Here is a 72,089-nt window from a genome sequence, read left to right as displayed (position 1 = left end):
CTATCATCACAACCCTTTCAATATTTACACGTTTATAAGTAATTTATACACGTACATGGATCCGATACAAAAGGAGATATCAGTCTTCACACTGACGGCTCTACACCTTTTATTGATATGCCAAGTTTTACGATCTTTGTCTCCTGTGGGAGGCCATAAAACTAATGACAGCACTTGGCTGTCAGGTGAGGTGCAGCATGCAGTCCATTGGGGCCCCCCTTGACGACCACACGCTGTCTTCATCGATTCTGAGAATATCAATTAGTCAAATTGTTTGCAGTGAGCTCAAAAATAAACAAAATGTTAAAGAATTCCCTCTTGGTGTTGATTTCATTATTTTGACTTGATTAGCTATTGGTAAAATCGTTCAACTACATTGAATGAATATTCAAACATAGAGTCTTAAAATCCTGACAAATGGAAAGAAAATCTTGAAGATTCCTAGTTTGATTTCTAAACTTTTGATAGCTCCAACAGAAAGGAGATAAGGAAATGAAATATCAGCGATGAAGTGAGCAATTTCTCTCAAGAGGATCCTGGCTTTAAAATACACCAATTTTCCTGTCAGTTCTCGCGGTATTCAATGGATGAAACCCTCCAAATACAGCCCAGAAGATACAAGGTCAGTGCTCTATGCTACTAACATTTTCATCTTTCTCTAACTCAAATAATCTTTAAGGAATATTTTGCGGCATCGAAAACCTTATCGTGATTTCAAAAATGTCTTGGTTGCCTGAACCCTGGACACCTTTCCGTTGATTTATTGGTTACATTGGCCTTATCTTTGAACTGTAATCTTATCAGCTAGTACTTGAAACATAATTGGTTAAAACGACTGAACTGGCAAACGCTCATAGGAATGGATGATGGATAGTGGTTTGTCCTCATCATAGGCTGGATCGTAACACCCAGGGAAAATAACACATTAATTACAAACATCGTTTTAAAACATTTCATAGTTTTTTATAATACAGGCTCTGACAAAAATGAAGTGAATGGATATTCTACGATAAATCACAATTCTGTAGAATTGACGATATTAGAATGTGAAAATGTTTCATAAATATGACTAGTATACTTTTTCTTTAATCGATTACGCAAGATACTAACATTCTATTCAGACATTGTCAAGAAAGGAGAAAAAGTAACTATTTTTTAATTCTATCCTATCAATATATAATCTACAATAGTGGTTGAAATGATAAACATGATTAAAATAAAATAAGAACGTTTTGAAATATTTTGAAATCACGAGAAACAAAAATAATAGAAATAACATGTTAATTTACAAACAATCTGATAAAGGCATTATTCTGTTTGTATTGTATTTATATAGTCGCAAAATAAATTAGATTCTGTATAGTTTACCTTTTTAATTATGTGAGTGTATTTTTATACAGATACCATCATACGTATTTGATTTCGTATATAAGGCGTTGGAATCATGCTGTTAAGACACGCGACACTTATTTACAGAAATACCAATAAATCTTGATCGAATTATACAAAAAACGATCCTATTAACACCCATTATCGTTAGGCTCTACACCTGTTCGATGGGCATGCTTTCCGAGAACAATTGCCAAAACATTCAGAACACGTTTACGACGGACGCGATTGATGTTAGCCATATTGAGACAAGTCCATCAAGACTGATTCTAATAATACAGTTCCGATAAGGTGATTATCATATCACCTTTAGCATTGTAAAAAGGTAAGTAGTTCAACAATAGACTGTTAAAGTCAACAAAAACGGAAAATCTTTGATCAACATTCGTCAGCTAACAATAAGGATTCCGCCCCCGGACTCCCGATAGAATCTTATCGGGATATCAAGGTACATGGAGTGAGGTCTTTGTTTTGCTAACACTTCCTCGATGGGCTTTCGTATTCCTCTCGTGTTCAATAGCGCTCTAATTCACTCGTCCCTAATCAACCTGTTTTTCTACTTAAGTATTAATTCAGTTATGTTTGTTCTGGGGGGATAGTGATGAGGAAATATAGATGTATTATGATTTATAAGAAATATAATAAATATATTGTTATTACACGTATCTCCAATAGGTCTAATCGACATATACAATAGTTAACCCTTTTGTTTTTTTGTTTTTAGTGGAAAGGGGTCTATTTTCCGCTATTTTCGAGTATGGAATTTTATCGTTAAAAGCAATTATCTTGAAAATATAACTTAGAGAAAAATAATATGACTTCCGTGAAAAAAAAAATGTTTTCTTTTTTTATTTCAGCTATTGGTAAAACACAAAAATTTGAACCATCGAAAAACTAAATATATATTTATATACAACTGAAGAAAGAATTTTTGGTAACATTTGTAAACGTATCTCGTTTTTAGAATGAGTCAAATGGTTCAGATAACATCACGCTTACCAAATCATAAAAGTCTGTTTTGAGCAACGTTTTCTGCTTAAAAATCATTACTTTGATAGGAATGGAATGATATGCAGAAAATACCTACTAAGGTAGTCGTGTGTCTATCATACCGTCTGAGGATTTCTCTTTTCAAAATCGATATAAAATCTACTATACTCCTGTTGTTTATATTCCAATGATATACTGTTGTGAAGTAGTTATATACCTCATGCAAGTGTCGTTTATGTGCATGTTTCAATAGGTATGCTTCTATATCCGTAAGAAAAACAAGAATGAATTAACCTGTGTCATTAAAATGGTGAAATTTTATTTTATTTAATCAAACTGGGTCCTCTAATTAATCTATGGAACCTAGGAGCCGTTGTTTCTAAATAACAGTAACTGAACGCCACGAAATGAAATAAAAATTACTTTCTGACAGTGTGTATTTGTACAACCACAAGTAGCTAGAGATGACTGACATTTTGGCACGAATCCATTTCACTGAATCAGTTTAAAAATGTCGATGTATTCCGTAAAACGGTAACGAACTATGATATTTGGGAGCTGGATGCGTTTAAGTAAGATTATTTATTCGTGCATAAGATAAAAAAATCATGTATTTGTTTTCTGCTATAAGTGAACATGTAAAACATCATCATCAAGCTTGATTTTCTTTTTAAGTCAAATTCAGTCTTAGGTGTATCAAATACAAAGTCATGTATGTATTTTTAAGACGAAAACGGCAGTCTTTTATTTTCATACCATCTTACAACGAACTTTGTTTAGCAGAAGCTGTTGATTAAAACCATCTGATATACTAGTAAGTGTATAATTACGGCATTGCTTTCATTTTCTCGTATGTATCGTTTCCACGCATTTTAATCATTGACGTGTTCATTTTTCAAGGCTTTCTACGAAACATTTTTCTAAAACGTGTTGGTGTAATAGTTGATACAGTGGTCATTTTACGGAGTTATCGCATGTTTAGTTCTGTTTTCATCACAAGGATGTCAACACTTATGTGTGATTTAAATGTCTTACACAAACTACAATGATAGAAATAATATCAGTAATATCAAAATATCTCCCTTCCTTAAAATAATCAGAACTATGAAAGATATTTCAGAATTCACAAAGCGTTTTTTTAAGCAGACAAAAATAAACTTGTACCAAGACTGCATGAATTATTGAAATAATGTTTTATCAGTGTTGAAATTTCATATCGTGCCCTAAAAGCAATTGTGATACTTTCAATTGATATTGGACTAAAATTATTACATTTTCATTTTGAAAATACCTGTGTATTACAACATTTGTTGTTAATTATACTCTTTTTTATTGTAATTATATATTCACAATAAACAATAGTATTATAAAGATATCGGTATGATGATATGGTAGTACGTGTCTGCTTTAGATACACATTAGGCTATCATAAAAATGTATAGACAATGTTATTGGTTTTGATATATCATATATGATATATCTATCCGAAGTCATCCTATTAACACACATTATCGGTAGATTTTACACCTGTACAATGGGCCAGCCTCCGCAAAACAATTGACGAAGCACACGAAACACGTTTACGACGGGAACGATTGATGTCTCTTTAGCGCTAATACTGGATCGTGTAGACAGATTTTAACAATATTAGTTTAGATAAGGTGATTATCTTGCTGCCTCTCCTCAGAAAAACTGGTAAATAAAATAACAAAAGGCTGTAAAGGTCAACAAAATCGGGCAAAATCTCAACAACAATGGTCAAGGAACAATTACAAAACGCCCGCAAGGTTAAGATATTACCTTATCGCAAAATAACCGTACAAGATGTTACGGCATTGTTTGGACATCGTGTGCCCCGTGGCCATATCTGGTCACCTTCGTTTATCACGTCCAGCTTCAAAGGTTACTGGTAAAGATTTGACTAGAAGCGTGCAAGTTTAAAATGAAACCAGAATGTCCAGTATGAAATAGAAATTTGATAGTTAACGGCGTTGAAAAATTATGTTGATTTAAGCGGATTCGTGAGTTCAAAGAGGAAAAATGAAACTGAGATTTGTGTTCCAATGTTTAATTAATGGGATCGAGAAAATGAATTAAATGTGAAAAATAAACATAGTGATGTTTGTGATTAATTGATACGATCCAATCATTTTGAAAGAAACGTTTTTAATTCTCGCTTTGGAAACACACCAGTAGATTTATTTGGAGGTTTAAGTTAAAGTTACAATGTTGACATTGTTGATACATGCATATTGCATTCTAGGCAAAGACAATAGCACACTATTAATTTAAACCATATTACAATGAAAGATCTTAATATCTTAAGACTGGACAGATTCGGGACAGTAAATTTTTTTTAAGCAGCACAAATTGTCTTTTACACACGTAATTTTAATAAGAAAAGATATCTCGACAGAGACGAATTATACATATAATGACAAAGACAAATAATATTTTCATACACAAACAGCATTTCCCAGCATTTTAATTTTTGTTTTTCCAATCCTTTCTTTCCTCATTTTGATAGTTCATCTCTGTTGATGCATGTATATGATAATGTGCAGATGAGTATTTGCGATATTAATTGAGAATGCAGCTCTAAAGGAGAAGATATTTATATATATTGCCAAACATCTATCATCTTATATCTAAAGTTTTAAAATATGTTTTTACAATTACATGAAACTACAAGTTACCAAGAATAGCCATATCACATAAGGCGAAGACTCGTGACTCTAAGAATCTTTGAGAAAGTGTGTTTCACATCAAACGAGAACTATAAAAGTAGAAGACCTTTGTTCACGGTTCCAGCAGATCAATGGGTACAGTATTTTATTTCCAGCCAGTGTACCTATTGCCGTGCTATACACTTTCGCCCTCGTTAACCTTTGGCGGATTAAATGATGGATAGGAATGACCCTATTAGCCCCCCTTTTTTAAGAGTATTCCAAATATGGCGTACTGGATTTAACATCATTACATTGTACAATTTTAACTCCTAGTGAGATGACACGTGGTAGATTCAGTACAAACCTTTTATAAAAAGTCATTGACTTTCAGTTACTGACGTATAAAGATTTGATTTGAAATATTTGGATATATTGAGAGTACAAATATTGATAAAAAATATCAACGGAACTAAGAGAAAATGAGGTGGAAAAGCTTGTCTGAGGTTCTGTGTAAAATTGATACTGAAAGTGGTTACTAAGCTCAGACTTTGTCTATATCGCAGAGGACGCTTATCGAAAACCTCCCTTTTTTCTTTTCGTTATGAAAGTTCACTTACTCTAAATATTCTTTGTGTTTTTCACCTGTGCACGGCCACAAAAAACAATCAATGTCATATGACCATTTTGCGGTAATATATTTTAATGTAGCCGGTAAAACAACGCGGTTTTAAAAGATGTAAAGCAATATCTGTAATAATTCTGAACGTGTTATTGAAGATGAGAATACACGCAATAACGAAAAGTTACAAAGTTTTTAAGATGCATTGTTAATCTCGTACATTTAATATATAATATATAGATATTAAAATTAATATTTGCTTATTTACATTTCAATATTTATAAATGACGTATTCATTTTTCAAAAGTTAGTAATTTGGTCCATAACATATAACCTGAAGACATAATACATTTGCACGATGGCAAAAGTCTATCACATATCATTCGGATATCATTCATTTGATATGTGAATGTGACGCTGTGCGTGCGTTATTGTGTCTTTGAGGCAAAAAACTATTTAAAATATGTTGGTATGTCTATATAACTAGGAAGGATAGTACATCATGTAAGTTCGCTTTTTATACGATGTCAAATTATATAGCCTTTTTGTATAGAACGATTTAGTGTAATGGGATTCATGCTGATGAGCTACAATAAAACAGCATTGGAAGGAGAATCCATGAAAAATATACAGGGGAGTAAAAGAAATACACACAGATCCAAAGATGTAAATTACAGCACGGCCAAAGGTCAAACTGGACGGAGAACCTGTGAGTGACCCGACCCGAGCGGCGAAAGGTTGTCAGAAGTAGGGATATAATTAATGTTGGTCATTTTTCATACTTTCTCTCCTTTCAGCCAAGTATGGGTGCGCGGTATGACCAATTAGGTTTCGATTGGGCTAAATTAGATGATCTTTTTACCATCTCTCGTTATTATTAATGATTCGCTATTTTGTAAAATGTTTGCCAATTTTTCTCTGTTTGGTCCACGATCGGAGGATTTTAAAAGATTCTACATGATTTGAATAGCATAAAGGAAAAATCCTTCAAAAGACTGCAGGAAGAATTTTTTCCTAGACCTATAATTAATTGCAAGATCACAAAAATGCATTCATTTATAATTCAAATTATTTAAAGTTATTTATAGATTTGGGGATAAATCAAAGTTGTAGGAAATTTATCATGAATTCCACTGTCTGACAGTTACAGCGTCGAAGGAAAAGTGTTCATTTATCACCCATTTTGAAACTCTGTGTATTGGTTTATCTTCCCGCTTTAAGAACATTATCCATCCGAACATTTCCTTCGTATTTGGAATTTCTGAAAAAAATGTCCCGACCATTTATTTTTGATCTATTTTTTTCTTTAATTTGCTTGCAAATTTCATAATGTAGAAGTTCAATACCCCGTCAAGCACATTGGTTAAAAAAGACGATTTAAAATTATCTACAATTGAAAAGTCGAATGTGCAGATAAATTTGCACTGTTTTTATTATAACTTGTTAATTCCTAAATTGATTTTTGCATCCACCTTAGCATTTTTGAAAACAAAAATCAGTGAAAAAAGGATTACCTTAACAAAAGTGAAACTATAATATCTGGACAAAGTCCACTTTGAATTAATTAAACCGATCTGGACAAAATATGTCTGCTGTGGTATCATGTAATTTCCTCAGTGATGAATTGAATTCCATGCGATACGACACGATTAAAACATTTAGTGTCAATAACACAGTGATATATAATAAAGATTTAAATAAAACCCCACAAACAGAGTGAAAGGGACTTGAACTTACGGGTAAATCTATTCTAAGTAAAGACATTATGGTTAATAATTTAATTATAAGCTTCATTCACCTGATTACTGGAACGGCGGCGTCCTTTTACTGTGGAACACGAACGAAGACACCACTACATATGGTATTGCATTGACCAGAAACATAGCGATAATTTCTTTTTTTCATATGACAAAAACAAAAACAGCCTCAGATTGGTTTCCAGTCAATATTAGAAATGAATAGTGTCATTTTTCCATGACAAATCTGTTAATCTCTTATCTTAATTCTTAATGTGATATTTGAAACCAATACATCAATATCATTGGCTTGGGGAAGGGGGATGGCACGGTAATTCAGTAGGACTTTGCAGCTTAAGGAGAAAAGGTCAGGTGTTCTGTGCGATCCCTTCAAGGAACAACATGTGTTTCTCGGGAAGCCGGGAAAACGGAACGTCGTGTGTCGTCGTGGTAGTGTTATTGGGCAAAACATTTGATCTCATTCGCTTAGAATAGCTTGCGCGCGGGCCCCCGCAAGATGTCCATTGAAGTAGCCATCATATACTACAAGAAAACATCGCCTCAATATGACCCTGACTGTTTCCGAAATGATGAACCCAGCAAGGAAACAACCAATACATTTATGACATCATTTTATGCCGATATGTAAGCGATATACAAGTAGTTTGTTTGTTTATTAGTTGTAAACAAGAAAATTATGTAATAAAATCGTGTCTATCCAACCGAATACATTGTAGAAACAAAACATGCTACTTTTTTTTGTTTATTCCGACGTATGGAAGAGCAAGTAAGCTGTTTATGTGTCTCCAACAAACAGATTGACATCACAGCTCTTAAATCCTTATATATATATCTTATCATTTGCCATTGTGTCTGTAGCGAAGATGCAAATTAGATTGCTGAAAATGGTATACAATCACACAAACATCAGAATCAATCTGCTTCCATTTATTTTAAAGTCATCTCAACTGTGTGTTTTTCTTCGGCGAAATTTTAGAGTGTATATTGATAACATCGCTATATTACACGTCTTTATCTATACATTGGACAACATTCTCAAATTATCCTGGATTTCGACCAACAGTCTTCATAGCAAGTTGACTTGTTTATTAAGTAGGTCTCAAATAGACATGACAACTCGCGTCGTTTCTATGTACAGAACGTGTTCGTGGCTTTTACCCTCCGACCTTTGTTTACAATGATATACTCGATCATTGTTGACGCAAGTTAGACAAGGAAAACGACGATACCTACACTGGTATCAATGCAGAATAAACAAAAATAACAGTGATATGTACAAAATAAGCAGCAATGAAGAATAAGCATACTGCTGAATCCACAACAACACAAGGAAGCAAAAAAAAAAAAAAAACAAAAAACAAAAAAAATATTACAGGTATCAACTTTTATACATGACAAACCGGTAGCACGACACACGGGGCTTTCGTTTATTGAAAGTACATATAGGTCGAGTGATTAAGTTGAAAATCATAGAAACGTGAAACAATAGATTTTTCGTTTATAATCCCACGGGTAAGCAACCGTAACGAAAAAAGAAAGGATAATGAAAGACGGTAACACGTCGAAAAATGGGACCACATGAGCAGATAAAAACTCCTGAAAATGCTACAATATATGGACAAAAACGACACCCGGACAATAGGAAAGACAGCAAGTGCAGTATATAGTACTGTATTGTAAAAATGTAACCAAACAATACATGGACAGTGGACAGAGGGAAACAATAGGAAAGACAATACAGTATATAGTACTGTATTGTGAAAACGTAACCAAACAATACATGGACAGAGAGAAACATGGCAAGAGACAATATTACCAATTATAAATCCATTTAGACTGACATCACTATTTATATAGAAAACTATATACAATACATGTAAATATAACGATACATAGACAAACGAAAGTTTGATATACAACAGATAAACAATAACACATATGCAGCAATCCACCACGCATTGAGAAAACATCATGTAGACAAAGGACAACACGTGAGCCTACACCGAGACATAACGAACAACAGTATTTGGACAAAACAAAACAAGGAGGCAACAACACGCGGACAACCGTAATCTCTCTACATACAACAAAATGTAGACGGACTACAAATATGTAAGGCATGGACAGACAATGATATCACATGTAAATAGTCCGACAACAACGTGCAGACGGTCAATAACATAGACAGAAAGCAACATATGGAGAGCTAACAATATTTATGTAGACAAAAATACAATTAAAACCAAACCGGGAAGTAAACAACACCGACGGCGCACTACAATACCGCGACAGGCATCAGTAAAGATTCATAGCAACATATTGACAGACAACAACACATTGTGAAAACAATAAGCCGTAAACAACAAATAGATCGACGACATATTACAACACGATAGTTTTGACGGGCTCACAAGTTCCCAGTTACTGAAAACATAGCAGGAAGAGCAAGCGATTAACCGGGCACAACAATAGGAGGGGAAAAAAGATAAAACACATGTATCAACTTATGAACTACACAAACGCAGGAGACATATTAAGGAACAAGATCAGGTAACATCCGAACGTCAGCATAAAACCATCAGGGACAAACAATTAGGGACTCGACCATCCCCGGATAACCCACGAGCGCTCATCAATAACGCTAGGGACAAACAATAATAGGGGCAAATAGTAATCACTGGACACACAGCAGCACAGGGACAAATTATAAAACAAAGTGTGTACAAATAATTTTCCCAGGGCGGAAATCAAATCAAGACATACAAGTATTCCTTTGAGTATAATATTTTAGGAACATACAGTAATCCTAGAGCGTACAATAGCATGGGGACAAAGGATAAGATAACGGAGGGGAAAAGAGTCAATACTTCACAACAGCAGATAGGGCAAATTAATCGTGTAAATAACACAGGTATCAAAATCGTTCAAAGTCCAAAATATAGAGCAGAGGCAACAATAATGTGTTCGGGATGGGGCTTAGAACGTAGTAGAATTACCAAACCAGGAAAACAAAAGACTGCTATATATCTTAGACACAAAAGTAATGAATATTTATTGTATTAAAATACTCATATGAAATTTCAGTTATATCTTTAAAATCATTTTAACATACTATAAACACGTATAGCTATTGTTTAATCTTCAATCAATTATAACAACATCTTGGATGTTCTGTGTTGGACAATTTTCCGAAGTATTCAATTTCCATATGACTTTCGTGTCTCAGCCCTACAAATTAGACATTGTAATTGCCAACTGAGAAACTGATGAAACTAACTTCTGTTTCTGTTGATATCTAAAGCCGTTATCAAGGAAAATCGCTCATGGGTACCAATTTTTCACAAACTATCCCCTAAGGAAATTCGTAAAAACAAAAATTGATTTTGGAAACTAAAAACCTTAGCTTAGCATTGTAATCCTTGGCAATATCTTCATCGTGCAAAATTTGCATGTAAAATTTACGGTTTAAAGTCGGGCGAATCTGCTTTCTTTGTTGGTTGGTGTTATTTGTCTTTTTATTTCGACATAAGTCATTAATTTTGGTAAATTAAGGTGATCCTACGTGCCGCGTCCCTGTGACACACACTGCGAACGCAGTCGGGCCCGATCCCCCTCCGACTCGGGGCATGCGTGACAGCCTCCATTAATCTGGCTAATTCTCACCAAGCCAAACCGTGTTTTGATGCTGAGAAAAGATATTTATCAATCCAATAGAATTACTGTTTTTTTCTAAGACATAGTGCCTTATGATAAATATCTTTCCGCACGTTACGGGATCTGGCTCCACCTAAGCTCTTTCTCTCAGTACGTGTTAGACATTTCCTTGGCATATGGCCCTTTTCCTCATACTTAATACACTGAGAATTCGTATTTAGCACGTAATGTATTTTACTATAGTAAAAATGACGACAAAATACCCAACACTTTGTTAGGACTTTTTTGCTTCATCTGCTGTTTTTAACGAAATAAAAAAAAAATTAAAAAAAAAACCACAATGATGTAATTTATGAAACCCACAAAATGTGCCAAAACGTATATTCCTGTTATACGCGAGGTCTTACATGAGGTCATTTAACATCTGAGTTTGTTTTTTATAACATGGCAGTTTTGTACATGACAAATGTAAACTGCACCGAAGTTAACCCTCTCTTCTTGATGGTCTATGTAACATGTATCATATCATCCTTTAAAGTAGGGGGTAACAAATGCATACACGCCCATATGTGCACACGAAGGTCATCTAACTCACGCCTTTTCGCAAAAAGGATTGCACAACTTTATGCCAGGTAGGTCGATTTTCAAACAGAATAACCAATTAAATGTAATCTTCAATTTGACGGCTGTTTGCGTTTTTTATTCTTTTTTAAGATGAGTTTTAATAGTGTATATATCGTACTTGTACATATGTATATGATTTATATGATTTGTCAAAAGACTGGCATGAGAAGACAGCAATTCTAGATGTCATTCGGCGCATTCGTATGTATTCATTGACGGATGTATTCGGAGCATTCGTATGTGTAGTCTATTTGTACAGATGCTCCGCTCGTGTTGTATCACATTTATAAAAACAGGTCAGTCCTACAACCGTAAATAAAAATCTGGTCAAATAAATTACCACCCCAGTCTTATTAATGGTCTGTTGGTCAGTCTGCTTCTACTGGGCGTGTTGTCCACGCGTCAGATAGGTAAATGATGACCGTTCTAAACTGCACCTTTTGTGACAGCGGAAACCTGACCTTATCCGGCCGTATCTATAGCTATAAAATGGTCATTCCTTGCGGTCCGCACATAGCCGAGGAACAGCGGTATGTGTTCGCATGGTCACTCAATCGTCATAGAATTGAGATGGATTCAAAATTGAAATACATTTCATAAATTAAAACTGCATTAATGTATATGAGTTAAATAATTCTGTTGGAAAGAGGAGAGCTTATCAAGTAAAATTGACAGTAATCACATTTGAAATGTTAATTTCAAAGGTGGACAGAAGATAAAATAAGATTAAAATATCGTTATAATTGACATATACAAATTATACAAATCAGGAAAAGGTTTCGATTCTTCAATTAAAAGTAGTTAAGTAATGGTGAAATAATCAGGAAGAAACGATTCACGATTGCTGGCAATACCAGAAGGCAATTCGACATAGTCTGAAGATAGATCATCTTCATAAACTTATGACTTAATGGATTTGTGGTTATTGCCAATGAATAGCTCAGGCACCTAATTCCATGCCAAAATACGAAATTAATCTAAAATTCGCGTCGTTTACAATTAATTTTTTTCAGGCTTTCGTCAAAAAATGGTCACTTAAATGAGTATATCTATCTTTATAGAAAATCTTTGTACGAAATACACTAGTTATATTAAAACTAAAGGTAAGCCACGTTATTGGTACTCATTCCTTAATGAACAATTTCATAAGTTTGGGCGAACGTGACAGGCACGTTTAATGAAATATATTGTGAGGTTTTCATAGCCATTTGCTTTTATTACGACAATTCTACAGATTATTTTGCTATACTTAAAATGTATATCGCATAAAGATGTCACATTGCTGGGATGGACCACACAAATATTCCCTTGGGATGTTTTAGATTTATGCGCCAAAGCAATTCAAACTGATTCCTTCTTGACGGTGCTTACAGCAAACTCACACCTGTGTGATATTTATTACCTTTAAAACAAAAGACAATGTCTTACAGAATGGTTTCATGTTACGGACAATTATCAGACCAGTTTTCACATTTACAGATTATTTTCTGATTAATATTGAAACAAAATAGTATCAGTATAACTGATAAAGGCTACTTGAAAACAACTTTATTGGACACAAAACTGAAACATATGGTGCATCCTCTTACTATGGCCAATGTATACACCAAGTTTCAGTGGTTGCCGGTCCACAATTTGGAGCAAAGCACATTGTCATGAATCGATTTATATACAAATGTTCATTGTCCTAGTTCAAATGTAAAATAAGTTTCGCTCTTAACACGAATATCCAAACAAAGGGCAATAACTCTGTAATCAATGGAGTAGGACCAGAATTTTGTACATGACACATAGTTTCACTATGACTAAGGTGTACACCAAGTTTCATTATCATAATTTAAATACAAGTAATTTATGATTAAAGATCCGGACAAGAAAGGACGGACGGACAAAGTAGCAAATACAAAGTATATGTTCCCTCCAAACTTATGTTGAGCTTAAACATAACAGCTACAAACAATGAACTACTACGATTCTGATTTCGAATCGAACTAGACATTGCTATACATAGAAACACAGATCAATTGCACAATGATAGCGAAATATATTCATCATATTTTAAATACATTTTGAAAACCTACTGTGGTAATTACAGAGGAAACAACTCTTACCGTAATTCAGTGTACGCCCGTAACCGGCAATGCCATCGATTACGACCATAAGTATGCTTTAGATGTTATTGTTTTAAAGCCTACAGCATATGTAACATTCAGATATTGTTTTCGCGTACTCTTTTTTATTGTATTCAGTTTTTGTAGTCTGACATTAAGACAGATTAGGGAACTGCTCCTAAAAATAAAACGACACATTTTTGCTGAAATGAAATTATGAATTATGATCCAAGATCCCAATTACATATATTGCAGCTACCATTGTGAAAAATCTCTATCGTTTTATCCTCAGATGTCAATCCTATTCAAATGCTTTTAATTTTAATATCGATATAATTTTGTGGTTATTACTGTTTGGTGGTGAAAACATGGCTTTTTATACCAATTGCAATGTTTTTTAAATAAAAGCGAACTTTTATTACATCCAGAGGAAGTTTTTGATATATTTCTTGATTTACATGACGGAATGGTTATACAGCCTATACCACCAGCTGTTGTTACATTACTGTTATAATTATCTATACTGTCATCACTGCTTCATGAATGTTTGCTCACAATTCTGGTGAATAAACTCTCAATTTTGGGGAATAAACTCTATATAGAATTTAAGTTGTGATCTGAATGAATCAGGAAAATACCTGTAGGTTGAAGTGAAACAAAAGAGAAAACACCTATTCTATGAGGAAAGAATTTTGTCAAACCTCATAGTCTTGCTTGTATGGAAAGTTTTAAAATGTTTAGAGATACATACTCCCTGAGAAAGACATTTTGACAAACTACACAAATATCTGCTCTGATATTTACTATCTATTTCTTATAAAACCTGTTATCAATGTAATTTCCTACCTAAAGGCAGTACTTATACAATACAGGTGTCTGGAAATCTATTGAAAGGATCGTCCCTGAACAGATGTAATGATATCGTCTTTAAGAATGGTGCTTGGTTCAAACACTACACTATGGTATATGTTCATGAGAACTATAACTATATAGTGGATATACCTGGCGCCCCGTATACTACATTCCGAGTCTTCATGTCCGATTTTCTTACTGGTAAACGCAAACCGCGGTTGGGATCTGCTATTATCTAGACATTATCTGCTGCACAACACTCGTACGAACATTCTCGAGATTTTCTGTGTAATTATGATATATATGAGCACTTCTCTATACGTACCAAGTAAAATAATGTCCCTTGTATGCACAGATGTACCCAGTTCGGCATTATACAGCGTGTCCTTCCCTATAGTGACTGATCGATCAGTTTAGTGCGGTATTTCATATATTACCTTGATTGCGTCTTTCCACTGGAAAATAACATGACTCCAGTTATATAATGTATCTAACGTAACAATACGGATCGATGGTTCCGGAACCTCTGTCGCTTCTTGTGCATCGCATTTTGTCTAAATTCACGTTTTGTTGGTTGGAGATTTGGTATGTAAATAATGATGTCATATTAGTGAATATTAGTTGGTTTTATCGTCTCCGTCAAGACCCAGAGTCCTTTCGATGCGGAATACCCTTGAAGTAGCTAGTGACTACCTAACTGAACAACATACAGGAGGCTCGTCGCATGATATACAGAACAATTAAGGTAAAACACCTTGCCCAAGGACACAACCATGTCGGCACAGGCTGGTACGTTTAAGTGCGTCGTCCTCAATTTCAAGAAATTTCGTGGTTTCTGTATACACATATTAAAATTTCCGAAGACCATTGCCACGATTCTAATAAATTAAAATGTAGCACGCAGGTTAAAATTAAAGTCTGTAGCGTAGACCTGGAATTATATATGACATAGTCGTTACTTTAACTGGATATTGAGTTTCCAGATTAACAATTTTGTCGTTATTTTTACAATATATCGAAAAATGAAAACGTGGCTAAAACAGAATTAGTATTAAAATAGATAAAAAATCGAGACAAGAATATTGGGTACGAGTGTGAGTATTCGGTGTAGATCAGTGATAATCGTACTCACTTGGTAGATAGTCGGTCAATGTTCCTTGTTCGGATCACTGAACAATACGTTCATCATCATGTACGTAGAAGCTTAAATACATGTATTTTGATTTGTCACATAACCCGCCTGTTTTCCATTGAATTCGCCAATATGTTTCATGTATGACACTAGCGATACATCGGAGCGATCTTCGCTGGCTCCTAAAGTCAAGAATCGATTGTGATGTCATGAAATAGATAATGACGTCACTGTATGCCATGAATTGAAAAAAAAAATATGCAGCGGCCGTCAGTTATATTGTGGTGACCACTTAGTATTTGGCGGCGGGCATAGAAGGTAAAGAATGTGACGGCAGCCGGATAATAATTGGCCACCGACAGATAATAAGAGGCGGTTGCCACATAACATATTTTCATTGCTGACACTAACAGGCTTCCTTAATAAAGATACAACACAACGTCGTTCTTGTTAGATTTTTTCCTTCATATCTTATCCTGAAAACATGTCAAAATCTTTTTTTCATTATGTGATAAAACGTATGTTCTCATATTATAAAACTCGTGTTATTTTTTGGCTGAAAACTGGGTTGTAACGTCACCAAAGATATTTGTAAGTAGAATATCACCATTTCACATTTCATACCGACCTAGTAAAATGTGAGCAACATGAGCCTGCATTAATTATTTTCATTTCTTATAAGATTGGTGAATTCGTCACGACTTTTTTTAGCCAGGGGCTCGGTAAAATGAAATATTCCAAAACAAGTTTCATAAATCTCATAAAAAAATAGCTAGAACCTCATGTAAGGTCCTTTGTAAGAACTTATTGTGACAAGAGTTCACCGGATCAGAAGAGAGAATTAATAAAACCATCTAGACACGTCAGGGACGATCACTAAATAGGATTTGATGTGGTGATAATGTGATTTTTTGATGTAGTAAATTCTAAGTGGCAAGAATGCCGTGTAACTAGTAAGACAAATCACGGTGGGTGTATATAGCTTGATAATATCCGTAAGTTAATGCCAAATAAAACACTATATGTTTGTGGTCTTTCAGGGTCGTTAGTTGAGTATTTATAAGAAATTTCGTAATTAGTTTCATGTAATACTGGGGAAATGGGTAAATCGGAAATTACAAAATGCATGTGTGATCAAACAATTTACTTAGTGTCATCAAGCTGTGTTGTTCTTGTATACTGGCTCCTTAATCAATGATGTCTCAGTTGTCCAGTCGACAGACCAATCTGTTAAAGTAACACGGGGTCACACGGCCTTGATTACATTATAAAGAAATAGAAATGACACGACGACTGTCATCGATGAGGCTTTCTCTTCCGGAACACCTGGTCGTATTCTCTATGTACTTTTCCAAAACGTCTCTGTATAAATCTTCCTGTTGTTCATATTTATCCGTGGTTTTATTGAATTCGAGTTTGGATTATGGCTTTGTTGATATCTTGTTTTTGTTGTTGTTATACTTTGTCAAATAAGAACTAAATAACATCAATACTGATTAAGCAGACAGTGTGTCTATCATGTTGTTATATCTACAGAGCCTGCCGAAACTATGTTTCAACATTGCGCCTTGTCTCAAAATATTTGTAGATTTTAAGCAAATACGAATAAACAGCTGATGATTTGTTTTCATTTGTTAACATAGTATCTTTATTCAATGAGACAAGTTTACAAATACTCATACAATATGATTTCATTCCGAAGGGATTGTTAAACCCTTAGATTGTTTGTTTTTTAGATTCATTAAACGTGTTTGTATTACAACGTGTCAGAGATCTAGGACATCATGGTATAATTAAATCACTGCTATCAGGCCAAAATTCGAGTAGTTCAATGCTTTTGTCTGTTATTTGTTTATATCATATGTTTCGCTTAAGCTTATTGAGCAGCGCAAGGAGCATATGTATAGTGTTGCCACACTGAAATGTCATGGGCTGCATGCTAGCTGGGTCAGTTGTCCGCATTATACTGGCAACAGACTAGCTTGACCATCCCATCAATTCCTGTAAATCTGATTATCGAATTGAGAACAACAAATACCAAACTCACAGACATTAAATTAGTTGTAAAGCATTTGGAAGTAAAGAATTACAATGCATTAAAAAGGAGTGTAAAATTATGAAAGATAGATGAATCAGTGTGGGCCTTAAAGTGGTAGCGTAAAATCCCAATCACTTCCGAACATTTTATTCCTCACACAGCTGAGTATATATGTTTTGTAGTTAATATAATGAAAATGAGGAAAACAAAACAAATAATAGACCATTTGGCGTGACGTGGTGAATGAAATTGTATCAGTGAAGTTGTGTGTAGTAAGAACAAATGTGATGATTTCAATTTACTTTCAACTAAACGCCGTTCACAACTGACGTCATTTCCGGTTACTTTCATCAATTTAACATAAAACACGCTGAGCCATTTCAATGAATGCGTTTAACTGTGTATTCCCTCAACAAAAATACACAGCATTGTGACTGTGTGCCATATAAAAAGATATGAGCTCCATGGTATGGTAGAATATTATATTGGTATAAGGTCATAATTCTGATGAAGAAAAAAAATCGGATATTTTTATTTTCATGAATCGCTGCTACTTAAACTTGGATAGTTAAGTAAATTTTTTGGAATATCGATATAAACTACCAAAATATGTCGCCTAAAGGCAAAGGAGGGAGACGAATTTACTTTGTCACCGGATATGAAACATGTCCGTTCGCTACAATTTTCCCGTTTATGACGTCAGACAATGACGCATCATTCTGAGTAGGATTCCCGGGGCTAGTCAGCTGTCAACTGTTGGTGGTTATTTGGCGTTATTGTTCTATAGGGGGATATACAGGTATACGGCTTCTTTCGTGGTCGTAAACATGCACGTGCAGATGGGATATGTAAATTTCCCGCGTCCACCTCACCGTGACAGAGATCTCAACCTCAGGAGCAGCTGTCGTATGTGCTCTAATAACCAAATCGCCTCCGGCAGCGCAAGTCCGGCTCTATTCTGAAATAGAAATTTGACAACAAGTAACAGGTAGACTTGGCATTTGATATATATTATGAGCTGCTAAATGACAAAACTGACACCTTGTTTATACGTAAAACAATGATCGGTTCCATAAATTTGTTCTGGGCATCTTGAAATATGTGTCGATGGTGTGTGGTCTAGGGAATTTTCAGAGTTTTACCGCCGTTTCATGCAAATTAAAGTAAGCTACTATACGCGTGTCAGCCAAAATTAGGAAATAATCGCCAATTAGTATCTCTAGGGAGTAATTACATTTTGCAATCAGATACTCAGCTAACACGTATATCTCTGTTTGTGTACCTGAACTTATTCTGTCTTAGTGTTATACCTTTCCAGTTAAAATTCTCAAAAAATATTTAATTTGGAAAAGAATTTCTCAAGTCAAGACAGCCATTACAGCTGGTTAATGTGTTTGCCATGAAATATTTAAACCAACATAAACATACGACAGCACCGGTGACGTCACAAGTATACGCTGGCGTGAGAGAGAGAGAGCGATGACGTGAAGTTACGTCAGCTACAGAATGAAAGCACAACCATGCGATAGCAACGTTGACGGGAAAATGTCGTGAGTATAGCGATAACGAGGTTAGACGGTGATCAGCGAGAGAGCGTCGATAACGCTAGATTACGGAAAGTATGGACTGAACATTTGAATATTTTAATACAACGGCGAAAGAGAGTGCACACGGGTATACAAGAACGCCGGCAACAGAGGGATAACGCGAAATTACGATGGCAATGTAGTGATACAGTGGCATAATGGCGAGAAAGCGATAACGCGAAAGAAAACACAAGTACAACGATGAGGGGAGGAAACGAATGAAAACACAAGTACGACGATGAGGGGAGGAAACGAATGAAAACACAAGTACGACGATGAGGGGAGGAAACGAATGAAAACACAAGTACGACGATGAGGGGAGGAAACGAATGAAAACACAAGTACGACGATGAGGGGAGGAAACGAATGAAAACATCTCTCTCTCTCTCTCTCTCTCTCTCTCTCTCTCTCTCTCTCTCTCTCTCTCTCTCTCTCTCTCTCTCTCTCTCTCTCTCTCTCTCTCTCTCTCTCTCTCTCTCTCTCTCTCTCTCTCTCTCTCTCTCTCTCTCTCTCTCTCTCTCTCTCTCTCTCTCTCTCTCTCTCTCTCCCCCCCCCCTCTCTCTCTCTCTCTCTCTCTCTCTCTCTCTCTCTCTCTCTCTCTCTCTCCCCCCCCCTCTCTCTCTCTCTCTCTCTCTCTCTCTCTCTCTCTCTCTCTCTCTCTCTCTCTCTCTCTCTCTCTCTCTCTCTCTCTCTCTCTCCCTCTCTCTCTCTCTCTCGCATTCTTCAGAGTTTCTGCAAATTACTGGGATGACATTTTTGTTGAATGTTTAGTTTAAACTATAAATAGCAAATGCATTAACAAGAAACGTAATCCCGTTTCAATGCGGAAAAGTATTACATATTATAGAATAAAGCATGCCAAGTGATAAATCATGACTGACTGAGACACTGGAGGCTCTCCGACAAATGGACATGTACTCTTCAGGGAGACCGACATTGAATCTTCATATATGGTTAGCCTAACTTCAGAATTTAAAAAACAGCCTTTCCCCAAAACAGTAAATTCTTCACTATTTCGAACACTTTTACGTGCATCTCCTAAACGACAACGATTTAGGTCACAATTTATAAGTGTTTTGATTAATCTAGTAATGGTTTTGCACGCTACAGCATTGTCTGTTTTTTTAATAAATGGTGGAATCCTTGCTTCAATTTAACCTGCACACGTCATGCCTGACATGACACTGACAGGATAGTTTAGTAAGTGGGAAAAATAAGACAATTAATGAAATAATTAGGGTATTTAAACATAATTTATCTATGTCGAATAATTTGTAATAATAATTTGATGTGTGAAAGGATAATTTGAATGCAAATTAGCAATTATTAACTGATTTTAAATAAGCATCCAGCTAGAAAGGTTCTGGTTTAGTTTTTATTCTTACTAATTATGCGAAATGTGCATGAGATTGTATCCTTACACCTGTAATACAGCTGTATGAAATATCTACACAACTATATATATTAGGACTGGAGCAGAGATCAGCTAGATCTGTTCTTGAATTTAGTGGTACGTAAGTTCTGACTCATGTTTTAATCTCCGTTTCCGTTTTGTTTATTTTTTGTTTTGTTTTTTTGTTTGATTTTTTTCTTTTGTCCAATGTACTGCAATTTTGTATAGTGGAGGTAACTTGCCTCTTTTTCTTTCTCTGTCAGTGACAATTCCTTCTCCAACGCGAACCCTATCTTCAGCGTTGACAGTTTGAAGTTTATTTTTTTGTTAGAAATTCCAGATAAGAGCTTAGAAAATTATTTGTTGTTTATCATTAAACTAACCCAATAGCTACAATCGTAAGAAATTCTCATGATATATTTCAGGCGAACACAGGAGGAGAGGTTTAAATGAAAAAAAAACTCATAGATTACTTTATCAATCCCTTATACATGAACCATTTGAATCAACTACACGTTTCTTCAATTGGTGTCTCCACTCTATACATTACATAGTAGATAATCAAGGTTTGATGTATATCTTAAATATTGAGGGATTTTGTTAACAAGCTGTAACGATGTGGATCCTTTCTCTCATTATAAATGTACGTCTTTATTACCTGACTAATCATGAAATGAACAATTAAAGATAAACTACCATGTATATTATCACAAATTAAGCCAACAATACAGTCGTTAAAGTTACGTTTCAAAACCGAAATAAGATGCATTGTTGATGGGCTAGAATATATGTTTGAAGCCATGAAACTACGACATTCAACGGATATGTTTGAACTTTACACAGACTGGAAAGTTGGTAAGACAAATTCTGAAAGGAATATTTATACAATACATAGTGTTTACTGTGACTTATGGTACAGCTATGGTATTTATCATGCTTTAATGTTTCAATTTTGGTTTAAACAATCTATAGATAAATACAACTTGTTCCATGTTTTAAAAAGAAGTCATCGTGTTACGGTTTGATTCGACCCCATTGGAAGTAAATATTCACGGCTTTGTTTTTCTCTTACAAAGGTCATTATAACTAGAACTAAACATTGAATATAATTAGCGCGGCGAAATACATATACGTGTATCTGTTATGTATTGTTTGTTTGTAAGAAAACATCTTGTTTGTTTCTGATTTATCTGATATAAAGCAGTTGACAGTTGGACAATTTCTAGGTTTGTTTGAAATATGTAAAGTGACAAGGATATATGGATGGCGTTTCGGTGTAAGCATGTATCGAGGGGCTTCCACCTTTTATGCCCCGTTTCGAAAAATCAGGGGCATATTGTTTTTGTGCTGTTTGTTTCAACTTTGACCTTGCACATAACTTTTGCACAGTAGGAAGTAGGGCTTTCATATTGGTTATGTGTGATCTTTATGACAAGAACTTTACCAAACGTTTTGACCATGGAATTTTGACCGTGACCTTCGATCTTCATTAAAAAAAATTAACATTGGCCATAACTGTTGCACCATAAGAGGCAGGACTTTCATATTTGGCACGCGTGTTCCTTGTGGCAAGACCACACTGCAGACATAATTGTTTCACAAAGTATGCATGTAATTACACACGCCCTACACAGTATATTTTTAATATCTGACTTCAGAATTTTGTAGCAACCAGGGACATAGTGTTTCATAAGGGCTTGCTTTTTCATTGCCTTGTTTTCATTTTGTTCCAGTAAAACAATCGATTCTTTCCAGTAATACATATCGTATTAGATTTTTACAAGAGATAACCATCAACCTTAGCTCTCTATTTCTAGCACGATCAAATCGGGCATAGGTTTAAAAAACAAAATTGTACTTACATTTTTTTTTTTTGCAAGAAAATGTTTCTGAACACTATAAGTATATCTTTTTAAATTAACATTACTAGAATTCGAACTAGTCTATGTGTATATTTTAATTAGTTTGAATTAATTCAGTTATGGATAATGTAAATACGTCATACTTAGGTCAGTGATTTCTAATCAGCGAAATGTACACCGCAGTCATACGGCGTCACCAAACTTGTGACGGGTATAAGACACATGACGTCATATGATCATAGTGTCTCCTGAAAAACCATCAGTAACTATCATAACAGTGCCAAGAACGATAATTGTCTAACAACATACCTCCGTCAACACACCGACTATTACCTGTATATTGATATATCCGTTATATCAAAAGGTAAAGATTACTTCAGACATATCAGGTCACTAGTAGAGTAAGGATACATCAGTCATATCAGGTCACTAGTAGAGTAAGGATGCATCAGACATATCAGGTCACTAGTACAGTAAGGTTACAATAGTCATATCAGGTCACTAGTAGAGTAAGGAAACATCAGTCATATCAGGTCACTAGTACAGTAACGTTACAATAGTCATATCAGGTCACTAGTAGAGTAAGGATGCATCAGACATATCAGGTCACTAGTACAGTAAGGTTACAATAGTCATATCAGGTCACTAGTAGAGTAAGGAAACAATAGTCATATCAGGTCATATCAGGTCACTAGTAACATATATACATCAGTTATCAATAGTCATATCAGGTCACTGGTAGAGTAAGGAAACATCAGTCATATCAGGTCACTAGTAGTGTGAACATATATTACATCAGCCATACAATGTAGGCAGACAAAAAAGTCACGCATGGTTGTATATATGAATAAAAAGAATTTTAATGCTATTAAAGATTTGGTTCTGAACGGCAAACATTTCAGTCAATGTTTATTGTTGTGAACCTCTGTTACTTAGAGATAAAAAGTCATTCCAAGTCGATTGATCCCACGCAAAGAAAACAATACCTTCTATACGCACATACAATATTGCACCAGGTGGTTTGATCAATCCGAGCGATTCTGATCTCTTCGTACAAACCATTTGGAAAGTCGAATTTATGACAATACAAGAAATATGAAATCCAATTGTAAACAATAAATTGGAATTTGATTATAAGTATGGGTGTTTTGACACCTCTAACAATATTACAATAGCCCCCGGTCATCTGCTCTCGAGAGATAAGCATCTCCGAGATATTGAAGGGCACAGATAAAATACAAATCGTCACTGGCGTATTATATCCGGACACGTCGATCTGACATCAGATTACATATAATTAATGATTTATTTACACTAGTCCAATCTGACTTTAAAACTGCCGTGTGTTCTGTATGTTAGGGGTTAGAATGCGAATCCTGATGAAATCTGATATGTATTGTCTGTTAGTGAGTGTAAATAAAAACGTGAGAACTGTTTCATATCTAATGACCCCATGTTGTCCAACGAGCAGACGACATGCCACGAAATTCGATTATGTGGTTTTATTTTTGCTCCTGGTGTCAAAAGCTATCTCGGAGATCAAGTTGCCTGTTTGTTATTAGAGTTGTTTCCCTTCGTCTATGGTTTAGACAACATTCTTTCCGCCAATACAATCAAGATTGTATCATTTGATATTATACGTGTTAATGAAGCACTTTCAAAAACAGACGAAAAACAAATAAGATTTTTCAAAAATTCAATCAACAATAATGTGTTTGATTATCTTGATGTACCTGTCGTTGTATATCATGTGCCCCGAATCTCACCTGGCACAATACAAACATATCACATACATGTATGATGTTATGTTGATTCCTCCCTGACTGAGGAATGCTACACGGAAGGTGAAATCTCAGTCGACATACATTATATACTATATATTCTCCTACAAACGGTCTTCTTCAGATTACTTATTCAACACATGTCACATCGCGCGACATCATTTAGCTTCAATTTACAACACCTATGCATGCAGATTTCATTTCTATAGAATTTCCGGATGCAGTTTAAATGTTTTTTTTTTTTTTTTTTTGTAAACCGTTATTTTTATTTATTCTCTCCTTTTTCTTGGTTTGTTTTAATTGAGGGGAGAAAATCATATTTTAATAAAGTTCATCAGAAATAAACAAACAGCTTACAATTATCTACCTGTAAACAGCACAATGGACACTTCAACTTTGACCCCATTTAACCGACGATATCCAGAGGATGTGCTGTCATTCTTAGGAAGTTCGGGTTCACCTGTTCGACAAAGTGGTTCTTTCACACAAGCCTTAAGATTCATAGCTAAGTCAAACATCACTACATGGGTTGACTGCCCTATTTTGTGGTTACATGATGTTTTTATTTAAACACAATGTAGATGCACATTTTTGTAAGATGACTTTCACAAGCCATGCCATAACAAAGAACTACATGACAACGATAATGGAAAAGGGAGGCGTATTATGTGAATGATCAAATCCAAAATGGACAAGGAAGATAACGTGATTCTGCATCATCACCGAACTGAGGAATTTGATTTAACTCAATTAAAAATCAAACGATTTCTAATGATCATTTCTAAAGGCACCCATATTTGTACTGAAACTAAACATCGTAATTGGACTCCAGACCTTACAATAAGATATCGTATAGAATGCATACATATACATGTCATTTCAGGGTAGAAGATACTGGGATATCTTCACGAATCTCAACCTGTATTCTTCAGTTTGGGTGAAGGTGTAATCAATGAAACCTTGTGTTAGGCTGTGTAAAGTTAAGATGTGGCCTGAAGAAATACTTTTACTATTTCTACTTTACAGAAGTGGAAGTTTTGTGCGCTTTTCATAGTTTAAGATTTCAGATTTGAAAAGATAGATTAAGATTGAGAGTTCTAAAAGAAAACGAAGACATTTGGATTAAGATGATCGTAAACAATTTGTTCTCGTTGTATTTCCTGTGTAAAACTGTTCGTTTGATTTGCTTTCTCCTCGTTGTATTTCCTGTGTAAAACTGTTCGTTTGATTTGCTTTCTCCTCTCGTTGTATTTCCTGTGTATAACTGTTCGTTTGATTTGCTTTCTCCTCTCGTTGTATTTCCTGTGTATAACTGTTCGTTTGATTTGCTTTCTCCTCTCGTTGTATTTCCTGTGTATAACTGTTCGTTTGATTTGCTTTCTCCTCTCGTTGTATTTCCTGTGTATATCTGTTCGTTTGATTTGCTTTCTCCTCTCGTTGTATTTCCTGTGTAAAACTGTTCGTTTGATTTGCTTTCTGCTCTCGTTGTATTTCCTGTGTATATCCGTTCGTTTGATTTGCTTTCTCCTCGTTGTATTTCCTGTGTATATCTGTTCCTTTGATTTGCTTTCTCCTCGTTGTATTTCCTGTGTAAAACGTTTCGTTTGATTTGCTTTCTCCTCGTTGCTCCATAGTCTGTTCCTTCTTTATCAAGTAGTTCAGTTAGTTCCCGACTTCCGTTATATGTTTCAACACTGAACCACACCATCTCCTTGTTAGAAAGCCAGATTTAAACTATTCGGGGCTCCGACGGTGCCATATGCAGCATACTGTTTGTTTTTCGCTGCTGCATCCACTTTTCGCAAGGCTGCTGCTTCATCCTTCCACACAAATTTCAGATGTTTTAGGAGCTTGCTCACCTAGCTGGAATAACAGTCACACAATCCATCCCTTATCCCTGCATCCTTCATACTATCGCTCTTCCTTTTTGTGTCTTTCCTTTCATTGGTATTGTGAGTTCCATTATGATGAACGTTTGTCGGAGTTTCACCACCCTATGCTAGCTTGATAGATAAAAAGCCACGCGTTTAAGTGGGATAAGCCTCCTTTTCATTGAGGACCCGCATAAAAACGTCTTATGACATTTAAATGTATTTCTACATTACCAAAATGAACCGAGGTAAAGGTAGTGAAACCACATGGCATATCCATATATATATATGATTTTTTTTTAATTTCAATATTTCTCAAGATTCTTTGTTGAAGACCAAGACAATTTTCAAAACCTTGCAATATTCCTCATTAGTTGACGAATTCCAAAAAGCTCAGTACTACGAGCTACACTATATATAATTGTGGGAGAACGTGTATGTTGATATGAAGTAAGTAAAAACTCCTGTGATTTAAAGATCTAGGTGAGGGGTATTTGGAGAAAAGTATTAGGTTTCCTTCATTTCCACTTAAAGAGAATAGAACTGTCCACGTAATCACTCAGATAACATATGAATGTGAATGGCACCCATTTTGGTGGCGATCTATAACAACTGGCGGTGTTATATATTTTACAATCCGTGCCTAGTACTGGTATGATGGTATAAATTATGTCATATATGTTTAAAAAACATCTAAATATAATCGAACGGAAGACGCTTACTCTTCAGGAACACCTGGTCTTATTCTCCGTGTGCTTTTCTAATTTCAATCTTTCTTGTTGTTCACGTTTTCCTTAGTTTTAATGGATTTGAGTTGGATTATGATTGTGTTGACAAGCTTTTTTTCTAACTATCATCCATTGACCAATATGAGGATACGTTTTAAGTGACATTGATACTGTTTTACTATGCATTTGCTTTCGGATAGTATACCAAAATTATCAACGATCAACGGTCATTTGACAAAAGGATGAAATTGTCAGCCCTAAATACAATGAACACCGCTCCGCTGATTTATTTTACCTGGTAATATCATAACTCAAAATCAATGAAATTCGTTAATGTATTGTAACTGTATGCCAGACGAATGGCTTTATGCGATATCAGAATACACATGATTTCTTACCATACGAAAGTGTTTCCGAAAATCGATTGCTACACCTACAGAAAGCCATGGAATTATTTAGTGGGAGTGAACTGTTTGTGGTCCGGTCGTTTTGCCTGAGGAGAGAAACTCTGTAAATTTTATTTTGGTTTAATGTTTAAAATTGGTGTCTCATCCTAATCTAATATAGCTTGATAAACGTCCAATTACGATAAACATTGCCAATTACGATCGATCCTTGTGTTATTTTGCCACAGGACACTACAGATTTCTGTGTCCATTTTGTGTATAAACAGGTTCCCAATCGTTAGTGAGTTGCTTTCCTTTCGTAATTTGATCGATGACGTCACAGTCACTTGTGGTGCAGGAGACCTACTTCTGTATCACCCCTGTACTCGATTTATATGCATCTAATTCACACTTAATTAATGAGGACACATTACTAATATCGCATTTTTTCTCGAAGCACCAATCTGTTAATAACATAATTAAGTTCTAGTGTAAAAAGTTAAAACTAAAAGAATCTGTCATACGGATAGAAGCATGTATGTGGTCACGTGAAAACAGAAAGAGCAAGCATTCCATAAATTCTTTTTTCTGTTTATTATTCATTTTCAAAAAGTTAAAGGTAAGCATTCCTCAGTTGCTAAGCATGTACACGAAACACCACCTTAATACAATAAATCACTGTCTGTAGACTGAACTATCCTAGCACAGTAGGTCACAACGTCCATAGAAACATAAAAAAGACAGCTCCTGCGCGTCTATTTCGTGAAACTTTCAGATCAAATTCTAGTGTAGAATACTTGTTTTATAATTAGCAGATGATAGTGTCATTCTAGTACAGTATTACAATTCATCCGATCATTTATAAATATTCAAATAGATATTTCGCTGCACATTTGCTCTTTTTCTTGGGCTGGACAGTACAGAAAGGACATGATAGGTGTCTGGGTAATTGTACCGATTTATAAATATTAAAAAGGTAATGCAGACATAAATATTTTGCTGCACCTTTGCCCTTTTTCTATGACTGGACAGTACAGAAAGGACACGATAGGTGTCTGGGTAAGTGTATTGAAGAAAAAGAAAGCGAAAAAAAGCGTCATTACTATTTTTTAAATTCAGTTGCTTTAACCTATGTGATGAAATGCTAACCCTTAGACAGCATATCAAAGTTTAACGCGGAAAACGGGCATATCGAAGTTTAACGCGGAAAACGGGCATATCAAAGTTTAACGCGAGAAACGGGCATATCGAAGTTTTACGCGGAAAACGGACATATCAAAGTTTAACGCGGAAAACGGACATATCAAAGTTAAACGCGGAAAACGGGCATATCGAAGTTTAACGCGGAAAACGGGCATATCAAAGTTTAACGCGGAAAATGGACATATCGAAGTTTAACGCGGAAAACGGGCATATCGAAGTTTAAAGCGGAAAACGGGCATATCAAAGTTTCACGCGGAAAACGGGCATATCGAAGTTTAACGCGGAAAACGGGCATATCAAAGTTTAACGCGGAAAACGGACATATCGAAGTTTAACGCGGAAAACGGGCATATCGAAGTTTAAAGCGGAAAACGGGCATATCAAAGTTTAACGCGGAAAACGGGCATATCGAAGTTTAAAGCGGAAAACGGGCATAAAAGTTTCGCGGAAAACGGGCATATCGAAGTTTAACGCGGAAAACGGGCATATCAAAGTTTAACGCGGAAAACGGGCATATCGAAGTTTTATCAAAGTTTAACGCGGAAAACGGACATATCAAAGTTAAACGCGGAAAACGGGCATATCGGTTTAAAAAACGGGCATATCAAAGTTTAACGCGGAAAATGGACATATCAAAGTTTAACGCGGAAAACGGGCATATCAAAGTTAAACGCGGAAAACGGGCATATCGAAGTTTAACGCGGAAAACGGGCATATCAAAGTTTAACGCGGAAAACGGACATATTTTAACGCGGAAAACGCGGAAAACGGGAAAACATATCGAAGTTTAAAGCGGAAAACGGGCATATCAAAGTTTCACGCGGAAAACGGGCATATCGAAGTTTAACGCGGAAAACGGGCATATCAAAGTTTAACGCGGAAAACGGGCATATCGAAGTTTAAAGCGGAAAACGGGCATATCAAAGTTTCACGCGGAAAACGGGCATATCGAAGTTTTACGCGGAAAACGGACATATCAAAGATTAACGCGGAAAACGGACATATCAAAGATTAACGCGGAAAACGGACATATCAAAGTTTAACGCGGAAAACGGGCATATCAAAGTTTCACGCGGAAAACGGGCATATCGAAGTTTTACGCGGAAAACGGACATATCAAAGATTAACGCGGAAAACGGACATATCAAAGTTTAACGCGGAAAACGGCATATCAAAGTTTTACGCGGAAAATGGTATTTTGGAAATATTTATGAAATATTCTTCATTAAAGGAATACATTATGTAACTTTTGTGTTAATATAACCTATTTGCTTTCGTTTTGAACGGTGGTAATGGACAAGTCATAAATTGATATCAAAATACACTGCACATATAAAATATAGGTCATATCATGTTAATATGCAACCAATGTTATCAGTAATTGACCAGCTAACAGCTAGGAAATTTACTTTAAATTTTCTTTACCATCAGCAAATATGATCCATTCAATCTGTTGTCGTTTCCACCATATTTCCAAATGAAGCAAGCTTACCTACACTGACGCAATAATACGATCGTCATAACCTTATGCAAGCCTTCAGTGGCGGTAATGATTTCAAATTCGTTCCCTCAGTTTGACCTAGACTAATGTTGACATGTTTCCTGGATTACATAAAGCATCGTGACAGTATCACATACAATGTATGACGAATTGCAGATTTTCGTTTTCAATAAACTAAAACGGTAATACTTTACCTGGTGACATTTTTTTATTGCAGTTCAATCTTTCCTCCAAAATAAACTTTGGAATTGAATTTGGTGAAGTTATACTAGTATATCTATCATGAATATGTTAACATTTGATGTATGTCTTAAAATAAGTCTCATTAGCATTGTCTTTGATAATGTTTTTATGACATGAAAAATTGTATCGTTATAGTAGTAACGCATATGTTATAGATATCAGAATGAAAAACGTATTGTGATAACATAATGTGGAATGACAAATTGTGTGTATTTTCTTTCCCTGAGGAACACCACTTTAATTTGAGCAAAATGTATAAATACTCAGCACAATGATTGACGAATAAATCACAATTCAGGCAACAAACAATATCACTATCTTAAACGGGATTGGGGATAGAGAGCTAGATATTTCCTATCAATACAATATGACACCAACCTGTACACTAGCCTCCAACTGAATATCGATGAGGATCGTACAAAAGGCATATAATTTAGAGTGATATACAGTAGAGCCAAACCATTCATACAGCTATTTCGTCCTTCTAGGACTCGTCAGTGATGTTACATCATACTGTTGTTTCGTCCTTCTAGGACTCGTCAGTGATGCTACATCATACAGCTATTTCGTCCTTCTAGGACTCGTCATTGATGTTACATCATACAGCTATTTCGTCCCTCTCGAACTCGTCAGTGATGCAATGAACCTATATTTTCAAGCCCAGGAAGCGACTAAGGAAAATCCAAAGTAATCAAAAGAAAAGTCAAAATCTAGACGGGGAGGTGCAGCAGCCCCATAATTACTTAAATCTAAAATAAAATTCAAAATGACTAACAGGGAAATACATATGGGTCTCGAGTGGTCTTCTGATTCATCGACGGTACCGTTAGTATTAAGATATAGGTCAAGATTGTACAAAAGAGACAGAAGTAAATAGCATCTTTTGATAAAGTAAAGCCAAACAATGGATGTGACTGCATCATACATCTATTTCGTCCATCTATGATTCGTCAGTCAAGAACATGAAATGCAGCGTTCACAAAGCGCAAACTAAGGCAGTAACAATATCACTATCGGACACGAGTGCTAAACAAAATGAACAATTCCTTCTTAAGACATTTATGACTATCAAATTGTCATATGATTGTGAAGTTAAAATAAAAGACAGTGGGCATAAGGACCAAACAAAGGGTCTCACAAAAATAAAGAAATTTGTTCGGAACTTAGGAAGACTTTAATCACATTGAAGTTATTTTTTAATGGCAAGGTTAATAAAACGTGTTCAATGAAAAAGCAATAGTTATCATTGGATCATATATAGATTTTCACGTCAAATTGATGAGAAGGATTATAAAAAAATCACGTAAAAGTTAATGCAAAAAATAAGAGGGGAGTGGGGGGGGGGGGGGGGGGGGGGGGGGAGAGAGAGAGAAAAGGAAAACAAATACAAATTGCTGTGAAATAAATATACAAGTAGTATATCATATATATAAGTTGATAACATACTTTCGGAACACGCTGGCCTTTAACTGTAAACATGTCACATTTTATTCGAAATATGAAACGCAATAATTAGCTGAATTAAAAATAGAGATAGCTTTGTTATCCTGAGCTCGATAAACATATTTTGACATTTTTTGAAGCCTTATATCATTTTACACAACATTCTCTTCGTTATGAAATCATGAGTCAACTTATCTAGGGCACGTAGTAAGAGTTGATATCACGGTGATTTCTGAAGATAAAATAACTAGTGTTTAAACATAGCTTCCTACATCTGATAAACAAGTGCTGTTAATGCTAAGACATGTTCAGTACATAGGACTGTACGACATATTTGTTTCCATTGCACAATATCATTAATATGTTGCTACACATTAGAAGCAGGCATTTCATGCATAACGTACATACAAGATAATAAATTACAGTTCACGGGCAAGTGGCAGCTCGAGTTATGTAGAGTGGTATGTATATTCAACACTCATTATATACATACCGCATTTGTAATACCGTTGTGACCTTGACGATCCCACGAGACATTGAAACCCCACACTTCAGGGTCACTGAACAAGCTACTGCTATCTGGTATAGCCGCTATAAAGTATTCCACATACACTGACGCCATTATCATTTGTTTGCAATTCTTTCAAATTTATCGCTTCTAGCTCTCATTGTCATTGCTCTATTCTAAATTAACGCCTTTCATGTCATAAAGGTCATTTTGGTTCGACAAATCAAATTCTCATTTAAACCGAAACATTTAAGGTGAAATATTTAGATAAGGTATCTTTACCTGCGGTGTGTAACATCAGTGCGTCAAAGATAGCATCCACCTTCCAGTCAGTTGGACAATTCTGTAGAGTTCTGCGTGCTGTAAAGTCAACCACTTTATAAAACGCCGCAGATTCGAATTTGTCGCCTTAAATTCACACAAATTCGGATCTACAGGGTACATAACAGTGGTGAAGAAATTACATGATCACTTGTTGCACCTGTGGAAATCAGATCACTTCCAGTGACGTCGATAAAAGACAAATCCAAATTTCAGTTGCTCGTTCTTCAACGGTAAACACTCCCTTCGACGCCATGTTGTTTTAATAATGGAACTCCGTGGTAATATTCAAAATGAGAAAACATATATATAACTCCCATGACAGATGCAAATTAAATAACTTATGTATGCTTACCTCAACTGACCTGTGTATTTAAACAGCACAGCTAAAGTAGTAGTATAAACTCCAACAAAATCAGCCGGGCCTGTCGAGAGTGACTGACCTGTGTCAAATATCTGACAGTATCTGCCATTTTTATACTGTATTACTGGAACAGACGCTGACATTTTGTGTCACCCGATAATACTAGCGAGATATAAGACCCCAGATCGGTCACCAATTATGCGGAATCATACAAGCTTTATTGATAATCTGACTCGCTTTGTCCATATAGATTTTTGTTTCAGTTTTTTGTCTAACGGAAAATGATTATTGTGTATAAAAATACGCTTTGTGGTGCGATCAGGTTTCCCCTATTCATGTCAGGCTTAGCTAGAATATAATCTTTTCCTTTGAATGTCTGGGAGTGACCTTAAGCATGTTATTCTCACAGAACATGTTTATAAGTCAGATTATTTTGAATCACGAAGAGGAGTTATTGAATGCATGGTACAATGTACATCTCTAAATAATGTTTAGCTATTATCAATTAACACTTATGACACATAATTTTGATATAAAGCTACAGCGTTAAAATTAACTCTGTGAATATGAGCATCGAAAGTTAAATCATAGAGAAGTGTGGGTATGCTGCAGTAAAGAAAAGGTTAATGCTTGTTTGAATAATTGTCCTATATGTACTAGCAGCAGCAATGTTATTTTGAAGACAGTGTCCACGGATGATAGGACAAACAACGGGCTCTTTTATAGTGTTGTCACACTGAAATGACATAACCTGGACACTATTGCAAGATAACTCAATCCGTTAAATAAATCATATAATGAATCATTATAATAGTCCTTTCACCCCATAAAATGTTAATCGTCAAGCTGGGGGCGTGTTAAAACATTGCGTGAACTGTGTGTGTCAAAGCCAGGATACAGAACCAATAGCTTTTCTGACTTGGGCAGCTGTTAATCTCAAAGGTAAACATAATGTAGTACAAATGTATCGAGGAAGATAGGATAAACAAATAAGAGTATTCAGGTAAGAAAGACTGGACAAAAATTCTAAGGTTGGTCGCATCTTAAGATCATGCATGTAAGAATCATATGAGATTAGTATGCATAATCTGTTGAAGTAAGGGATTTGTGCACCTCCCCATCTAGATTTAGACGTTTCTCTCGATCGCTTTTGATTTACCTCAGTCGCCTCCTAGGCTTCAAAAGTTATGCCATTAGTATCACTAACGAGACATAGAAAGAATGAAACAACTGTATGATGAAGGTAATTTTATTTTTTGGTTCTACTGTATCTAACACCAGATTTGTATTAAAAGGCGAATTTCACTCGTGTGTCTTTTGTATAATACTCAGTGCAGGATATGTTTATGACACTGAAGTAAGTAACCGAAGTTTATGATAAAATTCAAGAAAATTACAAGCATTTGACACTCTCAGTAAACAATTGAGAAAAAATAATGTGTTCGTATTCGTACTTACCGTAACCATTTTTGATTCTAATTATGTATTATGTAAAAAAAAATGAAAATAACGGGAGTGATATAAAACGTCAACACGCAGAGCAAAGCAAAACAAAATGGAGTGCATCATTAACACAGAAAAAGGACAAGAGAACTATTCTGAATATAAGAGTATTTCATCGATGGAAAGTGTTACATGTATCGGGTTATGTGGGTCTTTTTCTGTCGTCAAAGGTCTTATTTCTGCATCAGTTCGGACAAGCACGCAATCAGAAGGATACAATTGAACTTGAATTGGCTGCAAAAGTTAGGTCAGGGACGAAACAATGACGTCACTTATTTTTGTGTAAAAGTCACTGTCTGTTGAAAAATACGTTGGTAATATGTCGAAATTTGTCTTTATACCAGTAAAAAACAAATATATATATAATTACATAGATATATTTTAAATAGGTATTCTTCGTTTCCCTTATGAATGCTAATTTCGTGATGACTTCTACATCTCATTCACATGACTCATACCACTATAAGATATATCACTGCGGGAAACAGGATCATTCATGTTGTCGCTCCATTTACAACATATTTGAATATCTCGTATATACATGTGAACTGTCTTGTCTTTACATACATATATATATAGACTTGTATAAGTAAGTAGATATACGGTTCAAAGGTAAGAAATGCGAGGACGACGTAAAACATCTTACATAGTGATAGGAGTAAAAAGAGAACACTGCCCGATCGAATCCTAGCCCAAACAAGAGGTACATGTACAACAATATATATATACAAACTACATTACATGTGAAACGCTATGTTTCTTAAGGCAGGGTTTCAACAATGTGCTCATCCGGGAAAGAGTTTTCAGAAACCCTTAAAACAAAGATTGATGCAAAGTAGCCTAATGTTTCAAAACATTATATCAAAAATAATATTTTTCATATTAAAATACTTTAAGCTATGGACGATATTTAAACCGAGGCTTACGCTAATTAAGTTGATTCACAATTGTATCTCAGTATGTCCATCACTCGATCCAGCTTCACGCCAAACGGAGACCATTGCCCTGACCTATGACACCTGAACAGTCTTCGTAGGGAAATATATGAACTCGCTGATTTTGTACTTAATAACCATGCATATCGTACCTACCATCGCCATATAGATCACATTACGTCATCAAACCTAACAACGTCATATAGATCACATTACGTCATCATACCTACCAACGCCATATAGATCACAATACGTCATCGTACCTACCAACGCCATATAGATCACATTACGTTCTCATACCTACCATCGCCATATAGATCACATTACGTCATCATACCTACCAACGCCATATAGATCACATTACGTTCTCATACCTACCAACGCCATATAGATCACATTACGTCATCATACCTACCAACGCCATATAGATCACATTACGTCATCGTACCTACTACCGCCATATAGATCACATTACGTCATCATACCTACCAACGCCATATATATCACATTACGTCATCATACCTACCAACGCCATATAGATCACATTACGTCATCATACCTACCAACGCCATATATATCACATTACGTCATCGTACCTACCAACGTCATATAGATCACATTACGTCATCGTGCCTACCACCGTCATATAGATCACATTACGTCATCATACCTACCAACGGCATATATATCACATTACGTCATCGTGCCTACCACCGCCATATAGATCACATTACGTCATCATACCTACCAACGCTATATAGCTCACCAATGCGTTTGTATAGGAATGTTATTAGAGAGACGTTTACAGATGTCGACTCAACAGGATATACTTATCCTGCATTTTCGGTGAGTAGGGGTTATCCGTAACCGTGTTAACGATGTAACGAGACTTGGTAGTTAATGTAGTATCAGACATTAAACATTAAACTTAGTTAAAACCTAATATAATATAATCGTTCATAATTGACATCGAAATCTGTCAAGAGGAACAGACATTACGACAGTCATGTTTATACTTCCACTGCTGACTTCATTTTGGTCACTTGTGTCATTTATCTCTCTAGTTAACTTAACTATAATGACATTCGTTCACAATTAAAAGCATCAAGAGAAACCGAATCTATGACATCATTACAATACGACTTGCTTTTCAAAATTATGGAATTATAAACGAGATCACATTATATCACTTATTGTTTTGGTGTATATGCACTACGACACGCACGAGATCACATTCTCACATTGTATTTCTTATTGTTTTGGTGTATATGCACTACGACACGCACGAGATCACATTCTCACATTGTATTTCTTATTGTTTTGGTGTATATGCACTACGACAAGCACGAGATCACATTCTATCACTCATTGTTTTGGTGTATATGCACCAAGACAAGCACGATATTTCGTTCTGTTACTCATTGTTTTGACCTATATGCACTAAGGTAAGTTTTGTTACTGAAGTCTAGTAAAGAAACATTATGGGGAATTTCCTACATGTGTATATTTTATTATCCTTTCCTCCTCGTGTTTTCGTACATAGTACAACCACATGCAGTTTTATCTTCTTTCATTCCTAATAAACCAGAAGCAGTAGCGAAGAATACCAGATAAACATAGGCAACAAAAGTCACAGGATATACCTATGTAGGTACATACATGGTGTCACTCAAGTCCGTCACAAAGAATTACCTAAATGTGTATAACCATTTAAGGGAGCAGATTACAAAACATTGGGCAGACAGACGATAGGTGTCGCCCATAAATGGATGTGTGACGATCTGTTACCTCCCTTAAACCGTTGGAAACACGTTGACACATAAAAGTAGTTTTAAACGATAACTTTTAACTGTAGTTAGATCTTTTTGAAATTACGGGACATGGTAAATTTGTGTCAGGATTCTGATGTATTCATATAAGTATATATATACCTTCATAATTCTCAATATCATAAGATATAGAAGCCTCTCCTCTGTTCTATGTACATATTTACGGAAGAGACTTAATCTGTTCAAATTTCAGAAACATTTTATATACATATAAGTATATCATGCTCATGTTAGAAATAAAACATTTTACATTGGAGCCAAGACGTATACGAAAAATACAAATAGTTGCTTCAGGAAGTCTGAGAATTGATTGCTAATGTTTCGAAAGAATGCCGAATATTTGTCTGTGTTTAATGCTGATAAAAATGACATGTTTCCTGCTTTCTTACAGCTATGATGTACATTTAGTGTGTTCTATTTACAAACTTTAAGAGCTATCAGGGACATGCATACCTGTCACTGTTAAGATAATCATCCAAATGTACTCTACTTTGTCTCATAACAGTTCTATACCTGTTTTATCTTCAGTGTACATTTACACACTCGTCTCAGAAATGTCTCAGATAGAAGGTTTAACGCTAAAAGGTTCATCTTCATTTCTGACTTATAGTTACTTAAATATAGGTCTCAAGATATCAATTTCCATTTCCCATTCATCTTTTACTACTTCATTCACCTTCTACGGCTTTCATTGCAAGTAGTAAAAGATATCAACATATCATCTATATTTTCATTTTTGGAAAGAAATGTGAGAGTGTTTCATTACTAGTTGCACAATGCTAACCTTGCAATCCAGGGCTGTCGATAATCACCTACCCTTCGGTTGTCTTTCTGCATACGAAACCATCGTACCATCCTGAAATCGTGTCCATCCGGCGCTTTGGAACGTCGACACCCAGTATAACACTTTCGCACACTGATTTCCAATTTAAATTGAAGGTACTAAATATGACCACAGTGTAATTTATTACGGTGCAATGTTAGCTGGATCCTGATAAAGGTCATAAATGGTAGTACTCTACTTTATAGGCGATAAGGGTTAAGGACATGGTCAACATACTCCGTGTCCTTCGATCTTTTATTTCCCATCGGCCCGTAAACACAAGGGGCTCCGCCCCATAGGTGTAAATCACCCTGATACACGTTGATGGAAGTTTCAGTGTGCACTGTTTTTAGGGGCTCGAAATGTTTCAAATCAATCTTTTCCAACAGTGTTTGTTCTGTTTTTTCTTTCGTTCTCTTTCAACAATATCTTATCAGTAGAAGTTCAAAACGCCGGCTGATAAAGTTTTGTATGGTTAGTAATCCCCCATTGCTTGTAACCAGGAAAGATATCGGGGTCCCTTAAATTTGTTGATACCTCATACCATGTTCGCCTTCTTATAAAACATTTGAAATGAATGTGAATAAACTCATTTTTGGTTTCTTATACAAAACTGTATGATGTTATTTTATAATTCACATGATTTATTATACTGATGAAAACCAATATTAATTGAGTAAAATTAAATCCCCGTTTTGACCCTCTGACTAGTCAACAGTTAATACCCACCTCTATTTGTAACGTTCAAGTTGAAATAGATCCCCATAAAGCGACGAATATCAGATAGACTTCCTGTGGTGTATGTGACTCCATAAGAATTCCTTAACGGGTACTTGGATACTTAATCATTAAGGATAATGATGTAAAATGGGTAATTTCCGGATAATTTGCATAAGTATCGCTTTAAAGAGGTAGTGGTATTTCAAACAAGTTTAACAAAATCAATATTTCTTAATTCCATCACTGTGTGCGTATGTTGAATTCAGTTTGAATCATTTTGAAATCCATGTGCCAAAAGTAACAAAGTCTTGATTTAAGTTTCTGTACATCCCTACAAAATTTCAGCTAAATGCAAACATTGGCCATATTGGATGTTGAACTTACCCGGAAGATTTCAAACCCACCCAGAAAATATCAACATTGTCTTAGTATTATTCACAGCAGGTTCGCGATAAATCTTCTAGCAAGCGGATTTCTAAAAAAAAAAAAAAAAAAAAAAAAAAAAAAGAAAGAAATTCTTGTTCCTATGTTTCCACCTTACCACTAGTTGTTTAGATCTATTTAAACAAGAAGAGAATTCATCAAGCTATGAACGCCCATTTGGTCATGCATATTGATACACATTAGACGATTAAGGTGTGACGTCGACCAAAAAGCAATCCTGGTAGATATAAATGTAATATTTACATTATGTATCGTCTATATAATACTACCTCGCAACATTGTGGTGAAGGAGAGGGCATACTATAATTTACAGTGATTCGGTAGGTGTTGAAATGAATAAATCTAGATATCTCAACTGATAAAAAAAACTGACTTTCACTTCGGGATCAATATACTGTGTTCTGTTATATCCGAAGTTGTTAGACTTAGTACGACCTTCACAAAAAAAAAAAAAAAAAAAAATACTTTTCAAAGCTATCAAATTATATCAGAAAAAATATGGCCAAACATGTAATTTTGCCATAAAATCACTGTTTTCGACACAACATACTTGTTTACCAACAGACGTCGATCTGATAGTCCAAGTTATAAATATAGAATCCCTAACAAAATGTCGTCACTTACTGACAATATCGACTTCTATTTATAACTGGTTATTCTATTCTGAAAATCCGAATCAATCTACTTCACTACACGAAAGCATAAATATCTTTAACGAAGACACACTTGACACATTGTTTCGTGAAATCTGACCGAGAGTCGCAGCACTTTTTAATAAAATACCAATATACTCGGAGGAAGATATCAGCTACAAAAACTCATCTCAGGATCATTTCAGGCATGTGTTAGAAGTATTAAATATTTTTTTGTGTTACGATATGGTGACCATGGCTGCCATGTTAAACTTTTGACAAGGCGGGAAAATAGATTTGTCAGAGGATTTCGCTCAGTGATACAGGACCGGTTAAATCAAAGGCAGCCAAGAATAGAAGGGAAAAGAAGTACCCCAAAAACAGGATCAAGAAGAGCGAAGCAGCAGAGAGGTGGAGTACTCTGCTTTCAATCTCTTTCCTGGAATGTAATGTGGTACCTTTTATAACATGTACCTTATCGTAGATCTTTCTACCCTTTACCCCTAACAGCCTATATCGTATGTCCTTTGCCTCTTACCTTGTACTATTTACCCTTACCATGTACCCTGACTCTGTACCTTTCATCCCTTATCTAGTACCTTTAACCTCTACACTTTATCCTGTACCCTTAATCCTGTGCCCCTTACCCTGTACCCTGTATATTTCAACCCTTACCTCGTACTTGTAGCCTGTACTCTTTTTCCAGTACTCTTTAACCCGTACCCTTTAATCTATCCTGTTCTTCTTAACCTGTACCTTTTAACCTGTACACCTTACCCTTTACCCTTTAACCTGTGCCCTTTTCCATGTACCCATTAACATGTGCCCTTTACCCTCTACCTTTTAACCTTTACATCTTACCCTTTACCCTTTAACCTGTGCCCTTTACCCTGTAGCCTTTAACCCATGCCTCTTACTCAGTACGCTTGTACCTTTAATATAGCATGTCCATCTTACCCGTACAGTGTACCCGATAGTTTCAACCCTTCACCCGTCATCCCTCCCAGCTGTGAAGTGATTTACAAAAATTCAAATTCATTATTGTTTCTGTAGTAAAGACCATATGTTCAATGTTTGAATATGGTGATCTGTATTACAGTAATAGGATGTGTGTTTCTGTCAAGTGAATCTAAATTCTCCGCACATCTACAACATATGTTGATCCCCCGACTTCTCAATGCGTGTTTACCACTGCTTACTACTTTTGTTCTGAATGACCTTACCTCTTTTGTTATGTCGTTTGCTAAAATGGCTTTCCTGAGATTGCCGTCCGTTTTGTTAATTAGTTTTCTCATTTCTAATGAGAATATGTTTCCTGTCATGTCTTCGTAGGGTGTTTTCTTCATTGGTTAACCTACATAATGTTTTTGACATTTTAAGCTAGATACATGTTGGATGTTTTGTAGATGATTATGCAGTCATGGCTTCCTGGTCAACTAATATTCCACGGATGTGATATAGTTGAAACTTGTCTGTAATGCCTCCGATTGCAACAAAATTAAAATCACGTGTTCAAACATTTTGATACAACAAGAAAGGTCTTGTCACAAAAAATACATACGCCAAATATGAAAACCCTACACCTTACGGTGCAATAGTTATGGTTTCAAAGGTTAAAGGTCACCGCCAAAGTGATAATGTCAAAACATTTTTTACAAGGAACACACGTGCCAAATATGAAAGCGCTACCTTCTACGGTGCAATAGTTGTGGACAAGGTTAAAGTGGACAACCGACAAACAAACAAACAGACAGCACAAAACAATACGCACCCGATCTTTCGATCCGAGGGCATAAAAAGCTATATGAACGTCTCTAGTTTCATCCGAAATGTGTAGCTGAATTTTGTTGGAAATATCAAGGAAATGATGCTAACAACCTGTTGATTATTTCATGGCTGTCAAACTTAGGACATGGCCGACTTTTTGTAAGAGGATCTACGGTCTATTTTTCTGAAGTTCTCAATGTGTTGTCTCTCTAAAGTATACATAACGTATTAGTTCTTTATCGTATTCAACTGTCTTGCAGTTTGAACCAAAATGAGGGCTTACATTACATTTAAGTGATTTTACGTCGGAAAATGTGACCTTGATAGTACAATATTTGTATTTCCGGCAGTTACTCATGTTTCCACCACTGCTTAAAGAAGAAATATATTGAGGAGTATTTGCTTCCAATGTGCTTATAGATGCAGATCTCATTGCTCTTGCGAAGAGTGCTCCGCAGTTGAAGGTACTTCAGGTTGTCCTTAAGCTTTCTCACGATTTATCTGTCTGTCTGTATGTCAGTCTTTCAGTCTCTCTAGGACATGGTAACACAACTGACGAAGGAAGTCAAGTTTCTTTAACTCACGATCTACTGCACCAAATCGCCTAACTAAGAAGTTAGACAACTGTGTAACCAACTACACCATCCCGACATCCCCAAAAAACGATGTTTGGAAGCTGTAGTGATATAGATAGCTGGAAATTTTTGACATGATCATCCTGTCAAATTGTCTTTTATGTGATATGAACATCTGGATAGCAATGTATATATACATTCTAAGATATTCTTGTTTGTTTTATCTGCTGCCTGCAGAAAATAAGCATTTTGATGTGGAATGTTAAAAAATTATTGTTCACTGTAGATGTTATTGGTGATTGGTAGTGAAGGATATCGCATCAAATCTTATATAGTGCTGTGTGAAAATGTTAATAGTATAATTTTGTGTCATGTGACATAAATTACGGTAAACAGGTAATTGCAATATATGGATATGTTCAGTCTGATCGATGTTATTTACCTTAAAACCAAACAGCAAACGTCTCTGTCAACGACTACAGTAACGTAGCTTACAGAATATCAGAAAAAAATGTCCTCATACACTCCCTTGTGTCAATGCAGGTTTTTTTTTATCGTGAAGTTGCTGAGAAAATAACACACACTCTGATTTAACCGTTCGTCGTATCTATATCCTCTGTGCCCCTCTCATATATTTTCTCTCATTTACACTCACACTCCCCGTCTCTCTCCCCCCCCCCCCCCCCTCTCTCTCTCTCTCTCTATCCCCCCCTTCTCTCTCTACTCCCCCAAGATTACACACCCCACCCCGTGTCATAAAAAACTTCCTCAGAGGATCGCCATCTCCTTTTCCGAGAATGTATTCATTCCTTCCGCTGTTAATCTGAGCCAACGCAGGGCTCTGTTATGTACCAAACTACCATTAGGGGCTGTAACAAAGTTACCATAAGGAACTGTGACAAAGCTACTGTAGTAGAATGTGACAAAGCTACCATAAAAGAATGTGACCTCACCTTTCCCTCCCTTAGTATCCATATCTTATATAGGGCCATCTGAACTCTCACTTACTCTTTGTACATACATGTAACTTTACCTTACCTATTCATATACATGTACGTACCACAGGGTATCGAAACATGAATCCGACATCTCTTTTAAACCACTGAAACATTTAATAATAAAGTTTTATATTTACATTGTGGGAATGTTGATGTTAATGTGTATGACTGATACTGCAAGTGTCACATATCAATGACGGTAACACCAAAACTGGAAAAAACATTAATATTCGTGGATTATGTATTTTCGTTAACGTCGTTTGTACTCTTAATCATTGAATGTCCACGAACTTTTAAAGTTAGCATAACTTGATTTATTGAGTTGTATTTATCTACGTATTCAAGTGTCCATGAAATAGTATTTTTTAAAAACCGCGAAAATTCAGCTCCACGACAATATATGATTTTACAGTATGTCTTGTAAAATGCTATGGAACATTTAACATGGCGATTGTATTGTGTACGTTGTTAATGTATATATTTATACACTTAGCGTCTGATATATCTTAACTATCGAAGGCAAAGTGCAACATAGAGGAATTAAAGACACATCATTAGAAAGGCGCTGTGTAATATATTACAGGTAAGGACTATGTTTTTTGCATCAGTGACGAGTCCTGGAAGGACGAAACAGCTGCATGATGTAACATCAATGACGAGTCCTAGAAGGACGAAACAGCTGTATGATGTAACATCAATGACGAGTCCTGGAAGGACGAAACAGCTGTATGATGTAACATCAATGACGAGTCCTAGAAGGACGAAAGAGTTGTATGATGTAACATCAATGACGAGTCCTAGAAGGACGAAACAGCTGTATGATGTAACATCAATGACGAGTCCTAGAAGGACGAAACAGCTGTATGATGTAACATCACTGACGGGTCCTAGAAGTACAAAACAGCTGTATGATGTAACATCAATGACGAGTCCTAGAAGGACAAAACAGCTGTATGATGTAACATCAATGACGAGTCCTAGAAGGACGAAAGAGCTGTATGATGTAACATCAATGACGAGTCCTAGAAGGACGAAACAGCTGTATGATGTAGTATCACTGACGAGACCTAGAAGGACGAAACAGCTGTATGATGTAGAATCACTGACGAGTCCTAGAAGGACGAAACAGCTGTATGATGTAACATCAATGACGAGTCCTAGAAGGACGAAACAGCTGTATGATGTAGTATCACTGACGAGACCTAGAAGGACGAAACAGCTGTATGATGTAGAATCACTGACGAGTCCTAGAAGGACGAAACAGCTGTATGATGTAAGATCAATGACGAGTCCTAGAAGGACGAAACAGCTGTATGATGTAGTATCACTGACGAGTCCTAGAAGGACGAAACAGCTGTATGATGTAGTATCACTGACGAGACCTAGAAGGACGAAACAGCTGTATGATGTAGAATCACTGACGAGTCCTAGAAGGACAAAACAGCAGTATGATGTAGTATCACTGACGAGTCCTAGAAGGACGAAACAGCAGTATGATGTAACATCAATGACGAGTCCTAGAAGGACGAAACAGCTGTATGATGTAGTATCTCTGACGAGTCCTAGAAGGACGAAACAGCAGTATGTTGTAGTATCACTAACGAGTCCTAGAAGGACGAAACAGCTGTATGATGTAGTATCACTGACGAGTCCTAGAAGGACGAAACAATAAGATGATGTAGTATCACTGACGAGTCCTAGAAGGACGAAACAGCTGTATGATGTAGAATCACTGACGAGTCCTAGAAGGACGAAACAGCTGTATGATGTAGTATCACTGACGAGTCCTAGAAGGACGAAACAGCTGTATGATGTAGTATCACTGACGAGTCCTAGAAGGACGAAACAACTGTATGATGTAGCTTATTTCATTGTTTACAATCTTACAGTCCACTATGTCAGATTGATTATGTTCTCTCCACTAAAATTTAAGCATAAAGATTCCATCAACCCCATGTTTGGGAAATATTACCCTGTGTACGGGTAATAAGTTAATTAAGTGGTCAGTAGTTAGATCTACTGGGAAACAGTTAAATCAAATCAAATTAAAACGTTATTATTACATCGATAATGATTCATTAATTTAATCATGAACCGAGCACAAACATGGAATATTACATGTAAGAACTGTGCGCAGTTCCATCTTCCGTAGTATCGATAAAAAAACTGATTATGGCGGAATTCAAAGATGATCAACTGTGGTACATCGATCACTCGCAGTTTTAGATAATCCGATATATATATACATACACACAATGTAAGTATCCACGTGTGGACATCATACAGCTTAATACGACAATAAATTTACAAAGTGTATATCGAGATAGCTCTATCGATTTACTTATGGTCCTCAACACAGCGCGTATGTATCCACGCAATGCACTGCAAACTTTCGCAACTGCTGTCCTGATAGCTCGCCTATTTGTAGTAAATCTGTTCTAGATAAACCAAATAAGTATTTATCATTTTACTTATTGTGTCGCTGCTGCTACGATCGGATATCGTGCTTCTAGTTTCTAGCTTTCAAAATGTTAAAGTTTGGAGGAAGCAAATTCAAATGTCTTCAGAACTAGCGATAAATGTATTGTAATTGAAATGATATCAAAAAACACGATTTCAAACCTAAATTTACAATTCCAGACGTGAAAATACAGTTTACAAATAAATTTAGTTTTGTATGCAACTGTGTGATGTATTTAAGATTATCTAAGCATCATCTGATTGACTTTATCGTATCAATTTTTCTGATCTATGTAACATCTAATTAGTATAACTGAACACGTTGTTATATCAAAAATAATTTCCTTAATGTAATTATGGTCAATGCCTATCACACCGGCTATATCTACATTCAGAAAACACTTTGTTGTTCACACCGAACCTTTGTCACAGGTAACTATTGGAAGAAAATCTGTACAGACGTCATAAACTGTTTAATGACATCAAACACGTTGGTATATTATATCATGACGTCATAATACCGACAGCAGATGTACTCTTAATAAGATGGTTCAGGAAGGAAAAGCAGATCTTATTAAATTGTAACCTCTACCTGTCCGTGTGTGATGCATGTCTGAGAAAATGACGATTTCTTTCCACTATTCCTGGCTTGGAGCGCTTGTACCTCTTACTTATCATAGAGCCGGTTTTCTGGCGTTCATCGACTCCACGACGACACAAAAGTCGAATAAACGTCAGTTATACTGTTTAAGGGAATGAATAACACATACTTTCCTGTCTTCCACCAATTGTGTGGATACTGAACAAAATACTATTGTTACTTTATCTAGATACACCCCTAAATTGAAATCAACACTGATATCGACATCCTCGTTATACCTGTGCCTTTGTACAGCCATAAAATAGACAAATAGGAAAATCTTCATGTTGTGTTCTGAAATTCTGACTGTCTGTTTTTTTCTTAGTGTACATATGAAATATATAACGAGGTCCTTTAGGTTCATGTACATTTGTATATTCGGCTTGGAGATTATCACCTCTCTGCCCCCAAGTACAAGTTTGTGCACGAATCTGTGATTCAGAAAATGTGACAATATGGGTCAAAGAAAGACTAATTAATGTCACGTGTTAATTATGTAATATTCTGAATAAAATATGCAAAGTACATATTTCTACTCCAATTTAGATAAAAAAGATTTACATTTTTATGCAAATTTTGTCGTCTTGTTCACCTGCCATGTATGTCAACCGTGTCAAAACTCGTTGGCATGTTAACAGTGTGACAATGATTAGTTAAAACGAGGCACCCAGTCGGCATTAAAGTAAACATTACTAATGAAATAGTCAACTAAAAAACACTTTCAACAGCCTAGCCGGAACAAAATCTTAAAAACAGGAAAATAGAAGTGAAAAAAGTTCAAACGAAACTGGGTGTAACAATTTTATTGTAATTTTTTAGGACTATGATATTCTCATATTGCCGATGGGGCAAGGGAGCGCACTCTCACATCTCGAGAATAATTGCTCGTTTATGAGCGTTTGTTTACCAATTTCTTTTATGATTTTATTATTTCAATCTCACAGAGACGGCTATCAGACAAAGTATACACCAGTAAAATTTAATGACAGATTTATCGACGTATTCATAACGGTATATTTACTCGGTTCAAAAGTTATGGAGTGATGTTTGAACACTCGAGGCAGACATCTCCCAACTTGTCCGCACTTACAAGGGAACGAAGTGTAAGGGATTAAACAAACTTTGACTTTTGTGATAGTGAAAATCTGGAAACTAACTACATAACGTTCATAAATGAGTCTAAAATTACATGTGTATGTATAGATCTAGGGAAAATGGATAATTTCGATATAGATAGAAAATATATAGTACCGAGTTTATTGATTCAAGTTCAGAGAAAACTTAAGATAAGATAATCACACCACAAACTATTGTTAATTCAGAGAGGATCTTGTCTAGTAAAATATTTTAAAAAGATAGATTTTTTGCTTAATTCCGAAATAAATTGGGATTTTTTCGAGATTGTTTAACATGTAAACACTGTATTGTTAGGATATGTTAATGCTTAATTATGTACATATATATTCAATAAGATTTCATAAAGTTAATTATCTCTAGAAATAAAATCACATGAATGAAGAGGAAAAGCAGACAAATGAAGCAAAAAAACTGTAAATCCAATTAAAACCTGCATAGAAAATCAACACCCTTCATTATTGACGTATGTATACTGATGCGATTTAAAACCAAAATTCTTGTATAAAAAGTGAGAAATTAATTCTTTATCAGAATATCTTTATATCTTATAGCATTACGTATCGTGTCTCGAGTCTGAGCTGAGATAACTGTAATATTAACTGGATTTAAAGATAAATGTGTTTCCGCACCTAGCTTGATTTTGAACTGTGTATTTGATGGTGGTTAGCAGAAAGTCCCTGGCCCGTTATAGCATAGCTTGTTGACTTTTATGTCCCTATAATTATACTTTTATCGTACTATAATTTTATCACCTGGTTTTACATCAAGCCTTTCTTTTATTGGGCTTCGAGATCGAGTGGGCATGGCGGAACACACGGAAATTCAAAATGCATGTGTATTTTCGTTGAATACATTTTACATGTATATTACGAATACATACAAAAATGAAAATGATCCATACTTACAATTGTAGTTACTCTTTCCAGCATTTCTAAACTCTACAATGCGTTTTTTTCTTGTGACTGCATTATTTTTTTTAATATTGAAGAATTACATGTACCTACACGTGTCACTTGGTTCGCTTATTAGTAAGATATGTAGCTACCCCAATCTAAATATAATTCGATGCAAATACAATTTTTACGTTTATATCTAAACCACATATTTTCATAAAAAGTACCTTTTTTTTTTGGTAGAACGGTGGCGAGTTCAAATGGAATGTCGTATTATACAGGAATCAGAAGGTGTGGCCACTCGTACGTCAGTGATGGCACCATCATAGCAAAATTGTTTCTCTCTTAAATTATTGAATTAATGTTTTTATTTACTATTTGCAAATACCATTACATTTAGATATCCTATGTGTCTCACCTAGACAAAAGACGAGTGAATTACCATTGCGTCATATTTTTTCACTGTCGATACATTAGAGATTCTATTTCTCACGCGCCAGTCCAACATTACCAGTACACCCGTGTAGTATGGTAGCGAGGTGATGTTTCGTAAACCATGCAGACATTTCTGGTATATGTACACCTAATGAGGTAGCACGCCTCGAACCCTAAAGACCAGTAGATTATTAACAGTTAACCTTGCTTCTACATCTGGCCTAAATAAAACTCAATTACTCTGCCAAAACGGCCAGGTCGGAATCTAATTCCTGTACTGAAACTAGATCGTGTACTAAAAACCTTCAATATTCATTTATCCTTCCAGATTACGATTTTGGCTGCTTTTTGTTTCTTCGCGGAAGTGAATGTTTATACTTGTATAAATCGTTAAAACATGTTGGTATGGTGTAACGATTTGCAATACGATATAGATTTTCCTTTATAAGAACTTTGTCTTTTGCAATTGTTATCGCTGTGTTGGACAAAGTTTTTTAATTTGCGTGAAATGTCATTGCCTAAGTACTTTGTAATGACACTTCCACGTGCTAGTTACGTGGTCTTTATCTAAAGATTATCTATGTCATTTACATCAGGTAATATACGTACAACTTTTCGACTACTTCAACAGTATAATAATAAAGTATTAGCCCGAAGAAAAGGATAGATTTAGTGTATCAATCAGCTTTTGCAGGAAAACTATATTGAAACAATTTCAACTTACCTTGGAGATCTATATTGTAACATCTTGTCTTGGAAAACAATATTGTCCATCGTATATACTCATCAGAATTAAAAATCAAGGATACGACAGGCTCTTCTACTCCAGACGCTTGTCTCGATCTTTTTCTACAAACGAAAAGAACATGGACAGCTTTTCAACACGCTGTATGGTAAGCGTGATGGTTTCAATTTCCCGTTTGTGAATTTTCCATTTCTCGATAGCAATAACATGCATCCCTAGCCTATTGTGTTTTCATGTCGCATTTGATTCGATATTCAAGGGCTTGTTTCCAATTTCATGATTTTCGCGTAAGATGTCGTCACTTGACAGACAAACCACATGTTCGATTTCATTGTGCGATATGAAGCTGGACGTGTTTGATGCTCGTTAGCATTCCTTGTGTTCCTTTGTTGAATACCTTGATCTCATTTGAGAAAGTGATATTACTTACTTGGACTGATACAGATTTACGGGTGTCGTCGATGAACAGAAGGTGCTTACTCTTTCGGAATACCTGGTCTTATTCTATTTGTACTATTTTGTGTAAATCTTCCTTTTGTTCATATTTTGCCCTAGTTTGTTGCATTTGAATTTAGATTGTGATTCTTATCACAAGTTGCAAGTTCCTTGCTGTTTTTCGTAACAATATTCCATTGAAAACTGTATTAAAAGTACATATTAGACATGACACATTCATAGTGTGATGTAAATGTACGAGAAGCGGTGCACGAGATGCGTATCAAGGGAAACAACCCATGTCACATCACACGCTTGCATCTCCAGCTACAATCGTCCACAAATCAATAGCATCTCGTATATTTCATTATCCTTATTCGGTTACCAATTCCAAACATGTTATTACATTATCCTTCGTACTTTAACCTGCATGTAATGTTTTAATTCAGTCAAGTAGTGCTTTGGGTCAGAATATCCACATATATCAAATATATGAAAACTATGAAAGCTGTATTGAATCATGCGTTAGGTGCACCTTTCAATTTGGATTTTGACATTGTTTGGATGACTTAGAGTTTTCTTCATTTTTCCTCCTTTGTTTCAAAATCTAGACTCTTAACATCACTAAGGAGTCATTGTTTGGCTCTACTACATGTAAAAACAGGTTATTCGTTTGTGGTCTGTTGTACAATCTTTGAAACAAGGATTGTGAAATAGAGTGCTGGTGATATTCTCGTAGTGTCCTAGTTACGTTTGGCGCTATCTTGTTTCTATAGAGTGCAGATAATCACATTATTTTGTATCCAGTGTTTTCCAGTGTAACCCATAGTACTGTTGTCGTGTTAACTTTTCAAGATTACTAGCTGTACAATTGTCGGTCTACTTCTTAACTCGCCAGAACAAAAGATATATTTCAATAATACAGTTGTAAAACATTCCATTTACTTTTCTATCACAATCCTATACAAGTATCAGTACAATAACACGGATTTGTATACGTCCATTTCATTATAACAGCACCTGTAATAAAACGTAGTATAGCTGTCATTGGAGGTTGTCATTATTTAAATGGTGACGTATGACGTCAAATACATTGTGACATCACCAAGAAAAGACCATCACTAATTTAGAGTTTATATCAGTCGAAAGAAAATTTCTGCAATAGTTGCTAAAAATATTTATGTGATAAACAAACACCTGCAGGCGTTTGGTTCAGATATAAGATTATTAAAATTGTCACGAGACTCGGTAAATAAAACAGATCTTGTGTGTATTTCCTAAATCTCGTGTGAGATTGGAAACTTCGATATATTAGAATAAATATGTAACGTCTGTAATAGCCGAGTATGCAGCAAACTATTTAAAAATGAAGATATTACCTAAAACAAATAATCAAAACACAGGTTTATTTGTAACTATGTCAGATGTGAAAGACCAGCTGTACAAAATGATTTTTCGTACAGAAACCTTTGTAGTCCTGGGAGTACACTTTGCTTTGTTTGGTCTACTTATGAAAACTTATGGATGTCCATTTGTGTACTTTTTTCATCCGAATCAAGATAATAAAATAACACAAACAGTTTCCTCTTTTTATCTGTGTTTGTCCTAGTGTAACAACACATACAGTACTCCAGAACCTTTCCTAAGGTGACAACATACATACAGTACTCCAGAACCTGTCCTAGTGTAACAACACATACAGTACTCCAGAACCTGTCCTAGTGTAACAACACATACAGTACTCCAGTACCTGTCCCAGGGTGACAACATACATACAGTACTCCAGAACCTGTCCTAGTGTAACAACACATACAGTACTCCAGAACCTGTCCTAGGGTGACAACATACATACAGTACTCCAGTATCTGTCCTAGGGTGACAACATACATACAGTAATCCAGAACCTGTCCTAGGGTGACAACATACATACAGTACTCCAGAACCTGTCCAAGGGTGACAACATACATACAGTACTCCAGTATCTGTCCAAGGGTGACAACATACATACAGTACTCCAGTACCTGCCCTAGGGTGACAACATACATACAGTACTCCAGTATCTGTCCAAGGGTGACAACATACATACAGTACTCCAGTATCTGTCCAAGGGTGACAACATACATACAGTACTCCAGTATCTGTCCAAGGGTGACAACATACATACAGTACTCCAGTATCTGTCCAAGGGTGACAACATACATACAGTACTCCAGTATCTGTCCAATGGTGACAACATACATACAGTACTCCAGTACCTGTCCCAGGTGACAACATACATACAATACTCCAGTACCTGTCCTAGAGTAACAACATACATACAGTACTCCAGAACCTGTCCAAGGGTGACAACATACACACAGTACTCCAGTATCTGTCCAAGGGTGACAACATACATACAGTACTCCAGTATCTGTCCTAGGGTGACAACACACAAACAGTACTCCAGTACCTGTGCAAGGGTGACAACATACATACAGTACTCCAGTATCTGTCTAAGTGTGACAACATACATACAGTACTCCAGTACCTGTCCTAGGGTGACAACATACATAAAGTACTCCAGTACCTGTCCCAGGGTGACAACATACATACAGTACTCCAGAACCTGTCCTAGGGTGACAACATACATACAGTACTCCAGTACCTGTTCCAGGGTGACAACATACATACAGTACTCCAGTACCTATCCCAGGGCGACAACAAACATACTGTACTCCAGAACTTGTCCCAGGGTGACAACATACATACAGTACTCCAGTACCTGTCCTGTGGTGACAACATACATACAGATCCAGTACCTGTCCCAGGGTGACAACATACATACAGTACTCTAGAACCTGTCCCAGGGTGACAACATACATACTGTACTCCAGAACCTGTTCCAGGGTGACAACATACATACAGATCCAGTACCTGTCCCAGGGTGACAACATACATACAGTACTCCAGAACCTGTTCCAGGGTGACAACATACATACAGATCCAGTACCTGTCCCAGGGTGACAACATACATACAGTACTCCAGAACCTGTTCCAGGTTGACAACATACATACAGATCCAGTACCTGTCCCAGGGTGACAACATACATACAGTACTCCAGTATCTGTCCCATGGTGACAACAAGCCTACAGTACTCCAGTACTCTGTTCTAGGATGACAACATACACACAGTACTCAACCATCTGTCCCAGGATGGTAACACACCAACAGTACTCAATCATCTGTCCTAGGATGGCAACACACCTACAGTACTCAATCATCTGTCATAGGATGGAAACACTCCTACAGTACTCAATCATCTATCCTAGGATGGCAACACACCTACAGTACTCAATCATCTGTTCTAGTACGATAACACACCTACAGTACTCAATCATCTGTTCTAGTATGACATCACAATCATCTGTTCTAGTATGACAACACACCTACAGTACTCAATCATCTGTCCTAGGATGGCAACATACCTACAGTACTCAATCATCTGTCCTAGGATGGCAACACACCTACAGTACTCAAACATCTGTCCTAGTACGATAACACACCTACAGTACTCAATCATCTGTCCTAGTATGACAACACACCTACAGTACTCAATCATCTGTCCTAGTATGACAACACACCTACAGTACTCAATCATCTGTCCTAGGATGGAAACACACCTACATTACTCCAGTGTATGACAGTACTCACGTTTCTATCCACGGTTGGTACTCCTATTTGTGATAGTTAATAAACTATTAACGACAATATTTTAGGATATATTTAATCATATATTTCATATGACTCTGCCTCCTTTGCTGTCATTGGAAGGGCTAACTACATTTTATTCACATTTTTGTCTACCATAAAATCACACAGCCAGACCTAACAATATCAGTTAAGAATAGAAGAGTCATCTCCCTTGGACCACAGTACCCGTCCGACCGAACACTTGTTAGGATATGAATTTCCTGCTGTTTTACTCATGTAACACTGATACATTCCACAGGTATTTCTATCACATAAATCTGCATTTACATGAGAAGTCTTAACTTGACTTCACACCAACTGGATCTTATCAACAGAATAAAAAAAATATTGGATTTACCTCACAGACATAATTGTGACTAAATAAACAGTATACAAATACCCCCAGAATAAACAACAACAGAAGTGTTTTGAAAAAATATCGAAAATCGATTATTTCCAAAATTGAATGTTCCTGTAGTGTCTTACACGCAAGTACGTAGCGTAACGTACAAATAGAAAAGAAAAAAAAATGTGACATGAAATGAAATAGTTGAGAAAGAAAAAAATCCTAGTTATCTTTTTTCGTTTTACATTTTCAGAAACTCGAGTATTTAAAACATCATTTAAATAGTGTATCCTATATTGCTTGAATTAATGCGGCGGACAGTGTCCGCGAAACATATCCTTTTTACGAGTAATCATTTATCATGTTTATTATGCAACCTTGAATACCCTTCCTTCCCCGCCACCATATTTTCATTTCCACCGAAAAATTCGAAAAAAGTAGAATAGTGAAGAATACAGCTTAGAAATGGTTATCATAAATACTGAAACATTGTGTTGCTTTAACACTGGTTGCATAGTTAGGGAGTGTTTTTGTTTCTTGGTTCAGTTTTGAGTTGAATTATGTTTAATAATTTACATTTGAGACAAATATTCCCCCTCTCTATAAAAATAACTCCACAATACACAATATAAAAAGTGTAACTGTTGTAATAGTAGACATGCTAGTTTCACTTATTATCTTTAATGTTTTCTTCCTTCTTTCCATAAAATAATTTAAATTAAAGATATCAAAATAAAAGTTAGGTAAATAAAAACATGTTTAATCTATATATGCGGTTTGTTGGTTTGAATCCCATAAAATTTGTTAAACTCTTTATTTCATTTTCTATCAATGTATATAATTCTGTTGATATTGAAAATAACAAATATAGTTGAAATTAATAGCATACAGTCATTTTAAATTCACATGATAAAAACTTAAATCAAATAAAAGTATTATATGGCAAAACATATTTTAAATAACCGATTTGAAAACAAATTAACCACATTTCTAATCAAAATAAACAAAAAAAAATCAACTTTTAATCAATATAATTTCATACTTACATTTTCTTACCTTCTCAGTTGAAATTGAAATTGACAAGGTTAATAAATTGTATATTAAAAAAAGGATTTTTTTTTACATCAAAAGGCAACTGCGGAGTTTAAATATTCACCATTTTGTCCCGAATTCAAAATTACTAGTTATAGGATTTCAGAAAGTCATATCATCGTCGAAACGTTTGTGAAAAAACAGTATTTTATTTAATGTTGTACATTTAGGCCTGTAAATAAGTGTCAACTATCTGACATGATTAATAATACATTAATCTGGTGCGACGATAATACACTGGAAGACTTTTTTCTGTATGAGGATAAATTGCCACCATCCTTTTCATGATAATGGGAAGTATACTATGTATATATGTAACGCACTTTGATAAATGACTGCTACTTAACGAGCGCAAAAAATATTGTAAAATATTTAGTTAAAAGCAAAATTAATAGATTAAGTTTACATATCAACGGTATAATGATAGATGGAAAAAAATATATTCATGACGTACGACCATGTACGAATTGCATAAATACATTTAGACAATGAAGAAATATGGATCTTGTCGTTTAAAATATATATTTCAAAATATAACATACATTATATACATATTAAACCAAATGTGAACAGATATTAAAGGAGATTAAACGAACAAATTCGGGGTTTTTTCGTGACCTTGTTCCGGAACTTTATCTATTATCACGACATCCCCGTTTCGTGATTTATACACACCCTAATATAATCTGAACGCTTCGCTCTCTGGTGTATGAATATTTATAATCGTTTGGTCTAATCGTCATTATAAAGTATTATAAAGTCCTTTTGAATCTGCGCCTGATTTTATCCAGCATTTTTTCCTCTTGTGAATATTTTGGCTATATTTCAATAACGCTGAAAATAGATTATATTGTCTTATTTCACAGAGTTTCAGCAGGTACACAATCATTGCTCCGAAAAGACCAAAAGACCATTTTGTTTAAAACTCTGATTTATTACTAAATAATGATGTTTTTCATAAATGGTATAAAATTTACTGGTTTCTCTAATACGCTTCACAAGATGGAAGAAAAGAAATTGCACGATAGAGCCAGTATTTGTTTTTTCATTATTTATTTATTTTATTCGGTTTTTTTTATTTGAAAAAAGAAATTTTACTGCGGTAGCTTACATTGGCTTCTCTTTCTCTTCTCTACCAACGTCAATCATTGGCTGTAGCTGTCAATTACTGGTAGCCTCCTACTGTAACGTAGTTCGACCGCTACGCCGAATAATTTAGCTGGTATTCTGAAGAAGATATCTTGAAACAGGATACTAATTTATCTTTTAATCCACCTTTCTACCTGCTGTATACTGCATGTGTGCTTTAATTAAAAAGACATAATCTAGATATGTTTCTGTTCTGTGTCGGATATGTTCACTCAGTTCGTTGTCGTTTGATTATTTCCCACCAAATAACGTTGTAGATGTACCCAATGAGCTAACAAAATTTTCAGAAATTCCAAACATGATTTCAGAACTCCCAGAACCCTCTAAGTGTTCAAATCTATCCCTCTCTTTCCATGACCGACCTCCGAACCTAGCATCATCAAAAATGCTTCAATGTTAATTTCGAGACTGTCAAAGTTTCGTATCAAGTTTAATTCAGTATAAAGTAATGTAGAAGAATAAAACATTATAATTTTTTTAGTAAAATAATTAAAAAAAGGGGGGAAAGGGGATTGAGATTTAAACTGCTTTGGACTGAATTACGTAATTCCTGAAATTGACAACGAATACAATTATATACAATGATACATTGAAAACATAATAAGATCAAAGGTCATATTAGTATGTTATCTGTTTGAAGCACCAAAATGTGACAAAAAAGAAATTATACAAACCACGTGTCAGTTAGACATTGTGGCACATACCCGAGAAAATGTATCATAGCTGTACCACTTACTTGTATTCCGACAGATTGTGAAATTATATATATATATAAGAAGTCATACTATTCTTTTTATTTCACACAAATCTAGTTTTAAGCGGTTCGACGGGATCGGTATAATATACGATAGGGGTATGGCTAATCATCTCTTATTACGTCTCGTGTTGGTTATAGGCACATAAATCTAGGTTAAAACCTTGTTGGATGAATTGGAGACGCGGGGAAGAGATTGGTGTGTTCTGGGAGAAAGAAGAAGTAATCCCATCATTCAACTATTTGGTGTCAAGGAACAAAACTCCAGTTTTAAATATGGCCTCCGTGTCAAAGGAAGGATCCGGAGCATGTTAAAATTTGTGAAATTCTCCCCCTCGCATCTGTAGGATTTCCATCAGTGAGGCGAATACGTGACAGATTTATAACGCCAATCTGTCAGACAGCTTCTTTACGGGTTTCGTTTGGTTTGTAGCTTTTCTCCGTGTTCTCCGACGACCTTCTCATCCGAAGCACTCCACTATCAAGAAACAATATTCTCTTTACTTTAAAGGCACTTGTTCCATAAAATATACGATCAACGTTGTTTCTTGTACAGTTGCATAATGTTTGTTAAAGGCACACGTTTCGTACATTACTGCCATTTCTTTAGCATAATTATAATTCATACGATAAAGTTAAGCTATCATTCTTCGTGTTTTGAGAAAAATAACCTTATATGATGTTCCGTATGGTGTTCCGTCAAAATATGAGTAAAGTAAAATGAGAAATTATTCACACTTGCTCCTGCGAAAAAGAAGTCAATATTCTAAATAGAATATTACAGTGCTTTGTCAAGCCGCAAAGGAAGATTAGTTCCAAATAAATGTTTCCATTGACTCAAGATCTAACGCTTTTGTGAAAATGGACCCGTTTTAATAGGACGTTTTCTAACGCTGTATGTATAATAAGTATTTTTTCTATTATTCAGATTTCAAGTATTCGGGAAAACCCTAACTCAGTTGTAAATATAGACGACTGATATAGATAAATGTACTTGACAAATAAAAAACTCAAACATTAATATTTTTGTTTTGTTTTTATATCTAATTTTAGTGAAGGTCTCTAAGACACATCATACATAAAGCATGTGTTCACGGCACTTCTGAATCTGATGTAGATGGGAACATGTTTGTACCCTCTGTGGGTTGGCTCCTGAGGTTTGCCATCACTGACAGCTGTCGATCTTTGACCCTAACAAAGCAGTTTAAAGACGATCTTGGGGTCAACCCAAGTGAATTTTACATGGATGTGGTCGTGCGTTTGACTCTTCTGAAAAAAAAAGATGAACGTAGTTTTTTCAGCATTTTCATGAAAAACGAACTTCAAAAGTACTTATCAGTTTGGAATGTTTGAAGAATCACCAAATTCATGAAAATGCACTTCTGTTAGTTATCTCTATTGAAAGCATGTCACAATAAACGTTATACGAAAGTTACATGACTTCTCGTACATGATCTCCGTATTGTTCTACGGCATTTTTTTTCTCTGAATAGAGTGGTTTTAAACACGATGGATTTATAACACCAAGGTTGCAATTGTCGACTATTGTGACGCTACAAATATTTCATAGACGTCAGGAATAAGGATAAAGGCAGATTTTGTAATGTTTTGATTTTATTTTCTAAACATACGAAAAAAAAAATGTTTAGGTTCCAAGTATATTTGAATCCAAGAAACACAAATGAAGATCATTGTATGAAATACAAAAATATTGTTCATGATACTTCAGTATATCATGATCCATTTCTCGGCAATCGATCTGTCAGGAAATTACAACTGCTTAAGTAAACTTCTATAACTTCTAATTTTCAACTATTATCAAAAATTAAAACTGTTATATTTTGCCAATGGTTACATTGGTTACATAAAAAAAAATGTCTGAATGAGAGCGTGCGTGATTCATGTATTTTACGAGTGCCTGGCTATTACTTCATACCTTTCGTAACCATTCTCAGACAGGCAGTTGCTCTTTCAAAATCATCTTCAAAGAACTTTTTGCTGGCAAAAAAACACCATGAACACACCACTGGGACTTTTCTAACGAATTTTACTTTCTAGAGGCGTCATCCTTTCAACCCCAAACCGGGAACATACGGAAAATACATCTCGTCAGTAGGAATGGTTCATACCAACAGATAGCTTGTTAGCCTCTTCAGATCTTTGTTTACTTTGAAACGGATAGATATAAGTTATGACTATAAAAAATAAGCCGTTTTTCCCAGGTCGGTTCCGGATCACTTATGATACAGATGAGCCAAAACGATTCGGTTGCAAACGACACCGTTTCATCAAATGAAGAAAAAAAGTAAACTCTCTTTTTTAACCCACAAGAAACGCTGTTGAGAGACTCGCGTTTAATGATATTTACAGAAGTCTCAAGGTTTATTTTTGTTTCCGGAATGTTACAACTTTTAGCGTCTTTTTTGTTGTAACGTTTAACCAATATACACATAGACAAAATATAAGTATTGAAAGATGGGAGATGGATTAATGGGCACACGTGGAAAGAATACTAGAACACTTCCATGGCAGAGAAACACTAGTATATAGGATATATATTGGTCAGTTAAGTATTTTCATATGCTCACAAGCTTTAGTTATCGTGTAGATCTATCTAATGTAGCTTTAAAATGAAACCTTCACATCACATTGATTTTCCCCTATAGCGGTTAGTATGAGATTCCAAAACATGACCAGAAATTGATCCTATAAATTGGCTTACAAATATTTAATGTTATCGAAACATTAGCGACAAATAAATATAAAACAGATTATTGTAATGATATTTAGACACTTTGTATGAAAAAATTAAGATTTTGGTATAGTTCATTTAATTTGAAACTTTGACATGTTTTTATAATTACAAAGTCAATATAACGTAAATGTTAATTGGTTTGGCTAATTGTTTTGTTCAAGTGCACCATAGCGTCTAGTTCATAATTAATAAGGATTTTAACCCAATTATGCTACCATAATATACAACATAAAGCCATCATGTTCGGTCGGACTAAATTTTACTGCCACGCTCTATTCATATTCAAACTAGGTATTTTTTATAGTGCAATAGTTGTTTGTGAATCTTTTTTTATTTCTAAATTAACATTTTTTGTCGATGTAAATGTCCGCAGTGAATACTTTATGTAATTTGTAGAAAGTTATCAAATTTGATTAGATTTATAAAATAAACATAAGCTTACAACCTCCTATGTATGTGTCCACTATCTCGGCCTCTGTTGTAGAAGATTGATTGGAGAAATGCTATTCATTGACAACAATGAACGATGTAATTGCTTTTAAATGCTAGAAATAATGATTCTGATCCAGCTATCAATGTATGGATAAATAATCCCTTAACAATATCACTTTACTGTGTAAACAAACTAAAAAAATCGAGAAAAAAATGATTTTTTTTTTACCAGGTTACATTATGGTATTAAATTTATGACTTTTTAGCAATTGACGCATATTTCAAGGCCTTCATGATAAATAGAGTGATTAGGAGAACGAGCCCTGTTTAGTGACGTAAAGATACTCGCTTGATTGATGTTATTCGGCCAAAACACAAAGATTGCATTCCAATAAACACTGGAAACCAAATGAGATTGACTGCCATAGGTACAGTAATACAGTACCGACAATACTAAGATCAGTGAAATTGCAAATGCTAGCCAACTGCATATATTCAAATTACATACACTCCCTAATTTCATCTTAATGTAGAATTACATTTAGTATATTTCTCCATTCAAGTGGAAATGTTTTATGAGTAAGTTACCAATGACCCCGCCTACGACAGATTATAATTTGCATACTACGGTTTCGCGCGAGACTTTTGGCGCGCTGTGAAATATCAACTACTGAATCAATATCACGTTGGGTAGGAGAAGAAAAAACTTCGCATAAAGTTAAACTTATGAGCATAGAACATGGCCAGTGGTAATCTGGATATATAAACAAGGTTTTACGGACTGTAATAGTGGACAAGCAACTGACCAGGCGACATTTGGTTTGTACCAAGTCTGGTCCATCAACTGGGCAGCGAGCTGGTTTCCCATTTTTTATCAGAAATATATTTAAACAAGTTTCTGGTTCATTTAAATATGACAAATACCAGACTAAATACGATATATGAAAAACGTGTACACATAATCATGTAAAATATACCGTATCTCTTGTTGGAAACCAACTGTTATAACTACAAAGTATATGAGTTTTCAAATATCAGTCATTATTTTTTTCCTAAAATCACATTTAGGTACCTGCAAATTGATAATAATGATGTTGTGTATGTTTTTTGTAAGACAAACGTACCCTTGTATTAGCAATAAAGTTGCTAGTTTCAGAATCTCAAAACTCTCAAATGAGTACAAAATGATTGGTTATCAAATTGTATGAAACATATTATACGTGTAAGTCAAAAAATACATCTCCGTAATCTGGTCCTAACTCACAATCACAGGGTTAAGGAAAAAAGTTTTCCCTGTCTTGGTGTAAACCTTGGACAGCTAATTATAATTTTGATAACATTTCTTATGACTTCACATATTTCCAACAGGAAATCTCTAGATATCTTCTCCAGAATTATTTGGCAAATATGATTTATCTGAAAGCCTAATTCTAATTGGCTAACAGTGTCTTATTTGAATATCAAAACTAATGAAATCATCCCTGCATAAACTGGTATTATTGGTTTTTCCAGTTTTATGAATATGATTAATATCTCAACGGATAATATTCTGTATTTTTTCTGATTACTCTATAAAAATTATTCATATTCTAAATCACAGATTCTGTAAATGACAATTTCGTAAAGCTGTCATTAATCAGACTTGGCCGTGTCTATAGAGACAAATCGCCCCGCTCGCCCTCTCTAACACGTGCAGGCCAGGCATACAAAGGTAAAATATTGGATCACTAAAGATTGATTTCATTTTTTATTCTTATGAATTTCCTTCAGAATGTACCACATGCTATGTTTTAGAGATAATGAAAGCGTTATGTAGCTGTTTTTGTAAATTTTCAGGAATCGTGATTCTTGTTTCATTAATTTGGAGATCTATTTTATTTACTAAGAATCGAGATTTGAGACAAAACAAAGTAAAAGAATTGAAAGAAATGGAACATTTAGTGATCTATAGTAGAAAGACATTTACATGTGTGTACCGCACTGTTTTAGATCTAGTATTGAATTCATCAGATTTTACAAAAATACTTGTTAATTAACCGTTATAAGTAATAGAGTTTTTATATTTCGGATGTTTTGGGAAGCGAATGAAAAGTCACCATTTTACATATGACCACTAAAATGATAAGGACGCCGGTTAAAACTGATGAAACAAAATGATGAGGAAGGATGAAGATGACGAATGAATAAACTGCAAAACATCAAAATACCTTGATCTAAAAAATCCCATTTTTCTGTATAATCATTGAACGAAAGTGTCAGCAAAGAGGAATTATTTTTGAATACACCTATAATAATTGTAAGAATCAAAGCGTGGAGAATTGTACGGAAGGTACTTTTTTCTCTCTCTTTTCAAAGATTATCGGCGATTTTATATTGAACCTTTCAGCTTGTTGTATCTTCAATTGACAAATAAAATGAAATACATTAAGCGCAGTTTGACGGCGACTGTTGATTTCCTTGGCTAATCGTGTATTGATTATCATGCTCTATGTTTTATGTTAGACCAGTTTGTAGTACTTTTGTACCATAGAATAAGCAGTTGTATGAAAAACATATGCATTAACAAATTTAACGAGAAAATCTTAACTTTTAGATTTTTTAGTATATTCCTGATTACTGTACATGCTTTTTCGATGACTTAAATTTTCGCGGGTTACCCAAAACGTTGCAGCAAAATAATGTATTTTGCAAAGAGAACATATAATGCTTTATTTTCTTTTCTTTTACAATTACATCATAATCATATAATTTTCGAGATTTTTTATCATCTCTTATAATAAACGAAATGAAATACCTTTCGAAAATAAAGCCCGCACAGTTTATTTGACTTTGTTACAATGTTTCTGGAACTTTTGCTAATTATTTACCATTAAATCGTTACGTTTTTATATAAAACAGCAACGTGCGCGCACACATTGGATTCGAGAATCCAGCTAAACCTTTAGCAACCTTCAGTCATGAGTCTGGTATCGATTAGATAGTTTTACCAGTATGACGTGCGAAAACTGCAACATTCAATTGCGAGGAAAAAGCGACCGGAAAGACATTGGGCATTAGAAGGAGACAGAAGTATTGGTATCGAAATGGCCAGGAATTTACATGTCATATGTACTACAATGATGAATGGCAATCGATGGGAAGTTATTTAAAACCCCAAAAGGTCTCGTTGAGATAATCTCCCATACAAATAGTTAGGAAATATAATATATCTGTCATTTTTTCCTATTTATTACAGGAACTTTGTTGGTCAGATGTGTAGAAATTTGCGTAGATCGATGATGTGAGGTAGCTTGTTGGTTTTTGTAGACAGCCACTGTATCTGCGCGAAATGTTCGTTAACAATAAAAGTATGTCATTACTTAAAATTCAATAGTACGGAAGTATTGTTCCAATCATGTTCAGTCTACCTATTTCCTGAATGTTAATCCCATAGAAGTACTGGAGCCAACACACGGCTGACTACTTCATTGAATCGGCAGCTGGACAACAGCATAATCAAGTCTGTTTCGAGTTGTAATGAAACTTCCATCGCTAATGAATATATATAAGTAATTATCTTGTGCGTAGGAGAGAAAATATCGGAAAATTACCTGCAGTGCTATAAAGGCCGTTTACCTGTTTATTTCATTACATATATTTCATCATAGTTTACATATCAATCTGTTATCATCTTTTTTGTATAATTTTCATTGATAGATATTTGTGATATACATTCAAATATATGGTTGTCCAAATGCAATTGAAATGGCTGTAGTCAACAAAATCGTTAGTGAATGTAGGCTTTCCGTTTTTAGACTTGGGTCACTCCACCAAATCTACATGCACCAGAAACCCCCCGTGCTGGATCTAAATCTTCATGTCAAAATAAGTCTAACATTTCAATTCGCAGAGATAAAATAATAATCTCTATTCTCCATCGACATTTGAAAGGTAATAAATAAAGAAGTACAGGGGAAAAGGGATGTTGGCCGATCGGTCCTAATTAGATATTTGAGGCGGTACAGACCATGGGGATGGAGGCTCGCCGTAAGATTTGTGAGAATGAAAAGTGTCAAAAGATATAGTGCCATGTTGGCGGATGCATCCGACTTACCGGCTTGTGGGGGTGGACACTGGGTAGGGATACATCATTCTGTCATGGATCCATGTCAATATGTACTTCCGGTTTAAAGCTTTTAATCCAACGTTTCACAGCAAAGAATGAAGATCTTCGGCGACTGCGGGCTAACTGATATATATATAAAACGCCACACATCTAGGCTCTGACTTAAGATAACTCTTTAATTCTAGAAAATTTCACATTCACAAACTTCCATGTACAAAATCTCACATAATCACTTTATATGTTATGGTTCAAAATGCGACATACATTTCCAGCGAATTGATTCACCATTAGCACAAGGAAAGTATAATCCGGATATACAATTGGGTCGGTATTTACTGTAATCCTTCTTGTACACGTGGGTCATGTATGTTGGCATGCGGACGGGGGTAAAACTTACCAGAGAATAGAGATAGTTTCACTAACTGGGCCCAGATGTTTGGTCGGTTTTATACCGTAGTAGCGGCGTCGGTGGCCTTTTCAATGGCGATTTATTTAAACATAAATGTATGATTTACCTCATATAATGCCAGCCAGAGCTCGTAATTTCTCTCAATTTAACACGTCGTGCGATGCATTCGACCAATCGGGATTGAGGATTCGAACCCATAAAACGTGAACGTATTGCAATAACACGGCATGTCTCTGATTTCAATGTTTATATGGAGATAACTAGCCCTGCTGATAGAGCTATTATTTTGCAAATTTAAGTAATTATTTTAAAAGAAATTCTGCTCAGATAACCCTATAAACTGCCAGAATCACAACATAACCTTCCATCAAATCCCATCAGCATCTTTATTTTGATGTTGAATCCCTGACGGTAAACAGTATGTGGATTGTGTGTATCCTACTTGATGCCTTTGCATTGTTGAGGATCCGATTTATGGTATTTTTCACAATTGAGAGCGGACATTTGTCTGACGACTGTATTGCAGACTATTGCAGATTAAAGGAACATTATCCGAGCCCTGTCAGGTTATGTCCTCCATTAAATGATGGGGACAGGAGACAGCAGGCCATGTGGTGTAACAATGCCCAAGTCTAAACGAAGCCTACAGAAGCTCTGAGGTCAACGTAGTGTATATACAGACAAGCCCTGTATCAAATAACGAAAACACAGAAGTACCTGTCTAAACACCCGACTCGGCAACAGTATGATGGCGTCCAGATGTTTGTCAATTTTCATGGATGTTGCAGTCAATTTTTGTAAACCACAACGTTCGCATTGTCATATATCATATAAATATACTAACTCCGGGCAAGGACAAAATCATAATCCCTATTTTAATATAAAATGAAACAAGAATGTTTGCAATATATATTAAAAGATATATATATTTTTTTCATAATTTATTAAACTTAGCTCATGATTTATAGTTCACGACTAGACTTGTTAAATATAACAAAATATGAAACAACCTCAAATGTTTTCTCCAAAGCAGAAAAAGGTGCCATTGTGCTGAACGATTGCGTTTCAAATTATGAAGAAGACAGTTATTAAAAAGAACAATGGAATATGGAAGCGCTGATCAACATATAAATTATTATTATACTGGTGCACATTTTCACGTTTGAAGTAATAGATACACACAGAGTAGTTTGGTTTAATATTGTGTCTGTGGCATGATATGGACAGGTATATCAAAGTAATTTTATTCAATGTTTGGACTGTATTCTATATTTTACAATATTTTATTAAGGTAATATTCCGTAGTCTCATACAAGCAAAGGTTGACGATATGTACAACGTTAAAGCAATTCTATTCTTTCTATTAATATCAACTTTCTTACATGCGAACGATTATATGAAGTCACGCATAAACAACTTCATAAAACATACAAAATTTCGTGAATGCAAAAATCTACCTCATCAAAGAGTAGATAATTTACAACTTTCATATTTGTTTAAGTTACATTCGAAACCATATTACATTATACTGTAAAATAAGACATTTTCTTGAGGATATATCTATGTTGTGGACAGTTGATTTCGTGGATAAATATAGCTCCATGAATCTGCTTATGATAATTTTAACAGTTCGTTGACGTTTCCAATCGCTGATTAAGACAATACCCTCGAAATGAACGAAAATACAGCTCAACGAAAATGAATGCTTTCAGAGTAATAGTAAAATGAAAAGAAATACAAAATTTTATGTACAAACATGGTTTCGTTTGCCTATAAACAATCTAATAAAATAAAGCTAAAGAACAAATACAATATATATGTATACGAATTCGACGTGCATAAGAATGTCGTTTAATTAAGAAACACGTGTAGCAAAAAGGTTAAATAACATGTAATCATGTAATTCTAATTAAGTAATAGCTGTATGAACATTCTTGATTATCGACAAAAAAACCAGCTGATTAGCAAATTAACATTAGACGTACACATCTAGATCCTACAATGAATCGTCAAAATTAAAGTCAACCTACGCGAGTGAACACCTGTGTCAGTATTATAGAACACCAGTAAATCACCGGAGCGTGTCATAACGCAATAACCATGTTCTGTTGATACGACGTGTTACGTAAGGTCACGTTGGTTCTTCAAAGTATATGCCTCTCACCACCAATACTATGGACATGGCAATGGCCCCATCTGACATTTCAACAATACTATACCCACAACGCACTGGATGGAATAATGTGCTTTGACACCTTAAACCTGCTTGCACAATATCATTTGGTCACGGTGTGAGATCATAGTGTTCGGCGGACACCTGGTTTGTTAAATATAGTCAAAATAAAATAAATGGGATTAATATGATTTATCACTCCCCTAAAGATTTATAGTCTTTCCTGCTTAAGTCTCGGGTAGATTTGTAGTGTGGTATACTTTGACAGTTATGTATCATATGTTACGCATTTTGACACTTATTTAGAGGTTTGTCTCTAACAAAGAATGAAACAGATTATCAATGAACGATGTAATTTTGTGTTAATTTTTTTTTATATCTTTATGGAGTTTCAACACTTCAAGTCGCAGTTTTAATAAGCCAATAATTTCGTTAAAGAGCAGCCAGTTTTTAACGTATTCTTAAATTTGATTTAAATAAAACCTAATGCATGAATTGATTTTATTTGCTAAAACTAAATTTTGATTCATTGTGATATGCACCAAAACCTATTTTGATTCCCTGTTTTACTGTGCTACTATTACTATAATTACTATTATTTCATATGATGCCTAATATGCTGCCATATTTTATTGCCTACAACATTTCATGACGTCATCCATCATTGATGCAATCAGTGGCTGCTGCCAATATGCCATCCTTTCCTTCCGCTGAAGTTGAAGGTGTCAGTTGTTCCTTATGACACTTTCATGATGTCATGAATGAATACTTACTTATATCCAGGAATAAATATGCTTGAGATGTTCCTGATGACGTCACCAGTCTAGCAGGTTGTTAAGAGTCGTGCTTTTTTTAAAAAAATAACTCTGGTATATGTACAACGTTTATGATTTTCTACTCATATTTTGTGTGGTATATGTGTTTTGCAAGAATTCCGTATTTGTCAGCCTATGATAGTGGTTTTAGTATAATGTACGAGGTACATAGGCTGTTATATTACAATAAAACACTGTGAAACACTTAGAGAGCAATCTTCATTCAGGAACTAGATCCATATAGTGTCTCTACGCAATCAATTTACATCTTATAAAAACGTTTTCTACAATTTATTACAACTAACTGCAAAGAGAATACAATTGAAATTGCGTTTTAGATGATGAATATTAAGTCATATTTATGTTTTTGACAACCAGTAGCTCTGCACCCAAACTCGTAAAGTCAAGCATCTGTTTAATCAATATGTTTCAAATACTTCAAATGTTTTAATATACTCATATATCTAATATATCAATATATATCAATTGTTTGCAGCCACTGTGTGTGTAATTCTAGTGATTCGGAACACTTTAAGGAACAATAAACAACGCTACTATATTCATATCATTGAACATTTAATAAATACATCAAAGATATTTCAAATAGGAGATATTGTCAAATGTAACAGTTTATAAAACAGATTACAGTTTCATATTAAGATATTAATGATAATTGCACTAACTTGTTAATTGAGTAACATGTGTTAAATTCCTATATAGACTTGTGTGTGTGAATTTTACTCTAACACCTGGTTTACCAACGGTTGTACGGATTATATAACACAGGGTGCAATATTTCACATACACCGATGACATATCAATGTGATCTATACAAATATGAAGTGTTTTGAATTTTCTTTTTATCTGTGTAGTAAAAAAATATGATATAGCATTTGACTTTGATGTTCTTTGATCTTCTTCCAGGCCTTAGGTATTTATTCCAACGTAAGGTCAGAATGTCGCCATGTTTTGCATGTCCATTGCAGGTGTCCGCATTGTCCATGCAACCAGCGGGGTCTATACAGAAAAAAATCACAGTTTATATATGAACTGGCAACACGGTTGACCTAATAAGTCGGTTATACATATATATGCACCCAGACACAATAGGAATACCATGTTGTGTCTTGATTTAATGCACGGTTTTTTTATTCCGTCTTTCAAAGCTATTTATAAACGTCTACATGACTGTTATACAATTCCAGTGTAATGAATTAAGCATGATCTGGTTTCAACACTATCTGAGTTTCAATATGGTACCAGCTACCGCTTGCTGGCCTTGTTATCAGATAGTATAAAAGGTCAAGGTCAAAGATTAAAAGTACATCTATTCAAATTGGGGAACCAGCAGGGATTTTCTGCACCTCACACGACTGTGTATTGTTTGTATTGTCATGAATGTATTGTGTTGGGAAAATATAATACAGAATTTATTTTAAATTCATTCATGTCGGCTGGGTACCAGTGGGGTGAAACTCGTTATTGAATATCATTACCTTCTTTTCTAACTAAATGGAGTAAAATTTCGTATTTTTATTTTATATGAAAAATAAAAAAGAAAGTTATACTTATGAACGTATACAAGAGTACCATTATTGGCGAATGCAATGAATGATTACATACTTCATACATACATACAGTGGAAAGAATCACAAATGTATGAGGAAAAAAAATAATCGCAAAAATATGTATTCTTTTGTATGGGTTATATATACATTTTAAAGACATCAAACAATATTTCATTCTGCAAAACTTTGATCTGCAAAGCAATACATCAAACTCGTCGGTAAGTCTAGCTTAAGTAGAACCTGGTATGACGAGATCAGGAATGCAACCAAGGGTCAATCGAATAGCGTACAGACAACACTACACACAATCAAAAGATCAATCGCATATGTTACATATCTTGTCCAGTGTCAGCATTTGTCTAATTTGCAGATAATTAATTGTTCTTCGTTTGATTGAAACATGTCCCCTATTACTGAAGTTCGATTAGTACAGCTTGTTATATTACGTAATGCATTGGCTGGTGTCTAAATCTTTTGATTGGAATCAACATTCTTTCAAACATAACATTGTCTTGTAATTGATAGAAAGAATTTTAGGTATATTACTATATCAGTCACATCATTTAAATATCAGGTGATACCCTGAACATAGCTTATTATCAGTTTGTAATCATTATCAAATGTGTTATTTCTCTATTTGCACGTGCACTATGATAGTCTCTGATATCAACATAGGATATTAATTTTGTTTTCGATTCATATGAAATTATAGGAAACTCGTCTTGAATTTTTGATTTTTGTTCGTAAAGGCTAATATTACTAAAATCTTCTAAGGCACGTTTCATAACATATCAATCGATAAAAAACAAATTTATTACATTTATTCATTATTGCATAAATCAGTTATATTTTTTACGGAATTTACAGTCTAAATTTGAGAAAAAATCATATGCAGGCAGTCAGTGCAAGTGTCACAGCCAATGAAAAATTATCAAAAGTGTATTATATTACTGACATATGCATGGATAAATCATGTGCGAATCTACTGTATATCAAGTGAGTTATTTTAATTGGGGGTGACATATTGAAATCACCAACAGACTGATCCTTGTATTAAACAAATCCATAAGTAGAGTTATCCGAGGTTTTGTTGAAATATGAAAACATATGAAAACTGTATTTTACATCGATTTAACGATTATGTCATTGTTAAAGACTTTTAAGATATTTTATAAACAATAAAAGACTAATACTGCAAGGGAAAATGATTTATCACATGATTCGCCACTAGTGTGATATACCCTGAAGTGCTTTTCATTGTCTCCGTCCGTCAGAAATGGGTTTTATTCTCGTAATATTGGAAACTGACATTACGTCGTTACGTCATGAATTGAAAATAACACATCAAAATAAGTGTATCTGTTTAATATATTTTTCACATTTTTTTTCTTTAAAACCGTCAACATGTAATTTTCGTGAGTTATGTGATGAAAGGTCTTCATTTTGTTTTCATTTCATGTAGGATTTTATGAAAAAGTTCTAATTCTGGTTCACTAATGCTTGCAAATGTAACAAACGTTTAAAACGAGTTTCATAAATCTAATATGAACTGAAAACTCTTTCAAAATCCTAGATATATACGTGGAATAAAAATAATGTTAGATACCTAAAATGTTAACAGAAACAATTTTATCTTCCAGAAAATTATTACGATATTACACCTACATTTTTATCCAAAAATTCATAATAAAAAATTTACATATGTCAGAATAAGCAAATGAAACATGATCTGTTTTGCTGATCCCAATGCTTTGTATATTGGTAATTTCTGTAAACACTGATAGCAAAGTCGTTATTAGTACCGCAATCCCCATCAATTCGATCAAAATGTTCAGGCTATTATATTACTCACTCTTCATTTCAAAACTCAAAACAAAGCTACTAAATCTTAACAACCGTGTTTGACAGTCGTTTCTTTGTCTTAGGTTTTGATGTTATATGATCATGGTTAATATATTACGAGATACCATCATTATATAAATTATGTATGAAGTGAACTTACCATCTAATCCGCCTACACCTCTAGTATATATATAATGATTACAATAGAATTTCATGACCTAATGTGCATATCCATATGATTAATAAATAATTGATATCGTAAGTTCACAGCGCACAGTTGGCATTTGCCTATTCATGTATAAGTTCATTGTCCAACTAATCTTTCCTGCTACTACTTTTGTCCCGGTCAAAAAAAGAAACTATTATATATGACAAAGAATCTCGGCTACTGATATCATATGCCATATAATTAACTTGAATAATGCATTTCATAGATTTCATTTATTTTTTCTGACAGGTTCTAATTTTCGGTGTATTCGAAAGTAAGATGAAACTGTGAAAAACGATCGCTTTCCATATTTAAATGAAAACCGAATGTCCGTTTTATATAATTTCTGTGAGAATTACATCATTTTCATTTTGACATTCTGGCACAAACATAAAAAGCTAAAAGAAAAGATCGTTTGAACCTAAACTTATCTCTACATATGAAACTTGCAATGTTACAATCACTATCATTATCATTTTCGTGGTTTTTGTTTTCTTTGTGGGTTATCATACTTCATTTCATATAGTTTTATTTGTCACCTGAAAAAATAACAACAGTTCAAACTAGCTCCAGATTGGAAATATTGTGTTTCACTAAATACGAAGGATACTGCAGGTAGCCTCTTGTTTCATTCTGAAAGTTGAAATGTCGGTTATCATTCTTTTTGTTTTGATTTGCTATGTTGATACCTGTTGATACACGGATGAAACTAGCC

Source organism: Ylistrum balloti, unplaced genomic scaffold (assembly GCF_031769215.1).
Source record: "Ylistrum balloti isolate Yb309-2 unplaced genomic scaffold, AGI_CSIRO_Ybal_v1 Utg370662, whole genome shotgun sequence".
Taxonomy (NCBI): domain Eukaryota; kingdom Metazoa; phylum Mollusca; class Bivalvia; order Pectinida; family Pectinidae; genus Ylistrum; species Ylistrum balloti.
This window is presented reverse-complemented; position numbering follows the sequence as displayed.